Consider the following 72089-nt stretch of genomic DNA (forward strand, 5'->3'; position numbering starts at 1 on the left):
ATGGCTGCATGTCAGCATTGTCCAGGTGGGTTTCAAATGCCCACGCTCCATCCCTAGAAAGGCTGATTAATTGTTCTGGGGCAGGGGCAGAATTTTTTAAAAGGTGCCCCCATAATTCTAATGTGCAGCAACACTGCACATTACCAAGAGCCAAGGAGCCACCAGAAGCTGGGGGCGGGGCCTGGATCAGATCCTCCCCACATGCTTCCCAGGGAGCACCGCCCAGATGCCACCTTGATCTGGAACTTCTAGCCCCAGAACTATGACAGAACACATTTCTGTTGTTCAAGCCACTCAGTGTGAGGTCATTGTTTACACCACTGTAGCTAACTAATACAGTATTTGAAAATGAATTTAGCCCTAGTCTGGTCAACTCAGCTATTCTCATTCCTAGGGTGGTGAGTACGTTGCCCTATCCCACTTCCTGTGAGCCAGCAAAGGCAGGTAGACTGCTTGTGTGAGTGAGGAGGGTGCGAAGCATATGTGGCCTGGGCAGCTGGGGTGGCTCAAGCATCTCTGGGGCCATCTCCTGCCACAGTCCGACTCACCACAGCTGCAGGCAGGGACAGAAGAGAGCACTCCGATCCCTCAGGCTGTTTAGAAGTGCCGTGTACTAGCATTTGTAAGCATCTCTCAGAAGCGACCCACTTATTTGTAAAAGTGAAATGTGTGTGTGTAGCATTAATGTGTCCCTGTGCCAGTGCACATGTGTCTGTCTGTTGGCATGAGGACACCTGAGCGCACATCTCTTTCTGGTTTTGGCTCCGAGACAAATGCAGCACTGGCCAGGCCTGCAGGCTCTCCCCGACCTGGTGAGCTCTTCTCTCTCCATTTCCTGGCCATCTTGTTCCCTCCCTTCTCAATATTCCAACCTTCTACCTTCCTTCTTTTCATTTTCCCACTGCCCAAAATACTTCTAGAGCTTCTGGACGTGGGAGGAAGACACTTCCCAATCATTTTTCTCCTTGATCCCCTAGGTGGGCGGGATGTGTAGAGCAAAGGCTTTCTAGGCCTTCGTGAAGTGGCTCTGTTCTGTTCTGTTTTGTTTTTGCTGTCCCATTCTGTTTGCATGTTTGTACCATGACAGACTCATAACCACGGAGCTCTGATTTTGGAAAATGGAGATCATCCTGACGAAAGTCAGAGCTGGAAACTCAGGCCCTGGAAGAGGAAGAGAGTGTGGCTTTCTAACTACCACACCTGGACCGAGTGATATTGGTGACGGCAACCCGGTCTTCTGAGTCTCAGTCTGGTGTGCTGTCAGCCAGAGAAGCCCAGTCTTTGCATTTACTGGGCCATAGGAACTTGAACAAGTCTTTTAACAGTTTTGAGCCTAGTGTCCTCATTTGGAACACAGGGCCCCTGTCCCTTTAGTGACAGGATCGAGGATTGTCGGAAATACATGTAAAGCCCTCATTCTGTTTCTGGCACCCACAAAACACTAGGCAGGTAGTTGAGTTTCTTTAAAGGTGTTGTGAGGACAGATGAGAGTGCCAGTCTGGAAGGTGGAAAGTGAGGAGCAGATACAGAGTTTATACAACTTACCAGTAGAAACCATTTGTTTCTCATAATAGTCTCTGTTGAAGTGTGTGCTTATCAGCTTCTGAAATTATGAAGAGCCCTGGTTGTGTGAAGAGAAAAGGGAAGCAAAAGAATAACAAAGCAAAAAGTAACACGTCTCCAGCCAGCCAATCTATTCGGTCAGGGGGTTGGTTTCTCGCTTAGCATTTGTTTATCTCGTAAAGATGGGAGTGAGGATCTTTTATGTCCCTCCCGCAAATATTTCTGGAAGTAGGTTTAAGCAGGGAGGAGAGGAAAGGAAAAGAGAACAGGAGCAAGTGAACTTGGATGTCTTCCTCTGTTCTGGGAAAGAAAGGCGCCATGGCAGGACCATGCTGGGAGCATCTGGGATACAGCAGAAGCCAGGCTGGCAAAGGGGCCCTGAGCACAGGACGCAGTCCTGCCTGGAGTGAGGGAATATGGAGGAGGCATCTCAGTGTGCTCAGGAGCGACTGTGATAGAAAGCTGGATTTTGCAGGATCTGAGCAAAATCCTTGAGCAACTCCTTTTTTATACAGACGGGAATCACGCCAGAGTGGAAAACGAGGGACAGGGTGTTTATTACCCCACAAGCTCCGTGATAGGCTCTTATTATATGTTGTCTCATTTAGTTTTCTCAGCAAGGCTTCCTCATTCTTCAAAGCCTGAGATCACAGATGGGAAGTGTCTGACTTGCCTGGCGGCGCCGAGGGTCTTGATAGCACCTGCCTTTCTCAGCCCTGCCCAGATGTGCATGAAGCCTGGAGGGTTAATTTTTCTTTCTATGGGCTAATGGAATTAGAGTAACAATATCTGGTGATGGAATCAAAAGTAACAATATCTACCACTCCCCACCTAATGGAAGGGAGATTTATCATCTTAATAACAAAGACACTTGACACTGAATGTGGTAGACTGACTAATGCCCCTCCCCAAATAACCAAATCCTAATCCCTGTAATTATGAATGTTACTTTTACAGCAAAAGGAACTCCGTGGATGTGACTAAGTTAAAGATGTTGAGTCGGGGAGGTGGTCCTGGACTGTCTGGGTAGTCACTTGATGTTACCATTGTGTCCTCAAGGGGAGCCGAGAGAATTTGTCCACAGAAGCAAAAGGCAATGTGAGGACTGAAGCCAGGTGTCACAGTGCTGGCTTTGAAGAAGGAAGTAGGAGCTGCAGGTGACTCCAGAAGCTGGAAAAAGTAGAGACATACTTTCCCTGGGAATCTCCAGAGACAGCACAGCCCTGCAGACACTTTGATTTTGGCCTCAACACTTTGATTTTGGCCTCACAGGCCTGAACATCGGACTGTTTCGAACTGCCAAGTTGGTGGTCATCTGTTACAGCAACCAAGGAAATGAACGCATCAGAAGACCACTCTTAACAGCGGTGAAGATGGAGTCCTGGAATATGGTGGCCTTGCATGTCTGTGGTCTCATGGAGCATGCCTGTCTCCTGTCATAAGGAGGGTCATTAATGTTCAGTGTGTGGCACATGGACCAGTTACAGAGTATCTATAGAACAGCAAGCTGTCATTCAGGGCTCTCTGGCTGTGTGTTTCACCGGTTAGTTAATCTGAGCACGGGTGCCATTGCCTTCTGATTGCTAGAAGCAGCGACATCCTCTTTGTCTGGGTTTGGATGGCAGAGGGAGTTTAGGAGAACCTGCCATTTGCAGAGTTGGTTGACATCCCAAGCAGACATGAGAGGAGAGGGGTTTAAGATTAAAAGCATGACCCAATGATATAGGAGTCTAGGGGACAATTTCTCCCTGTTCCTTGATTTTCATGGTGGAAGATCCCATTGATCTCCTTGCCTGGTTACAAAGATGAGGCTAATAGGGCAAAGGGAAGGAGGGAGGTGGCACCCCGGGAATTCTGCACAGCCCTGTATGTGCATGAGTGTTCTGGGGGCTCGAAATATACCCTGCAGATCTGTGTGATAGCAGAGGTAGGATACGAACCCTGAGTTATCTTAATTACAATGTTTTTTGCCTCCTCTGTCATTCCACATGGCTTCGTACAGAAGGGGACGTGCACAGAGTTAGAGCTGGAGCACATGCCCCAGGTCTGACTCTAGGATTTTTTCCACTTGCCCATATGACTTTTTTTTTTTTTGTAACAAGAAACAATGTTACCATAATGACCTGCTAATCTGCATCTAATATATTATTTTTTTCAATCTAGCAGAGATGTCCCTTTATTGTTTCCATTAAGCAAAGAATTAAATGTATTAAGGGAGAAAAAAAATGGAAAGTGTGCACAGAGGATGTTGACTTTTTAAGAATCCGAGGGGGAAAATGATGGTACAATTCATGGAGTGCTCCTTTGTGCTCGATACTCAGCTTTTCATTAATCCTCACAAGGCTTTGAGGTTAGGTTTTATTATCTTCAGTTGGCCAGGGAGGAAAACTGAAGTTCAGAGGGATTAGATAATTGTCCAAAGCTGCCCAGTTAGGTTAGAGGTTCTTAGACTTGCATGTGCGTCTGAGTCCCCAAGTGGCTTGTTCAAACATAGATTGATGGCTCCCACGCACCCCCCCCCCCAACAGGAGGAATTTTTTGCAGGTCTGGGGTGGGGCCCAAGGATCTGCATTTCCTGCAAGATCCCTGTAATGCTGATGCTTCTCATCTGGGGACCACACCTCCTGAACTTCTAATCCTCAGTGATTTACAAAAGATATGGACCCAGAGCACTTGAATCCTAATCATGCTGTCTCAGGATTCCCTTGCAGGAACTGACTTCAGGCCTTCTGGTGAGCAGAGAACTGTGGGGCCTTGTCACTCCCTGTTGGGGTTGCACATAAGCGGCACTCTCTGCTGGCACCGCCCTGACTGCCCACCCATGCCCCAGCTCCGGCAGTGGCTAAGAGGACAGAATGTTGGTGGCTGTCCAAGAGCAGAGGTGCAGGGCTGACCGGGTTTCAGCTGAGACGTATAGCCACGGCAAGTGTTGGAGCTTCTCTTTCTACTCCTTTCCTTAACTCCTTTCTTATGTATTAGAAATAAAACAAGTTTTTCTTCATCTTGAAATCTGTAATTTTCTAAAAAAATTTTTTAATGTTCTTATTCATTTTTGAGAGACAGAACACTAGTGGGGTAAGGGCAGAGAGAGTGGAAGACAGAATGTGAAGCAGGCTCCAGGCTCTGAGCTGTCAGCACAGAGCCCCACGCTGGGCTCAAACCAACAAACTGTGAGATCATGACCAGAGCAGAAGGTGGATGCTTAACCGACTGAGCCACCCAGGCACCCGAAATCTGTATTTTTATACATCTGTGCTGTTATTATGCTCAGCATAATAATATTAAGTTACAAAATAACATGAAATCCTGGGGGATCGCATTATTTCTACCGATCATCAGTTCTAAATAGTTCAGAAGTTGTACTTTCTTGGAGATGAATTCCACATGTGGTTAATTTTAGCATATTCTGCAGGATCAGGCAAGATGTAGGGTTGTATCTGATTTCAGCTATTTCTCTTTAATTCACTCTAGTTTATTATCAACATGATGCTTGCTCATTGTCAAAAGTTGGGAAAAAGGCTGTGAATGAAAACATCACTCATAATTCCAACAACAGGGCAACTGCTACTGACATTTTATATGATTCCCTGTATGTATTTTCACTTGTGACTTTTTATTTAAAAATATATTTAACCAATGTCTCAAAAATATTAAAATTTCAACATGTAATTATGTAAAAATTATTATTCAGGTATCCTACATTCTTTTTTTATACCAAGTTTTAGAAATCTAGCATGAATTTACACCTAAAGCCCATGTTTCTTTAAGTTTATGTATTTATTTTGAGAGAGAGAGAGTGGGGGAGGCACAGAGAGAGAGAGAGAGAGGGAGAGAGAGATAATCTCAAGCAGGCTTCACACAATCAGCATGGAGCCCGATGTGGGATTCAAACCCACAACAGTGAAAAAATGACCTGAGTGAAAATCCAGAGTTGGGAGCTCAACTGACTGAGTCACACAGCCTTCCCCCCACCGCCCCCAACACACACTTACAGCCCATGTTCATTTGTACCAGCTGGATTTAAGGGCTCAGTAGTCACATGCGGCCAGGGGCTACTCTGTCAGCATGGCCTAGGGACTGATGACATAGGGGAGATGAAAGGAGGTGCAAGGTTGTTAGCAAGGCCGAGGGTTTGGGATCAGAGACGGACAGTTAAAAATCAGACGTGAAGCACCTGGCCACTGACAGGTGTGGATGTGGTTCTCTAAAGTGACCTGGAAGTGAAGGAAGATACTTAAATCTAAACAGGTCAAGGCAGGGAGGCCAAGCTGTTGGACAGTTCATCTGCTTGAATGAAGTTCCCTCAAAAGACAGCAGGGGCTGGGAAAGGGAGGAAGCTCGGTGCTTAGCACTTAGTGGCAACTCAGACTGATGCTCAGTGGGGAAACCCTGGTGATAAAGAGGCAGGTGTAGAAGCGAGTGGGTGGAGCCTACGTGGAAGAAGGATTAATGCCAGTCATCAGTAAACTGCATACAGCCCCCAGGCCAAATCCAGTCCACTTTTTGTTTTTATAAATAAAGTTTATTGGAACACAGCTGCTCCCATTTCTTGATGTATTTTCTTTCATAGCTTTTGCTACAATATGAGTTGAGCAGTTGGGACTGAGGCTGCATGTCTCATAAAGCTCTAAATATTTACAATCTGGCCCTTTACAGATGTTTGATTTATGCTTTGGTCTAAATGAGCTTCAGGGGAGGTGAGGTTTCTTTAAAGTAAAGTGGAAAGGAAATTCTACGAGAACGTGGAAACTGTGGCCTGGCCCTCGGGGTTTCGCCTGCAGTCTGTGACTCTGTTTTAGCTCTGTTTAACAGCTCAACAGAGGAGGCTGTCGAACTGTTAAAACTGCAATTCCTGAGAGATCTGAAGGCCAACGTTAACTTCCAAGATTGTGTCTTCTCCGCTGTGCATTCTCCAGCTCTCTGCAGCCTCTAGCACCTGCTGGGGCCACTAATGTGCTTTCTGAATAGAATCCTAAAACTGTTATTGTGTTTACAAATTGGCACAGTGACTCCCAAACCTGGGGCAGGTTGGATCTGTGTCTGTTTCCTGCGTCCATCTAGAAAGCAAGAAAAGCTCCACTCGCCTTCTCTTACTGATTTACCCACCATTAGAATCTTTCATGGAAAAAAAATTATTTTTCTCCCTGATAATGATACCTGATGAATTGTATGAAAGATCTCCTTTGTCAGCAGATACATAATCCTACTACTTCTCCTTAATGTAATTCTCCTCTGAGTAGGAAATGGGGCAGCATATTGGAAAGAGCAGTGGACTGGGAAACATTAGACCCAGGATTTATTTTTAGCTTTATTTCTATTTTGGTGTCTCTAGATTTCAGTCTTATCATCTATAATAATAATGGCAATAAAGTGCTGCTACTTAATAATAATAGCGCCTTTTCCTGAGAGACAGTAGAGTGTAGTGATGTGAGAATAGACTCTGGAGCCTGACTGCCTGGGTTTGAATCCTGGCACCCCATTCGCTAGCTTGTGACCTTGGGCAAGTCACTGAAATTCTCTGGGCCTTCGTTTACTTATTTAATAAAAGAGAATCCACTAATTTTTAATTGAGTTTATATTTATGATACATTTAGAATAGTGCATGGCACATAAAAATTTAAAAAATAAATAAAATGCAAGGTCCTTTATGTCTGCTATAATTACTAGAGTAGCAATTATACTATACTATGTAATTACTAAAGCTTAGTCATCTCTGTACACTGTCATTTAATGCTAATGTCAATGCTGCAAGGAAGTTATTACTATCCCAAATTTTGGACCTGAAGAAACAAGATTCAGAGGGCTTAACTAAGCTGTTCAACATCACCCAGCTAATAGAAATAAGGAGTCAGAATTATTCCAAGTCTTCTGACGTAAAGTCTTTGCCAGATATAAGGTCCTGGATTTGATCAGTTCTTACCCAATGCAAACGATCCAAGTTAGATGAAGAGTTAGCTTGTCAGATTTAATGTGGGCTCATCTCTTGGCTATGTCCCTGACTTGCATGGAACTTCGGACAAATGACCCAGCTTTTCCATTCTTTAGGCATCTCATAGAGGATAGTGATGACACTAACTTACCATGCAAGAGGTAGATGAACATCTGTTTGTTTTAGCCCGTGCTGTGTCTGTTTCCCCAGTTCTGGGAAGAGCAGTTTGATTTTGATTTTCCTTTGGGAACCGATCCCTCCCTGGCTCTCATTCCCATGTTTTGCATGCAGCTGACGCCACCGCCTGGCTCAGTTTTGGGGCATTTGACCTTCCCATGATTAATCAGAGTATGATATCCCTCCAGTCAGAGAGATCATTGCAGAATGAGAACATGCAAGTATTTTTTGCAAGACCCTTGTCTATATAAGCAATTTGATTAAAAGTATACTAAGCATGGGTTCATGTTAGACACTGTGATTTATTGATGAAGATTTAGAATGAGGAGTATAGAAAAGGTACTTACATATTTGTTATTATCCAACCAGGACATGTGAAGATTCTTCATAGTTTCCAGGCACCACCTAGTTCTGTTCTGGTCCAGAATCAACTCTTTATGTTCTTCCTTGTCTAGCACACCATTCTAGGCTAACTTTGTATCTTCTACTGATGAGAAAAAGATAGCAATGTACTTGCTATTCACAATGCCATTGCTCTTCAGAATCTGCTGGGATTGAAGCAACATAGAACTTCTTATCTTTGCAGTTCCCTAACACCATTCGTTTAAGTCTGGTTCCAACATTACTCATGACACTGCATCACCCATCCATTATGCTGTTCCCAAACACTGACTCTCAGAGACTCTTTCAAAGGTTGTTACCGTGCTTTGTTGATGATGACCATCAATGAAAGTCTTCCCCGGAGCATACAGAAAAATGTAATTGATAATCTGCGTTTTGGTCATGTGAAATGTGCTGTTTAGAATTTTGTAACATAAATGTTGGATGGCACATCTTCCAACCATGTCTTCTCTTGAATTCTTTAGTCCATAATCACTGCATTTCTTGAACGTGACCTCTTTCATTGTTAACCATACCTTTGCCCTCCACACATGGTAATCAGTAAAGATAGGTAGGGGACTGTGGGCAGAGCAAGAAGAGCAGTTCTGTTCACTCAAAGAATGACCTTCCTTCACCCTGCTGTACTAGGGAAACCAACCAGGACCAGTCTGGGAGAGCACGATGTTACCGCGTTGATCAGAGGCAAGAAAGGATATTGACTGAAGTACCAGTTGACATTGTAGACCAATAGTCTGGAAAGCCCTCAGAGGAAATGGGTACCTCCATTGCTTGGCACATGATGTGGAGCTTGTGGAAGGGGTCGTACTCCACTCAGTACCAGAGTTAGGGAATGTAGTGGTTGGAAAAGACGGTAAGAGTTTTTTTGCTACCACCCCACTTCTCTTGGGTGCTTTAGACTACAGAAAGTACCATAGTAGAAACACAGATCCACAAGAGGCAGTGCACAGGCTATACACTTGACTCAAGACAAGGGGTATAACATTGGTAGCCAGAGCCCTGAACTTATCCTCTGATGTGAATGAGAGTCACCCCAAATCACTGTGCCAGTACCATTCCGGCAGCAAATCGTCATAAAAGAAATATAGCATCAACCAGCAGAACAGTCTTCTTGTCGGGCTGCTCTCCCGGAACAAGGGCTGGAACATGGTATTCTTCTAGGACCCCACAGGCACGAGTCCTGGAGCTCCTGTGGACGTGTGGTTGACCTGATACCTGAAGCAGAGCAGAGATCATGAAACTTATACTATGAAGGGCCAAATATTAAATATTTAGGGCTTTCAGGGTCATACTTCTGTTGTGACTATTCAACTCTGTTGGAGCAGTTTGAGAGCAGCCATAGACAATAGAAAATGAAAGACTGAATCTGTGTTCCAATTAAATTTGATTTACAAAAACAGTCAATGGGCTGGACTTGGTTCTCAGCATGTAGTTTTCTGGCCCTTGAATACACGGCTGGAGAGTGCCTTGCAGGGAACGAATAGGGGCTGGGCTTTGCTAGGTGCTGATAGAAACAAAAGACAAAAGGAAAATGAAGAAGGGGGGGAAACAATTGTTTTTTGTTTTGGTTTTGCAAGATGGAGAATATGGAAAAATCATTCTAGATAAAATACCATAGCATATGCAAATGAGAAGATTAGAGAGCAGGGCAAACATGGCAAACGGCAAGCAGCTCAGTGCATTTGGAGCATGAGAACATCGTAGGCAGTTAGCACCGTAGGCTCTAGGGCTTGCTAAGTGTGATTTTCTTGGGAGGGTTAAATGAGCAAATAGATGTGAAGATATTTTTGCAAACTGTAAAAATGTCATCATGTTGCTTACTTATTTAAAGGCCCGATAGGCTATGTTAATGAATTTAGATGTTTTCCCCACTCTAGGTCTTGAAGGGCCACTTAAGGTATTTCTGGCCCACTGTTATATAGTGAGATTTGCATTTTAGAAAAGTCACCTGATGCCTTATGGAGGATGGCTCAGAGGGGTTGGACCGAGGCAGGAGCTGATAAAGGGGCTGTAATTTGGGTGAAAGATGGTATGATAGTTAATTTCATGTCAATTTGGCTGGACCATGTCATCCAGATATGTGTCCAAACTTTATTCTGGATGTTTCTGTGAGGGCATTTTTGGATGAGATTAACATTTAAATCGGTAGATTTTGACTAAGTAGATTGCCCTCCGTCGTGTGGGTGGCCCTCTTCCAATCAGGCCTAAATAACAGATGACTGTCCTCTCCTGAGCAAGAAGAAATTCTGCCAGCAGGTGGCCTTTGAACTTCAACCAGGACATTGCTGCCTCTCTGGTTCTTCAACTTGCTGGTCCACCTGCAGATATTGAACTTGACTGTATCCATGATAGCATGAGCCAATTCCTTAAAATAAATGTCTCTCTATATATGTACACATCTATGGGTTCTGTTTTTCTGGAGAGTTGTGACTCACACAGATACCAGAACCTGGGCCAGAACAGTGGTCATGGAGATGGAGAGAAGGGTAAGAATTGAAGAGCTAGTTAGGAAGTTGAATTGGCACTGTTTAGTGATATTTTGGGTGTGGGCAGAAAGACAGTGAAGAGAAGTTTCAATGGTGACTGAGTGTTTTATTAGGTGGATTCTGATGCCATGTGTCAAGAGAAGAAACCCAGCACTGTCAATTGTACCCGGGAGGGGGAGCGGCTGATCAGCAATTGGGCACATGCATGGAATGAAGGAAAGTGGGTAGGAGCCTAGGGTTGGATGGGCACATCCCTACTAAGGCTACACAAGCCCCTGAGGGTGGGTGGACAACAGGAAGTCTGTAAAAAGGGGCAGATCTTCTGATTTCCATTTCCTTGGCTCATTTGATGGCCAATCAGTGGAAAGCCCTGTGACCTGGACTGGCCAGGAGCATTAGTGCCTGTAGGTCAGGATTTCTGGTTCCACAAATGAAGCAAGGCCTGTTTAATTTCCATGGACATCCTAGGAAGGGTCTTTGTCTTGGTCAATAAAAGCTATTTAAAATATACAATTTTACCATCTGTTGTCTACTCATGGCACAGTTGTGATAGGATTAGAATCTGGTGGATGTTACTGACCAGCTTTCTCCCCTCCAGATGGATTTCTCTCCCTCACTTATAGCTCAGTGGTTGAGGGCCAGGCTCTGGAGTCTGTCAGCCTGGGTTCACCCTCACCTCTGCCAGGTATGAGCTCTGTGACATTGGGCAAATGGCTTCCATTTTCTGGCCTACAGTTCCTCAGTTGTACTATCATTATCCTCATAAGCATATGTGGCTTGTGACCCACTTGAAACAATGCCCAGCATGTAACAAGCACTGTGTAAATATTATGGCAGAGTACCGAATGCACCAGGAGAGATGATTTCCAACTTGTGGGCTTTCAGACTCTCCATGATTTACCTTCTTTTTCTCCTTTCTTCTCCTTTCCTGGGTAGTCACTGATGGACCAACATTTGATCATCAGAATACTGCCAAGAAAGGGGATTTTGGCCCTTTATATTGGTTATTTTAAGCAATTTCTCTTCATTTTCAAATATGGAAATGGTTTTTAGGAGAAAAAAAATACAATCCTGGTTTAGTGTTTTTCAGAGATTTTCCTTTGAGGTGAAAACCAGGTTCTAGTTACCAAGGCAGGGTGGATACGTTCTTAGACACTGAGAATAGCAGATGCCAAGTGATGTGTGTGACAGTGTGTGCGTGTGCACGCACTATAAGCATTTGAAACATACCCTGTGGGCTAAGCAACACATACAAGTGACATATCACTCATGATCCCAAAGTCTGATTTGGGTCCTACACAAAAAACAAAGGAGAAATATCTTTTGGAGGTTAGCTTGCCTCTGGCATGTGTGTGGAGGATGGTGGCAGGGGGTGGGGACTAATCTGTGCTGGTAGGGAACCGGGAATAAGCAATCAAACCAAAGAGTGGCCATCAAAGTCCCCCATGCATCCAGGACTGTGCTGAGAGGTGTGAGCATTTGTATTAAGAACAAGGCTGTGACACTTTGAGAATCCAGCAAGACAGGAAGACACAGATAAAACTCATGCAATATTTTGAGAAGAAAACATGAGGTAATAAATGAGTCTCAGGAAAAAAAAAGAGGCCCAAGAATTCAGGGAAAGGACAGAAGAAGAAGGAAGAGACAGCTTCTGGGGAGAAGTAGAGTAGAAGGTGAATCTTGGTCTATGCAATGTTTTGAGTATTTACTTATCAGCAAAATCAATTGAGTAGGAAAAAAAAGTGTTTGCCTTTTTTTAAATGGCTTTTTCCCTCCGCACAACTGCAGGCCACATAATGCCACCCATTGGTTGAAACTGGGATTGGAAACATTCTCCAAGTGGAGCTGAATGTAAAGGAGATTTAGACAGCAGTGGAAAATGTGAGGATCTATACCGCCTAAGCTAGAGTTTGCACCAATTCTCTATTAGTATTCACAGTTAGAATAAAGGAAAAAGTCTCTGCTTGCCAACATTGCATAAGCAGATTTAAAGCACCTAACATTTTACTGAACACAGATACAGATGTGTATAAAACAGCTGCAATGCACTTTTCTCTCCTGGATCAAGGATAGAATGCTAATTGTCAGCTAAGTTTCTGGAAAATATGGTCGTTTATTATCTTAGCAAATTTTCGGACTAAATTCATTTCCTTTCATCTCCTCTGTCTTCCAACAACAACCTGCCTTGCTTGTATTACAAGGGTTGAACTGCAAAGGCATTGATTGCAGATTGATTGGTTTTAGAATAAATCTTGCAAGATCTTAGGATTTTCTTTGGCTTTAGGTATTAGCACTTAGCCTACCTGAAAACCATAAAACATTCCAGGTCATGGTAGAAAATTCAAAATATGACATATTTAAGATGATTGTGTGTGTGTGTGTGTGTGTGTGTGTGTGTGTGTGTGTGTGTGTGTTAAGCACTGAGCTCAAAATTGTGGTCTCATTTTATCATTATTATTGTCAGAGGTTTTTAGATTCCAGGTGCAGATCTTAAATAATACCCCTGTAGCATATATAAACATATTGAAAATCTAGCTTTTAAAGGACATTTATAATTTCCATCCAAGGGTGCCTGGGTGGCTCAGTTGTTTAAGCCCCTGACTTTGGCTCAGGTTGTGACCTTGTGGTTCATGAGTTCAAGCCCCATGTCCAGCTCTGTGCTGACAGCTCAGAGCCTGGAGCCTGCTTCAGATTCTGTGTCTCCTCTCTCTCTGCCCCTCCCCTGCTTGTTCTCTCTTTCTCTCTCTCTCAAAAATAAATAAATATTTCAAAAAATTTTAAACAGAATAATTTCCATTCAACAAAAACTGAATCTCTCCTTGCCCAAATCCTTAATTTGCCCTTCCATCTTTCACCTCATCTATTCAACCAAATCAGGGGTTGGCAGCTACAGAGAAACTGAAGCATAGATTTTGAATGCTTGTGAGCACTTAAAATTTAGATTTTCAATCTCCTGATGAATAAAGTGATTGAAATTCGACCTTGTAATGGCAAATGGGCATAATACACACTTGAAATCTACACGTGAGTTAATCTCATAAATTATTTTATTTGAGAATAAGCTGAAAAATAAATATAGATGTATTCTGAACTCAAATATGATGCTGGTATTTAAGAAGAACAGATATACCAAAGAAGTAAAAAAAAATGCTAGAAGACATTGACCAAAGTTTGGAAAGGTTAATGGATATGTATCTAGACTCTCATCAGTATCTGTATTCTACTCTTCTCTTTCTTTCTATGGGCTGATTGCAAGTGTATCAATATTATGGATTTTATTTTTTCCTTATTTTGGCATTTTCTAGGAAAACAGACCTTAGAGTTTGTTTTTTTATTTTGTTTTACAGTTAAATATTAAACCTCAGTGCAAAGAAATCTTCTCTTCGTCATACCTGAATGGCTCCATCCTATGGCCTGGTATTTCTGTATTTTCCTATACTTAAATGTGTTTTAATTGTGTAAGTGTATTTTAGAAAAAAAAAATACCACTGTTTGACAGGTGGGGATGGATAGAGCTCTAGAGTCAGGAAGATGTGGGATCAGATCCCAAGTTTTCCATGGAGGGGATACCGAGACTATCAGGAGACTCTCTCTCTAGACATCGGTTTCAGGAATAATAAGAAAAATAATTCCCTCCTGGTGGAGTTTCTATGAGATTAAATATCATATTTGTAAAATGCTTGGCACAGAGAGAGAATGAGATCTTTAAAAATAAAACGTATAATCCATAGTTGAGAAAATATCAACTTAGTTCGTTTAAATTTATGGTCAGGGTGCCTGGGTGGCTCTGTCTGTTAAGCTTCCTCCGACTTTGGCTCAGGTCATGATCTTGTGGTTGTTGGGTTCGAGCCCTGTGAAGGGATCTGTGCTGACAGCTCAGAGCCTGGAGCCGGCTTCGGATTCTGTCTCTCTCTTTGCCCTTCCCCTGCTCATGCTCTGTCTGTCTGTCTCTCTCTCTCTCTCAAAAATAAATAAACATTAAGAAAATAAAAATAAATAAAAATAAATTTCTGTTCAATAAACATTGCTGAAAGCTCAGAAAGAACACGCACAGTTTCTGCTTCTCAGTGTGATTACTGGGTCTTTGTCTCAACCTCATTGCTGACCCTGAGCCTCAGACCAGGAAGCCTGTGACTTCACTGCCTTAGTATCCTTGACAGCCTGGCTTTCTGGTTTTCCAATGTGTCGTCTGCCAAACACTGGTCCCAAAATATGCTCCTCGGTGGAAAAATGTTCCATGACCTAATGAGTTCGGGAAACGTGGCCTATATACCATATCCCCCGCCAAGGGCTTTCCAGTCCCTATTAACTCATTGACTGTGCTGCAAAGCCTGGTAATAAAGACACCCTCACTTGCTTTAACACAGTGTTTCTCAAACTTATTAGTCCGTGGAGAATCACATTTGCTTTTTAACGACATCCATTGATATTTGGAGTTACTTCTCTTAAGATGGCTAGAGCAGTGTTTGAAGAACAGGTGGGCAGTAAATATACATAGCACTACATTTTATGTACTGATATTATGTTTCCCACCTTCCATTTTATATAAAATCTTCTTCCTAACAGCTATCTGATTCTGTCCATATTAGATACCTCTGATTTTTCTCATTAGTTCAGGAACCCCTAGGCTTCTGGAAAGAGAATTGAATTCCATATGCCAATTGTGCCAACTTAAATTAAAACTTTAATGAAAACAATAGCAATCATTGTAAAGACAATGTCCTTTCTGTTCTCTTAAAATGAATTGTGTTGGAGGAAGCTAACATTGAAAAGTGAATTCCACTTGGTGATACATAAGACTATTAAAGTTAAACAAAATATCCAACTCTCAGCTCATAAATGTTGGAGTTGCATTTGTTCTGATGACTCCTTCTCTTAGGGGAGCAATAAACAGATAAAGGTATGCTTGCAACGGAGTATTCCAAAAAGCTGACACTTAGCATGCTAAACACTAAAACCTTTTTTAATCTGAACTATGATAAAAATATTTTCTAATTTTTTTTAACATGTTCTCATTCTTCTTTTTTTTTAAGTTTATTTATTTATTTTTGACAGAAACAGCGGAGCAGGGGAGGGGCAGAGAGAGAGAGAGAGAGAGAGGTAGACAGAGAATCCCAAGCAGGTTCTGTGCTATCAGTACAGGGCCTGATATGGGGCTCGAATTCATGAACCTGTGAGATCATGACCTGAGCCCAAACCAGGAGTTGGATGCTTAACTGACTGAGCCACCCAGGTGCCCCTAATGTCTTCTCATTCTTATTATTAACTCATAGAGAATATGATTTGACCCATTCGTGACTCAATGCCATACCAGTATCCTCACTAAATACAAGTGTGTTTTGTTCACTTTCAGGAATACACAGTGAGATGGTTAGAACTTTCTCCTTCCTCCTCTAAATGGTCCTCCACTGCAGCTCTCTTATTTATTTATTATCAGCATTCTCCCTCTGCCAAGCTGAATTTCTCAGAAACTCTCCCAGCTGTACATTTTTTTCCCCATCAACTGGATCCTGTCCCCAGCAGATTTCTAATCTGAAATAATGGAGACATCAGATAAACAGTTAAGCCAGTAGATTTTCTGGGCAATCATTTGAAATGAATAAATTTTATGAAATCTGAAAAAAAAATGGCTTTATATCAGTTACTTGCAATTTTTGTTAACACAGAGAGTGGCACTAAAACATTATTTCCTGGTAAGATTGGGCTTCTATAAAAACTTTCATACCCTTGTGATGGCTATTTCCCCACTTGTAATTCATGCACCTTGATTCAGTCAATAAATGGTTAATTGGCATTAATTTCTGTCAGGCCTCGGGACAAATGCTCAGTGTTGGTAGTTTTTGAGGACTAATCGATAGCATCTCTTTCTTCTTCAGAAACTTCTCAACCAACTGAAATTACAAGTCAGGGCCCAAAATAATCAACTTTGTTGTCGTAGATCGGAAAGCAGAGTTTAGATCTGCAACTATATTCTGCCTCAGTGGAGGTGGAGAAAGGGGGTAGCAAGAAGCATTTACTTCCCAGGAGACAGATATCCTTGGTAATTATTAAGTTATTCCCTGAGTTCTCTGATTCGCTTGTGGACTTACCTCCGTCATGTCTGTAGATACCATCGCCACCTCTTGTTCTCTTTTTCTCTGGTTTTTCTCTGGTTTTTGAGCCCTAAGCCACCGGTCAGCGGGCTCCAGATGCCTCTTTACACCCAACTCTAGGTTAGTACTCCCTCTAGTGGCAGCTAAAAGAATCTCCTATTATTACCCTTGGTAATATTATTACCTCCTAGGATTACCCTGTGGCCAAATTATAGAAGAGTTTTCACTTAACATATTTTTGATATAGTCTTTATTTATATAACCTTAATGAGTATAAAATAGCTATAAAGTTGACCAGCTATAATTTATTTACCAGTTATTTCAATTATTTTTATAATTATTAAAAACAATTTTCCATTGGACATATTAGTGCACATATTTAAAACCATTCTCTTAGGTTAAATTCTCAGTAGTTGGAATTTTGAGGACAGAGTATCTCATCCATTAGGTGTCCTCCCACATTCATATGTTGAAGCTCTAACCCTCAGTACTTCAGAAGGTAACAGTATTTGGAGCCAGGCTCTTCAAAGAGGTAATTAAGTGTAAATGAGGCCATTAGGTTAGGTTCTAATCCAACATGAATGGTGTCCTTATGGGAAGAGGAAGGGATAACAGGGATGCACAGCACAGAGGGATGACCATGTGAAGAGACAGCAGGAGGGTGGCCATCTGTAAACCAAGAAGGGAGGTCTCAGCAGAAACCAAACCTGTCTACTAGACTTTGGTCTTCACCTTCCAACCTCTAACACTGTGAGAAAACCAATCTCTGTTGTTTAAGCCACAAAGTCTGTGGTATTTTGCTATGGCAGCTCTAGAAAACTAACATACTATCTCTGTAACTAGACTCAGCTCATGAATTCGCACCTGTCTCTTCTTATTAAGTCAAATTCTTTTTAAAGGGGTTCTTGGGGCGCCTGGGTGGCGCAGTCGGTTGAGCGTCCGACTTCAGCCAGGTCACGATCTCGCGGTCCGTGAGTTCGAGCCCCGCGTCGGGCTCTGGGCTGATGGCTCGGAGCCTGGAGCCTGTTTCCGATTCTGTGTCTTCCTCTCTCTCTGCCCCTCCCCCGTTCATGCTCTGTCTCTCTCTGTCCCAAAAATAAATTAAAAAAAAAAAAAACGTTGAAAAAAAAAATAAAGGGGTTCTTAAAGGATTGTAACACAGTTTCACGAACATTGGGTTTCCTATTTATGGTTTTTGGTGTCAATCTCACTTTAAATTCAAATTTTCTGGAAGTTGAACATTGCCTGTGTTTATGTACCATTTGTTCTTCCTCAGGGATGAATTCTATATTCACATATTTTTCTGGTTTGTCTATCAGGATCTACACATTTTGAGCTAGATGACCTAGATGAGTCAGTCTAGGCAGAGTGATTTATCTTCATAGAATTTAGTACTAACATTTCACTGGTCACACTTATCTGCTATTCATCTAGCAAGACCTTGATTAACCCTAGACCTGTCTGTCATTCATATATATCCTATTAATTTATCGCACTATATTCTACTGTATGCTGCATGTCTGACACTTGTACAGGGTTACTAATTTCTTGAGAAAAATAGGAAGTGAGTGGAGATACATAGTAGACACTCAAAAATATTGTGGGAAGAGAAAATTTCCTAAAGAAGATCTCTAACATGGGGCTAAGACCCTATAACGCCTTCAAGCAAAGGTTTTTCACTCAAAAATATTGTGAGAAAAGAAAATTTCCTAAAGAAGTGCTCCAAAATGGGATTAAAACCCCTAACACCTTCAAGCAAAGATTTTTCTCTGTCATAAGAAGCAGATGAGATTGCATGATACCTGCCCTACAGTGAGAGAAGAGACCTTTCAAGTTCTATAGATTTCTAGATAAGAGTGGGGAAATCTCTCTCCACCAATGTTTGAAACAGACTGTAATACTGTACATAGGTGAGTTGCATCACACAGTCTTTGTTTTGGTCTTGAGTGAAAAAATAAATGGGGTCAGAACTTTCACCTCCTGGGAGGGGGTGACCTTAGTTGTGCTGCAGGGTGTAGCTGAAGTCTATGGGCAATCCTTTCGCCATCTGACACCATTCCTGGGTGACCTGGTGTTACACAGTTCTGGGACCCCGAGACTATTTTGAGGGGTGCAGACAGCCACTTTTGGGCAGGGGGCTAAAGCACTGTATTTAATGCCTGGACTCCTCTGAAGTTAAAAAGCAACAAAGGTTGGGTCAGACCCTTTAACACATCTCACTCTCTGCATGTGTTAAGATTGGATGTTTTTTGTCTTTACCTGTTTAATAGCAGTATTAGATTTACAACAAAACTGAGAGAAAGGTATAGAGACTTCCTTATATCTCCTGCCCCCACACATGCATTAGCCTTTCCTGTTATCAACATCATTCACCAGAATGGTACATTCAGTTTCATTAATAGATACAGGCCTTTTCAGATAATCTAGTTCATGTGGGAATTTGGGCAGGTTCTGTTTTGTAAAGAATTGGTCCATTTCACCTAGGTTACAAAATTTGTGGGCAGAGTTGTTCAAAGATTAGGTTTTTATGGACATCAAAATAATCAAAGTATGTTCTTACCCAGGGAGGAAAAGAGAAGAGGAACCCAGTTTAGTTTGGCAAACTTGACTTGGTAAGCACTCAGTAAGCGTTAGGTAAATGAGTGGATTTAGAGAAGAAATCTCAGTGCAGATATATTCATAGTCAGCTGTTTGGAGTTTTGTTTGATTGTAACAAAGTTATACTTTCTTTAAACAAATTGACCAATATTTTTCTTTCTGTTTTCTTTATTGCTTCAAAATGTAGAAAACTGTCCATTTAAAGATCTGAGAGGGGCACCTGAGTGGCTCAGTCAATTAAGCATTGAACTTCAGCTCAGGTCATGATCTCAAGGTTCGTGGGTTTGAGCCCCACGTCAGGTTCTCTGCTGTCAACACAGGGCCTGCTTAGGATCCTCTGTCCTCTTCTCTCTCTCTGCCCCTCCCCCACTTGTTCTCTCTCTCTCTCTCTCTCTCTCTCTCTCTCTCTCTCTCTCTCTTTCAAAAACAAATAAATATTTAAAAAATTTAAAAAAAATAAAGATCTGACAAATATACAATTCTTGTCTGGTGGTTTTTCTACCATTATTTTGTATGTGATCATTTAATTCACCTGGAGTTAATCTTAGTGTGTGACAACAGCAATCACTTTTCTTGAGCAGGAAAAATATTCTCTCCTGTTATGCCATATATGTTGTGAAATAAGTCACAAATTTTATGTGATGTTAGCAAAGTTCTGTGTAGCACTATGTTTTCTTTTTCTTGCTGTTAAAACTTCAAGTTACTTCTGTAAGCTTTTTAATGTCCACCTGCTATGAACTGAATTGTGCTCTAACCAACCCCCTCCCAAATTCATATATTGAAGCCCTACCTGCCAATATGATGGTGTTTGAAGATGGTGCTTTTGGGAGGTAATTAGGATTAGGTAAGGTCATGAGAGTGGGGCCTTCTGATGGGATTAGTGCCCTTATAAAAGGAGACACTAGAGAGATTGCTGTCTCTCTGTCCATCATGAGAAGACACAGCAAGAAGGCAGTTGCAAGCCAGGAAGAAAAACCTTACCAGAACCTAACCCTGCTGGCACCTTGATCTTGGACTTCCAGCTTCCAGAACTATGAGAAAATAAACTTCTGTTGCTTAAGCTATCCAGTTTATGGCATTTTGTTATGGCAGACTGAACTAATACATCACGTGTTACTTGACTTTATCCAATGGCGATCTTCTCTTGTAATGAAAGCACCTCTGTTTCCCTTTGGACAACTCCCACCTCAGTTTATGTGGTTTGTGAGGAGCTGAATTCATCTTTGCCTCTAGGGATGGTTAAGAGCTCAGAACTGGCAAATGCCTTTGTGCTGCTGTGGCAAAAGATGCCCTTTTCCTTCTGGATTGCTAGACTAGTAGGAAGTAAGATTAGAATTGACCCTGGGAAATCTTTGTACAGCCCAAAATGTGGGATTCTGCCTGAGGTTGAAGCTACAATAGTGAAAGCTGAACTGAGGAAAGATTTGTGGGATATCATCTGAGCTAACCCAGACTCAGTAATGTGTGAGTCCTCTTTTGGACTTTTTCCATTTCAAGAGCCAATAGATTTTTCTATTGAACAGAATCAGTTGCCATTGGGTTTCTGACACCGAACCAAAAAAAAATCCTCATTAATACAATTCTGGCAGATTTTATAAACTGTAATTAATCCTAGCTAATTTGATTTCTATTTAGTTGATGCAGATCCCAGAGGTGAAGCACAAATGTTTTTGTTTGAGCAGTCACTCTTAATGATCAGCAGGGGTGTCACTGCTATGTAGCTTGGGCCAGTTGGATGTCTACTAGGCATTTCAGAATCAACATAGCCAAGGCAGGATTCTTGCTTTCCATCCCAAACCAATTCCTTCCTCTAGTATCCCCCCTTCTAAATAAGTGACGTTTGTATTCATCTAGCTGCTCAGGTACCACCTGACAGTCATTCTTTCTTTTTCCTTTATCCTCATGCCTCACATGTGATCTACTAGCCAATTCTTGTTGACTGACCTCCAAAGCATATTCCAAATCCTTCCTTTAAGTCGTCTTTATCTCTTGCTTGCACTCATGGAAAAGGCTTCCAAGTGGTCTTTCTGCTGCCACCATGTGTTCTTCACAGAACATTCCCAGTGGTCTCTTAACACATACACATCAGAGCAGAGGTTGCTCTCTCTACCCAGAACCCTCCAATGGCTTCCCATTGCTTTGAAGATGAAATCCAGACCTTTACCACATCTGCAATGCCTCACATAATGTGACACCTAATTATGTCTTCAAATCCATCTCATGCCACTTCCTCCCCTGTCCATTTATGCTCATCAGTGTGCTACCTGGTTCTTGAGGTAATTTAAGAGTTGTTGTGACACATCAAAACCAGACACATAGAAGAATGCATAACAGCTCACCATGGGCTATTTTCCACCTGATATCAACTCTGCTGGAGATTTGCAGAGAATAATGGTGATGATTTGTACAACATTTCATAGATCCCTTAGATCCTCTATTTTTTTCCATGACTACTTAACAATATCTATAGTTAGACATGAGCGTGTTACTTGTGTCATCGTTGACAGAAGCAAAAACTGCTGCTGCTGAAGCTGATGCAGGTTTTAGCTTCCCCAAGATGATAATGATTTGTAAACTACCAGTGCCAACACTGGAATGGAAGTCTCTTGTGTCTGGTTCATTGACTTTCCTCCCGCTACTTTCTGCCAGTAATTAGATTGTAGCCAGAATGACTCCATCTCTATAAACTTCTATCAGAATAAAAGATGTCAGAACATTAAATAAGGACCTTCTTGCAAGAGCTGCATGTACCAAGTGCGTGATGGCAGTGTTCCTAAATGTATAGACACTGCTGGGCCTGTGTAGGCCGAAAATGACCTGCTCTTTGCACGTGGGGACAAATGTCTAAGGAATTCTGTACCAATGAATACTTAGAAGATTTCAATAAAGGAATGTATAAAAATCAGAGAAATTCAACCATCTTTCTTATTATAAGGAAAAATGAATTTTGCAATAGGCTTCTTAGGAATGTATTTGCATGGGGACCAATGGGTGCAAACCAGCACTGTGCCCTCATACATTTCTACATGCTTGGAGACTTACTGCTTCAAGGTTCAGAGCTTACTGCAGAAGAGCAATAACAAAGGCAGGCAGGGCAGGGGAGGCCTCCCAGATGACCTTCACGTTCAGGTGCTTGTTGTCTTTCTTGCAACTGACCTGTGCCTGCATGCTCCTGAAGGAGATCGTGAGGCTACATTTCTGTTCATATATATATATATATATATATATATATATATATATATATATATGTCGTTAAGCATTCTACAAGTCACAGGACAGGCCCTTACAACAAAGACTCATTATATGACCCCAATATCAAGGTTTTCAGTCTTGAATCTTGTTAGGTTGAACCAAATAAAATTGATACTATTCACTGCTTTTTACTAAAAACCTGAATTTTATATACCTAATCCTCTATTAATGGGTAACAGGGAGCAATTTTAAGATTTAATTTGAGTAACAGTTTCCACAGGACAGACCCCAACAATAAAGAATTATCTTGAACAAATGTCCATAATGATACTGTGAGAAACCCTAGTCTGAATACATAAAAGTTGCTGGTCAAGCTAACATGCTTTAAAATAAAATTTGTTCTATCCCCCACCTTAAATATATTTTATATTATATATTTTTTTTATATATTTATATATAAATATATAATATATATAACATGTATATATAATATATATAATATATAAAACCCCACCAGACTAAGAGCACATTAGTGAGCAAAATGTCTGCTGGCTACTTAGAAAAAGTAAAAAGTAGCTGGCTACTTAGAAAAGCAAACTGTTTACTGTAGAGGTTGAAAAAAATGTTACCGTAAATTCTCAGTGTACAATTGTTTCTTTTTTCTTCATCATTAAAAACCCCAAAACAAATGAAAATACTTTGACATTGTGTATATCAACTTTATGGTGGCCACAAATTTTCCTCTCCTTATTGAGGGACATGGGGAAAAATGGGTTTGTAAAAAGTACATTGGCAGGCCGTTAACGCTAACTGGGCTTCCTGGGAGTTCTGGCATTAGAAGGAAGAAGGAACACTTCCACTCCCTCCTTGCTGCAGACGAAGGTGGAAAGGCAGAGGCAGGGCACCCCAGGGAGCTCACAGAGGCTCTCAGAATGGCAGCTACCTGTTTGCCTGTGGGGACAGAGGTGCAGAGGCTGGTGGTGCCCTTGGCAGGTCATGGTGGGAAAATGATGAGGGAAGCAGGCAAGAGGCTGCCATCGGATTATAAATCACTGGCCTCTAGGGACTCAAGAGTTACCCTTTCAGTACTTGCCTGTTCCACCTCTCTGGACCGGGCAGCGAGGCTGGACAGGAGGCTCTGGCAGATTTCCTACAAACTATCCAGGAGGCTCCTGTTAAGCTGGCACCAGGTAAAGGTAGTGAGGGCATCAGTGTCCTTTGACCTTATCTTTACTGATCTCTATTTGTCTTCCAGCCAGCTTTCAAAACATACCATTTTACTGTATTTTAAAGACCACATTGAACCGTGAAAAACACATGTTTTTGACTTAAATTCTGACTCCATCACTTATTAACTCTTTCCTAAGAGTTAATAAAGCATTCCACTTAAACTCGCTGGATCTCAGCTTCTACTCTTTAAAATTGTAGTTTCAGGGGCGCCTGGGTGGCTCAGTCAGTTAAGCGTCTGACTTCGGCTCAGGTCATGATCTCACAGCCTGTGGGTTCGAGCCCCGCGTCGGGCTTTGTGCTGACAGCTTGGAGCCTGGAGCCTGCTTCGGATTCTGTGTCTCCCTCTCTCTCTCTGTCCCTCCCCCGCTCGTGCTCCGTCTCTCTCTCACTCTCTCAAGAATAAATCAACATTTAAAAAAAATTAATTAAAAAAAATAAAATTGTAGTTTCAGAAGATTTGTTAAATATTCATTAATATTTGAGTGACTACTATGTGCCAGACACGGTCTCCTGCATACTGGGAACCACTATCCTCAGAGTTTACAGACTAGTGAGGGAGACAGACCCTAGTTGGATAATCATATTAATGAATAGATATTAAAGAGTGAGAGGGACCCACTCTTTTTTGCATCATTTAATTTATTCTGTTTTGTATTTTCAGGAGAAAGGCCCTTTAAATGTCCCTTTGAAGGCTGCGGTCGGTCTTTTACAACGTCAAATATCAGAAAAGTGCGTGTTAGGACACACATAGGAGAAAGACCTTACTACTGCACAGAAGCAGGATGCGGGAGGGCACTTGCCAGTGCAACTAATTATAAAAATCATGTGAGGATACACACAGGTAACAGTTCTGATTCCTTTGTCTTCTTTCTCCCATAAACCATTTCCTTTTTTTTGGGGGGGGAGGGGATTTATTTATTTATTTATTTATTTATTTATTTATTTTTATATTAAGTACAATTTATTGTCAAATTGGTTTCTGTACAACACCCAGTGCTCATCCCAACAGGTGCCTTCCTCAATGTCCATCACCCACTTTCCCCTCTTCCCCACCCCCCTCAACCCTCAGTTTGTTCTCAGTATTTAAGAGTCTCTTATGGTTTGCCTCCCTCCCTCTCTCTATTTTTTTTTTTCCCCTGTCCCCTCCCCCAGGGTCTTCTGTAAAGTTTCTCAGGATCCACATAAGAGTGAAAACACATGCTATCTGTCTTTCTCTGCCTGACTTATTTCACTCAGCATAATAGCCTCCGGTTCCATCCACGTTGCTGCAAATGGCCAGCTTTCATTCTTTCTCATTGCCAAGTAGTATTCCATTGTATATATAAACCACATCTTCTTTATCCACTCATCAGTTGATGGACATTTAGGCTCTTTCCATAATTTGGCTATTGTTGAAAGTGCTGCTATAAACATTGGGGCACAAGTGCCCCTATGCATCAGCACTCCTGTATCGAGAGGGACCCACTTCTATGGCTGTGCAGGATTGCACTGTACAACTCCAGGGCGAACCATTTATATCCTAGTCCGTATGCATGGTCTTCTGTGAAGCTGTGCCGTATATAGTCTCTATGACTGCACATAGCACTCAGTCTAAGAGCTTTGAGCAAGAGGAACCCTGCCCTATTATAGAGTATAAAAAGGATAATGAATTTTGGCTGGTGAGTTGGAAAACATTTCTTCAAGGAACTACTACTTAAGCTGAAAAATAATAGTTTTGAGCCTAAACCTGGACCAGACCTGTTATAAAATCTACAGTATTCTTTGATTTTATGTGCATTCTTTCTGCTGAAGGCATCTCTCCTGGGTCTTATTTGAGGTGTCGTTAGGTAGAGTCCCAAGCAAGACAATCTCCAGAGCTAGCAAGAGACTGGTCCAGAGGCAAGTTATCAGAGAGGGAACTCAAGCACAGAATAAATCCCACATTTTGATGTTAGGATTTTGAGCCATGATTGAGTTAGAGTTCAGACCTAGTGGCTCCAGCATGGAGTGGAGTCTACAGCAAAAAGATGGAACACAGCAAATTCTGGTGACATAATCACTATTACTAATGACGTTTCCAGGTCTGGGTCATTCCTGATGAAGCTCTCAACTCAGGCTGTGTGGGGAGCAGGTTTCTGAAATGGACACTAACCCTTCCAGCCCACCTGGTTCTCTTCACTGATTTCCAGTGCAGGCCTCAGAGTGTGAGAAGAGGCAGTGACAGGAGAGCATGACGGGATGGGGGTGTGAGGGGAGGGAGTGCCTCAGCGGTGGTGGGACTCACAGTGGGAACTGAGCAGCAATGACAAGGGTCTTAGAGCCTGGGGCTGCTGATGAAATATTGCCTTTTCAGGACTGGAGTAGAGAACTTTCATGCCTCAGGCGTGGAAGGGAGAGATGTCTCATCTCCCACTGACATCTCTGTGGGTTATAGGCTCAGCTTCTCATTCTTCCCCAGTAGACCTTCCCATTCCTAGTCACATCATTGCTCATACTGTGACTTCACTTTTGATCCTGGCAGACATCTTTTGTTGACCCCCTCCAGACCCACTCTCTACCTTCCTCCATTGAGCCTGGACTACATCAGTAGGTCCCATTGCCCTTTGGCTTCCAGATGCTTTTGGCCAAAGCCCACACCACCTGCAGGAGATTAAAAGGAGGAGAGTGAGGTCAGGCTATGCATTTCAGCTCCCATCCTACAAGGTTGCCACAGGCTGGCTGTGTTCCTCGACAAGTGGTCACTATTCTTCTCCAGATGTCCAACAATGATTACTGTCACTTTCTGAGGTTTGGTAATTATGCATTCTTTCCAGCTAAGGGTCGGTAATAGTGCAGCTTCCACCGGCTCTGGGTTACTGTGCTCTCACCTGGATTACTCTGGTTTCTCTTACCCATACTTTGGGAAATAGTCCCCACACAATAAAATCTCCTGAAGTTATTTCATTTTGAGAGTGCCATCTGCTTCCTGTTGGGAGTCTGACTGATACTTCTATTTCCTCTCATACTTCAACAACATATTTCAGGTTCGAACTCAAACACTACCTCTTTCCTTCCCCATCTCACCACCACACACAGAATTATTTGGCCAGCCCTCTGACATCCCACCATACCTAAGCTCTCCTCCATTGTGGTTCTTACTGGATTCTATGGGAGTTGTTTCTTGTATGTCTGGTTTATTCCTCCCTTTCCACACCAGACAGTGAGCTCTTCAAGGCAGGCATGCATTTTACTCACTTCTGGTCTCCAGTGTTTTGCTTTGCTCTTTTTTGTGAGCATGCTCAGGCCAGCCATGGGTTGCTGGCAAGGGTCACTCTAGTTTTATAGGATGCATCATCGTCTTCCTAGAATTGCTGCTTATGACATTTAATCCATACCGGGCACTGTGTGTTGATTTTTCTAACTCTGTTGAGAAACTTGGCATGATGATATCTACATAATCAGGGAACCAGAGGAGGTGATCTTGCTCAGTAGGACCTGAAGAAAAACTCTGTCCCAATTTGCATTATGATTAGTAAACCCAATCAAGTCACGTCCTATCAATCACTGTATATTAAGAATCTACAATGTGCCAAGAGCTGCATTCACCCTAGTAGAATGGCAGGACTTTCAGATAAGAGCTTTTGGACACCTTACAAAGAGACTTGGAGACAAAAAGTAAGCAGAGACAAAACACATTCTCCTTATTTTGAGCTCCCAGGTTGGGCAATAATGCCGGCTCAAGAAGTCACAGAATCTTCCCTCCTTCCCCCTTTACTTCTTTTTCTTATCCTTCCTGGCAGGAGAGGCCTGCAGCCTAAAATGCCAAAGTTTTGTAGTAAATAAAGGCTCTGCTCAGAATTTTCTCACTACGAGCAGAGACGTAGAAAGCCAAGTATGACACAGGCTAAGATTCTAAATGGCAATTTGACTTGGTTATCACCTAGAACCCAAGGCTTGTATGACTGTCCATAGCATCACAGGCATCAGGGTGGTGGGGACTGCTGTCCAAGGCCCCTTTTTGGTCACTATCTCCTTCTGTCTTCTGTCATCTATCCCTGAACTTCGTGGGTTCCAGCGGAGATGGATCAGTCTGCACAGCTGGAATCCTCCTGGTCACAGCACATGTCCCAAGGAAGCCTTATGCCACTCAGGTCATCATATCCATGGACTCAGATGAATCCAATGACAAGACTGGGAATTTCCAAGGCAGACATATGAGTCTCCTCTGATGCTTCACCTACACGGTAAATGTACTTCATTCCCCTTGTCTGGGTGCTTTTTGTAAATTCCACTCATCTTTCTTCTTTTGATTTCTTGGTTAAAAATGCTGTCAGCTGAGCAATTTGAGGTCCAAAGGAAGATTCTATTTGTGAGGCATTTTTCTTTTTTAAGGAGTTGGAATAGAAAATTCTTTTACGCTTGAAAACTTCTCTATTTTCTTTTCCCGTGAACTTAAAGTGAAAGCTGACAGAGGGTGTTAACTCTTCTGTTTCTATATCATTCCATCTGCATCGGTCACCGTGACCATATCCAGCTTCAGATTCCACAGGCCCAGGGGGGCGAGGAAGTTGCACAAAGAAGGACCAGCAGGAGCCCAGGTGAGGAATGCCTTGCCCTCCCTGCCCAAGTGTGACTGACTGCTCTGCGTACAGTGACTTTAGGGATTGAAAGGTGACAGGGCAGAAAGCGCTTTCAAGGAGGGCTGCAGGGGCGCTGGACAAACCAGTCTCCCAAATTCCTTTCGTTAGTACTTGTCTCCATAGCAGCCCCCTCCCAAGCTCATTTAAATATGTGAATATTATTAGTGAAATTGAAAATCACTTGGTATAAAGCTACTATGTGCCTGGCACCATGTTAAGCACTGTGGGTGGACTTCATAATCACTGTCCTCAGGAAGTTCAAGTCTAACTAGGAGACATGTACACACACCCAGCCAAGCACATGGTGCCAGGGGAGCAAAGACAAGGTGCCGGAGACAAGCTCCAGCAACCAGGGGTTCCCAAAGGAAGAACGGCGGCGTCGGTGAAAGTAAAACAAAACTAAAATAAAGAACTAAAAAATAAAAAACTACAATAAAAAACTAAAACTAAAATAAAAATGGGCACAGACAACAGCAGTGTGTTGAACTGGCCAATTTATTGCAGCAAACGTGGCATTATATTTGCTAGTGATTTCCTTGTAGCATACGTCATCTGTGTTTTTCTAACATTACCTAACTTCGAAAATGTTCCTATGTGTAATCAACCTTTAAGAAATAACATGGCGATTTCCCCCTAACTTTCCCGCATACCCTTTGATTATAGATTAATTTCTTACATTATTCCATTATGCATCTGCGTTTATCTATAATCTACAAAGCATTTGCCTTGCTGTTCTCGTGAAAGGCCCTCCATTTCTCAACACCTCAAGTGGAACAGTTACAGGGACATGACCTCCTAACCACATGAGGCCAGAAGAACAATGTGTTTGTCTCGGTCCAAGGTGCCAGAAAGGGGCCGAAAAAGCCTTAGAAACCCATGCCTCATACATTCTCAGAGAGACAATGCACCTAGGAACCAATGAACCGACTAGGTTCAGTCATCATCTGGAATGCCTCCGGGGGGCCAGGTGGGCCTAGGGGTTGAAGTCACCTGTGCCCAGAGATACACTCCTTAGTTGCCGGAGTGGGGCTTTCAAATCCATATGTCTCTCCTTACAGGCCCTCTTTGCTGGCAAAGGGATGAGGCTATCCTTCCTGTAAGTAGAGGAGTCTCCATGGGGGATGGCAAGGGCTAAACGTAAGGCCGCACAATTTCTAGCGGAACCTTATTTTTTTTTTTTCCTAATGGTTCTTTTCCCAGGGGGCCTGCCGAGGGCAATTCCCCAACAGACAATACCCCAGGTACTTTAACAAGGCCAAATTACCTAAAAGCAGGAGTACAAGAAGCTTCCCTGTCGGTGGGCTGCCCTGCAGTCACCAATCCGTCCACAGCCCGGGCCCTGCCACTCAGGCTGGGATAGCTCGGCTTCCAGCAGCAAGGGTCTCCCCATCTGAGTTTGGCAGATGCTCCATTGCAAATCCTCCCCACTGACTGCAGAGTCGCTAGGAGACAAAGTAGATGCTGGCGTTCAGGTGGATTATCTCATTCTCTTCCTCAGGGTCTCAACCCATTAGCTTGGTAAAAAGGCATTCCCCTTTGAGTCCAGTTAAATTGTCCTCAGAGGCTGACACAAATAAAAGCCTCCAGAAGCTTCTTATAAAGTATAGTCTGAGTGAAGACCATGTCTAAAATGGTGGCTATCTGTGCCTGAGCCACAGGGAGGTGCTGGGTATATGGGCTTCTGGAGTGCAGGGACTGTGTTTTTTATATTCACAGAACCCGGTGCTTGGCACAGCGTAGAAACTTTGTAACTTAATGAATTATGTAATCCCTTACTGAGTTAGGAGTTGAGTGGTCCCTGTCCTAGCTGAGTGGCTTTTGATCTATTACCTTTTCCTTATCTTGGTGTCCTCATCTGTGAAATGAGGGTTCTTGTTTAAAGAGATCCGAGAACTCCTCCTGCTTGGATATTTTCTCAGTCAATAAAATAACATAAAATCAGACAAAAACCCACCCTCTCAGAAAGGAAAGGGATCCAGGGTGACTGGCCATGTCCAAAAGGGGAAGAGGAACTCTCTGAAGGGTGTGTGCTCCCAGTTTATGTCCTAAACTGAAATCGAATAAGCTCCGAGGCCAATGCATTTCACAGTGGAGAGTTTCAGGTTGATTGCACAGTTCAGAGATTAAATATTCAAGGTTAAAGATACATTTCCATTAAGGTGATCTATATCCCTGTTACACTTAAGAGAACTTTTGTGTGTGTGTGTGCATTTTGTTTAGTATTTCTGGAGCACTAAACTCTAAGAATAAAAAGGGTACAAGTAGCTACTTCTTGGCAAGGGGTCAGAGACCCTGATATAATTTGTGAAATTAATTGCTACAGTTGATTGCAGGGGTCAAGGATGAAAAAGGTATGTTGCATTCCTATTCTACACAAGTACTGGACAGAGGGACTGTTTTATGGCAAAAGCGACTTACCTGGAAAAGGCAGGACCACACCCACTCATTTCCTAATCATGCCCCGTGTCAGGATGAAGGACCACCCTGTCCCAATGGAGAGTCTAGATTACATTCCAGTGAACACCCTTTAAATATCTCACCAAAAATTCAGCCCAGAATTTTCATTTGAATCTTTGCTGACATTTGAGGAACTCTGGAAGAGAAGAGCCATTTCTCAGAGGTTATTTTCATTTTTGTAGATTCAGGCATGTAGGGACATGTATTTGAAGTTTTGTTGAAAATTAGGTGATGAGCGTAGTAAGAAAAAGATAGGCAGAATGCTGAACAAAGTAAAAAAAAAAAAAAAAAAACCCACTAATTAGGAATTTTGTAGAAGTTGTCCTGGATGGTAACTGATACAGGAGATGTAGTCATAAAAATGTATTGTTCAGGGACAGAAAACATTATGCCTGGAGAGAAAGAACTGGTAGAAAAGGCAATGAAGGGCTTTGGAAAGAACTGGAATTCAGGATAGGATGTTAATCCTGGAGGCACAGGAAGGTCAAGCCATGTATTGATTTGGAGAAGAATGAAGAACTTGGCCTAAAAAGCTGGGCAAATGAGCTGCTTCCATTGAGCTCCCTAGCAAACACCACTGCATTGTATGCTACCCACCCCTCCCTGCTTGCCTCCAGCATCGATCCCAGAATCCAGGTCAGGCTGAAGTGAAAGCTGACTAGTTTCAACTTCCAAGGGTCCAGGGTCAAGGATCTTGACAGGCCATCGCAATACCAGTGTACTCAGGAAAGTTCTATTTCTAAACATTCCTTGTTTTCACGGTTTTCAGAAATACGAACATTTTGAAAGTCTTTAGAAAAGGATGAAGGAAGTCGGTGGTACATGGGAATCTGGTAAGAGTGCCATGTCTGAAGGAGTCTGCTTCTTAGTGTTAATGACATTAATGGGCACGTCATCTGTCAGGTACACCAATATGAAACTGTCACCCGTGCAAGACTCACCCTTCCTCCCAAATGACCTTAAGATAGCTGCAGCTTGCAGGCTGTGATCCCTTCTATGCTGGAAGACTGGGGAAGTGTGGGATCTCTAGCCTAGTTCTGAGGGTCTGTAATAGTTAAATCCACTTCCATTTCAAGTGGAATAATTCCTCAGGATGAGAGGAAGGTTTTCATTCTCAGATCAGGTGGTCATTAGCTAAGCTGTTGTCCATCTGCTACCTTCAAACTTATTGACATTTTTTGGGAGATGAAAATAAAATGCAGAATTTTAAAAAAGAGACCAGAATGAATTTCATGTCCTGCCAACCATAAAAGATGCCATTTGAACTTATGAATAATAAATAGAAGGGTTTTCACTTGGACTCAATTTTCTTGGCTGCTACCAAACTTCCATACAAAACAAATAGCTGCTGACTTATATGCCCGTGACCCCTCAGGACACACTGAAAAATGCAACAGGAACTCTAGATGATGTCAGGAATCATTTTTGGTGTGAAATGAGTCTTATAATTCATTACTTGTTGAGTTTTTTACCCTTGTAAAAATCTCCAAGTGTAGAGAAATGCTAGAAACCTTCCCATAGGAAAGCATGTACTGATTCGATTGAGCAAAATGAACACATAGGAGAGAGTCTTCTTACCTGCGTTGTTACACAGGGCTATGAGGGGGGGGGGGATGAACTAGGAAGGCACTCAGGACTGTTTCTCTGATGCTTTTTAATAGCTGTGAGGTCTTATCAAGTCTTCTCTCCTCATCGGCCATATTACAAAACCCACGTATAGAATTGTTTTGAAAATTAAATAAATGGATATAAAGGTACAGTGTTAAGCTATCAAATATGACTATTCTTAAGTTTGAATCCAACTCTTACATATTAGATTGCCTACACTAAAATTTGAAGGTACAAATGTGTTTTCTGGAATTAAGGAGAGTCTGGGGTTATTAGGATACTGCTTTGGGGCAACAGTTATCAGGGAAGAGAACACATTTCCTAGGGCAATATAGGCTTCTTCATCTTATTTTATCTTATTTTTGTTTCTTTGTTTCTTTGTTTGAATACTGCACCAAACAAATGAGACAAGAGCCATTATTTTTCCCTTTTCTTCGAATGTAAGGGAAAGTAGGATGGTGTGAACTGTGAGCTGAAGAACCCTGGCTGGGGCCAAGGGCAGTGACCATCCTTAAATAGCACCTAACAGGAGTAAGGAGACAGGTCCTCACAGTAAGACACAGTAAGACACGTCTAGGGTCAGATCTCTATGATTGTCAGAATTCAGAGAGCAAGACAAGTGCTGGCATTGACCAAATTTGTCCATCAGTTTCCAGCCTCTAAGCTCAGATCCATAAACATGTGTCTTTATATTTGGAATTTGGAGCAACATTTAAAAACATGGTTTAAACTCAGTCATGTGAAATTGTGTTCCTTTTATTTGGGAGAGGGACCATTCTGAAGACAAGAAGACTGTTGATCTTGTGGTTTTTTTCCCCCCTCTGGTGTTATTCTTCCTGAGAGCACAACCCACTTTACTGACAATGTCTCATTATTCCTCACAAAAAAATGGTGTCTCCTGTAATTGCCTTTCTCCCAAATGTTCCTAGAAGTAATGAGATTAGAGCCATTTGTGAGGAATTGAAGAATTCAAAGAACTTCCTAGATCAGAATGAAAAGAATTTCGGTCTTTCAGTTGTTAGAAAAAAAAAAAAAATCACCGCCTGTCTCTTGAGGAACAGAATCCATTGTTCTCACCTTCCTCCAAGACACGGCATTCGCTGAATCAAGATGTGTCATGGCTGCATTTCAAGGGCTGTCTTGAAACTGAGCCCAGGCGCATTTCAAAAGGAAACTAAGTTTGTTAGGTTCTGGCTTATGCATATGATTAGTCAGAGAATAAAGGGGAAGGAAGGTTCTTATTTGCTAAATGAAATGTTGTTAAGTCCATGTAGTAAAAGATGTCAAATAAATTTATATGGGAGACGGAAGAGAAAATGGGAATTGTGCTCATTTAAGCATGAGCAATATTTTATGTTTATTATCCCCATCCTGCTCAAAGGATTTTAAGGAAATTATGTAATCTTCAAGATTGAAGGCAAGAATTATCGAATCATATTTGGGAATGACTTGTAACCCTAAAAGACTGCTCCTGAAAGGAGGTCATTCCACTCGATCGTGAGCAGATATGATGACTGGATATCTACCTCGTTGCCTGGCAGCTTCTGGGTTAGAAACTTCACATTGAGACAAGATATGTCTCAGTACAACTGCTATCCATTGGTCCTAAGTTCCACCTCACCAATATACATTTTTTACAGTCTCTCAAGAATTTGAAGCTAGCTCTTTTATCCTTCCTTGGCAAGTCTTCTTTGGAGGAATCTGAAAGGAAATTATATGTTGTTTCCTCTAATGCCTTCCGGCATCTTTGACACATGTTTGTGGAAGTCTCCAAGTCTGTTTCATTCTGTGGATAACACCTTATGGTCTGTCCTGGTGAGAGTAGGCTATTGGAACTAGACAAATGATGCTTTCTCAGTCAACACAGATAGTGAGATGTCTCAGCCATGGATGTAAAAAAAAAAAAAAAAATTGTTCCTTTCTCCTTTTCTCTTCACTTTCTTATGGCAATATATATACTATTAGTTCCTTGGTATCTCCCTAGTGCCTATTATTGGAATGACCATGAAGGTTGCAACCCCAGAAGCCAACTCTAGATTTTCTCTGATACCTGAAGTTCAGTCAACATTGAGCTCTACCTTCCTTTCTTAGTGGATAGCAACTGAAATGCCATCAGAGCAGCCAACGATGCCATTGATCAACTTGGACTGATCAATACACAAATACTCAGGTCATGGTTTTCCTGTTAGCCTTCTAGTTTCTGAGGAAAAAAAAAAAATGTTCTTAATGAATACACTGGTTGGAGTAGCTGGGATCAGAAATGTAAGGTTGGTGGGTCATTCAACAGCAGACCCCCAGCTTCAGAGTTCCCCTCACCTCACCTTTTTGACATCGATGTGTGCCCTGTGACAATTTTGCAGAGACTCTAATGGTTTACCCATTGTGCCACTTTGTTTGACGTGCACAGCATTCTTCTTACAATATTTCTGGTAGGATAAATCTCTTCCTATTTAAATGATAAATGGCTGGAATAATTTTTTAACATTCAGATATTTTTATAAAAATAGAAGTTAACCTGTGATCTGGAAGGGGCAGTAAAGTCAAATTCTAAATTCAGAACATAATTCCTTAACATTGAAGCAGAAGATAGGAAAGGAAGCCAGTGCTATAAAAAAAATCTACTTTATTAAGTTGTAAATTACAGCTGATCTTTGAACAATGCACACAGTCAAAAATCCAACATATAAGTTTTGGCTCTCCCCAAAACTTAACTACTACTAGCTTGCTATTGATAGGAAGCCTTCCTGATAAAATAAACAATTGATTAACACATGTTATAGATGTTATATACTGTATTCTCACAATAAAGTTAGAGAAAAGAAGCTAGAGAAAAGAAGAAAATGTTATTAAGGAAATCACAAGGAAGAGAAAAAATATTTACGGTACTGTGCTGTATTTATAAAAAAAATCTGTGTGTAAGTGGACACACTGTTCAAATCTGTGTTGTTCAAGGGTCAACTGTATATCTCAATGTATACAATGCACCCATTTTATGTGTACATTCCTATGAGTTTTGAGGAATGCAGAGACCCATGTAACTACTGCCCCAATGAAGAAATAGAACATTTCTATCATGTTAGAAAGTTCTAGACAATTTTGATGCCCCCCAAAACCTGACTTAAGGCAAACACCAATTGGCATTCTGCCAATTTTATATTAGGTTTGTCTTATTAGAGTTTTATATAAATGGAATAACAAAGTATACACTTTTTTATGTCTGCTTGCTTTCACTCAGCATGTTTTTGAGAGTCCATGCTGTTGCATGTAGAGAGACATTGGTTATTCTTTTTATTGCTGAGTATTACTCCATTGTATGGATGTCCAGTCTTTTCTTCATCCATCATCTTTTGATGGACATTTACATAAAAGGCCTTGAGTAGATATAGGTTTTCATCTGTTTTGGGTAAACACCTGGGGATGGCCTTACTGGGTGTCAGATAAATGTTATGTTTAAATTTATTAGAAACTGTCAAATTGTTTTCCAATGTGGTTGTTGCATTTTACAGTACCACCAGCAGTATATAAAAGTTCTGATTTCTCCACATCTTTACTAATACTGGTATAGTTAGTCTTCTTAATGTCAGCATTCAAATGGGGTGTTGAGGCATTTCATTGTAGTTTATATTCCTTTGATGACTAATGTTAATCATATTTTTGGTACATATTCATCTGCATACCTTTTGTGAAGTATCAATGCAAATATTTTGTCTATTTTGTCATTTGGGTGTTTGTCTTAAAATTAAGTCATAATTGCTTTTATAAATTTTGAACATAAGTTCAAAATTTATAGATGTTGTTGTAGATGTTGTTATAGATGTGATTATATGAATGAGTTTTAAATGTGTGATAGGGGGGCGCCTGGGTGGCTCAGTTGGTTAAGCGTCTGACTTCAGCTGAGGTCATGATCTCACAGTTTGTGGGTTTGAGCCCTGCATCGGGTTCTGTGCTGACAGCTTGGAGCCTGGAGCCTGCTTTGGATTCTGTATCTCCTCCTCTCTCTGTGCCTACCCTGCTCATGCTGTCTCTGTCTCTCAATAATAAATAAACATAAATAAATACATACATACATACATACATACATAAATAAATAAATGTGTGCCAGGACTATATGTACGCATAGATAGATAGTTTTCAACCAGTTAATGGACTACCTTTCCATTTTTAAAAAGAAATCTTTTGAAGAACAGATATTTTAAATTTGCTTTTTATATTTTATCTAAGATCTCTTTGCCTACCTCAAAGTAACAAATATTATCATATAAATATAAATATGCATGTTTAATTTCTAACAGTCCCCCCAAAGTAATATTGTATCACTTCACTCAAAATGTAGGAACTTTTATTTATTTATTTATTTATTTATTTATTTATTTATTTAGAGAGACAGAGCATGAGCAGGGGAGGGGCAGAGAGAGAGGGAGACACAGAAGCTGAAGCAGGCTCTGTGCTGACAGCTCAGAGCCTGACACAGGGCTCTAACCCATGAACCGTGAGATCATGACCTGAGCCGAAGTTGGACGCTCAACCTACTGAGCCAGCCAGGTGGCCCTAAACGTAAGAACTTTAAAATGTCATGCATTCAGGGGCGCCTGGGTGGCGCAGTCGGTTGAGCGTCCGACTTCAGCCAGGTCACGATCTCGCGGTCTGTGAGTTCGAGCCCCGCGTCAGGCTCTGGGCTGATGGCTCAGAGCCTGGAGCCTGTTTCCGATTCTGTGTCTCCCTCTCTCTCTCTACCCCTCCCCCGTTCATGCTCTGTCTCTCTCTGTCCCGAAAATAAATAAATGTTGAAAAAAAAAATTAAAAAAAAAATAAATAAAATGTCATGCATTCATTTTTTTCTCTCCCATCCCTTGTGCTTTTCATTTTCATGCATTTTACTTCTACATTTGTTAGAAATTTCATAATGAATTTTTATTATTTTAAAATTAATTATCTCTTATGAAATTAAAAATTTTCATTTATATTTACATACATATTTACCATTTCTGGCACTTTTAATTCCTTTTAACAGACCCATTCTATAAGGTATCATTTTCTCTCTAATTGAAGTTTCTGTTAATATTTTTTTGGAGTGCAGATTTCCTGGAGACAAATTATCTCACTTTTGGTTTGTGTGAAAGTCTTTATTTTGCCTGCATTTTTGAATGGCATTTTCACCCTGAATAGACTCCTAATTCTTCTACTAAGGTGTGACCCCTGAGGTCTCTTCTGAATGCCCAGGTGGTCTTCTGGGGACTGTCCTCTCTGGCTGTTTGAAGAGTCACTGTCTTCTCACTTTGTATATCCTTTGGAAATTGTTTACCTTATGGCTCCCCAGTCACACTTTCCTTGGCTGTGTGCAGCCCGGTCTTATGTAAGCACAGCTCAGTGTTCAGCAAAGACTCAAGGACACTGCATGCATACTTCTGGAGTTTTTTTCCATAGCACACTAGTCTCTAGAACTTTTTCTTGCTTTTTCCAGCTGTCTCATCTTCCCTGGACTCTAATGTAATCTCTGTCTCAATTTAGAAAGATCTTGTTCAGCTTTGAGTCTCCTCTTTCCTCTCTGCATTATGGTCCAAAATATGCTTCTGGACAGAACTTTGGGGTGATTGTAGGATTTCTCTTGCTATTTTCACTTCATGGCCCATAGACTGATCTGCATTCAAAATTATATTATGGCTCTGTTAGGCTTTGAAATGAAATCCCTGCCATATACAATTAGAAAAATGGACAAAATCTATAAAACAATTGTTTATAGATACCGGAAAACGGGAAGCAGAGGACTGTGTTCTCAGAGAGAAGAGAAACGATACTCTTGCTGATATGATGTGGGCTGGGAGTGGATTGTCAAAAAACAATTCTTGAGATGTTTTCAATGCAGAAAAGGTAGTCTTATTAAAGCACGGGGATGGGACCTGTGGGCAGAAAGAGCTGCACTGAGGTTGTGAGGAGTGACTGATTATATACTTTTAACTTGGGAGGGGGTTAGAGAGTGTGTAAGTCTCTAAGGAATTTGGAAGCAAGGTTTTTAGGACCTTGAGGGGTTAGCTGTTGTTAGGGTAATGCCACTTTTTATTATCTAGTAAACCCTTAGTCATGAGACTCTTTAGATGTATATCACTGGGCTATATGTTTAGAGGATTGCTAACATGTATCTTCCCGGGGGGGGGGGGGATGGGGGGCAGGTAGAGATAAAGGAATTTTCAAAGGGATTTTCTTATGTTAAAGAAGACTTACAGGATCCTGGACACGGGGCTAATGTCAAGCTAAGGCTGCCTTTAGTCTCTAGCAAAGTAGTAACATTGAGGCAGCCAAGTTCCTGGAGGAAGGTCACTCTGCCTGTTTCACGTACTTGTCAATGGGCTGCAAAAATTTAATTTTTTCTACCTTTCTTTTGCTTTTGTTCTCCACACCATGGGCACTACCCCATATTTTCCCAGAACTCTTTCTATCGTATAATTTCTTTGTGTATGTTCATCAAACCTTGTAAGGGGTGGGAAAAACAAGGTTTCTTCCTTTGACTAACTACTCTTCTCAGATACTTATATGCTCATTTGTCTTTCGGTCAATATTTTATATCGGACATTTTCATTTGAAATTCAAGTTTTGAAACCTGAAGATTGAAAAGCCATAGCCGATTTCAAGTACAGTGTGGAATAAGTAGAGTTGGGGCAAGTCATTGATGTAAGAACGAAGGATTCTCTGGGCTAGTTATTGGATCTCATATACTTCTCAGGGTGCCTTTTGTGAATTCATCTGTTCTTTTTCTTCTGTCTTTGAATCTGTCATAACATGTAAGTCAGCACTGTTATCATTTTCAATCCTGAAGGACAGCAGTCTAAAAAATATTACTCCACTGAAAGTCTGAAATGAAATAATTGCTCATTGAAAAGTTAACAAGTAAATACCGTTTTCTGAGGGTGTCACTTCCTTGCTTGTCCTGGGCTCCTGGCATTTAGTTTTTCTTGACTCTCCATGCCAGGTAAACCTTAGGATAGGAAGGACATACATCATGAACTTCTGAAGAAGTAAAGAAAATTAGGTCTCTGTGAAAATGCTAGAACTCCTCGGTCACTGGATTTTCTCCACCATAGGTTTAGGAAGGGGTCTTGATCTGATGTGACCATCTGAGTTTTTTCACTTCCCTTTGTTGCTATGGTTAGCAACATTAAGAAACCCAACAATTCTCAACTCTATGGATTTCTGGAGATTGTCTTAACCCAAAGGAAAAAAGTACACCTGGGATGGGTAACTAGATAGCAAGGCAGTAGATAGCAAGACCCACAGTCTTGGTAACTTAATAACTCAACGTTTCCCTAAATATGCAAGGCTATTTCCAATCCCTATGTATAGGCCTATCTTTCCTCCAACCCAAACATTCACACAGTGTTTTCTCTTCCTGGAATGTCCTCCCCTACTCTCTCCAGGAGGACAACTTTTTTTTCATATTTATTTATTTATTTTGAGAGGGAGAAAGAGAGAGAGAAAGAGAGAGAGAGGAAGAGAGAGAGAGAGAGTGCAAGTGGGGGAGGGGAAGAGAGAAAGGGAGAGAGAGAATTCCAAGCAGGCCCTATGCTGTCAGAGCAGAGTCTGACACAAGGCTAGATCTCACAGTGATATCATGACCTGAGCCGAAATCAAGAGCCGGAAGCTTAATCAACTGAGCCACCCAGGCGCCCCTCCATGCAGACAAATTTAGACACTATTTAAATTTCAATTCGGGGCACCTGGGTGGCTCAGTCAGTTAAGGGACCCTCTTTGGCTCAGGTCATGATCTCATAGCTCACGAGTTCAACCCCCGCGTGGAACTCTGTGTGGACAGCTGGGAGCCTGGAGCCTGCTTCATTCAGATTCCGTGTCTCCCTCTCTTTCTGTTCCTCCCCCACTTGCACTCTGTCTTTCTCTCAAAAATAAATAAAGGTTCGGGGCGCCTGGGTGGCTCAGTCGGTTGAGTGTCCGACTTCGCTCAGGTCACGATCTCACGGTCCGTGAGTTCGAGCCCCGCGTCGGGCTCTGGGCTGATGGCTCAGAGCCTGGAGCCTGCTTCAGATTCTGTGTCTCCCTCTCTCTCTGGCCCTCCCCCCATTCATGCTCTGTCTCTCTCTGTCTCAAAAATAAATAAATGTTAAAAAAAAAATTTTTTTTTAAATAAATAAATAAATAAAGGTTAAAAAAAAATTAAATCTCAATTCAAATGCTCCTATATGAAATTTTATCTTCCTTTATCAAACAAATGTATTTGCCACTTTTCCTATGCTTCCTATATATTCAGTACAAAAGTTAATCTTATCGTATGTGGTTATTTATTTTCATGCTGATCTCCACACCAGACTGATTTCCTTGAGTCCAGGGTCATGGGACATGTATCTCTTTAATCCTGAGGGCCTGTCAAAATTCAGCTTCTAATGCTCAGGCATCCTCGGAGTCTTTCTAGACACGTAGGGTGTTATGCCCAGAATTCGTGATCCCCAAAGCCCACTAGGGAGCCGAGTCTGATGCAAAAGCAAAAGAGCCTTTATTCAAGCTAGCTCAAGCTCAGTCCCCTACCTGCACCGACGCAGTGGTGAGATACCGGGGAGAGAGGGCTGAGTTTCAAAAGGACAAAGGTTTTATTGGGGTCTAGGGGCAGTTGGTGAGGTAATGGCTGTGGCCTCAGCCGATTGGCTGGGGAAGGGTGGGAGTCCTGTTAGGCAGGTGAGCGGGAGGTTACTCAAGGGGAGCAGGCGTGGTCAAGGTGAAGGACGCAGAACAAGATGGAGTGGGCCGGCGTAGGCCCTCCCTTTCAGGGTTGTTCTTAAAAGTGCATGTTGTTTCCTTCCATTCTTTTGCCACCTGTGGGCCTGAAATGGTTACCAGGATGTTCTTCTCCCAGCTCAGGGTATTTTGGACAGCAGAGCTGCTCCTCTGATCTGCATTAAGAAGAAAGAGTAATTAGTCACAAATTACTTTGTGTTTGCATTAGATGACTAATTTACATCTGAAATATAATCAGTTGAGTTACTGAGACGAAATGCACAGCATTTATTCATGCCATCACAATAAGTCTTCCCAAGTTACAGAAATCACTGAGGATGTGATACTTTGTGCATTTTAGATTTTCTTTGTTTTGCAGAATCTTCAATGTTGGAGGAAGTCATGGAGAGGACGTGACCACAGTTTGACCCCCACAAGCCAGGCGGGCAATCAGAGGCTCCTCACCCCGCCCCCGTCCTTGGACTCAATCACCTTCACACAGTGGGGGCCCCGCTTTCAAGGTAGAGGCCTTGAGGGGGCTAACTGTTGTTGAGGCCTTTGGGAGGTTTACACGGCTTGACCCAGTTAAGGCTTCTAAGTAAACGTTTAAGATTCTGGTGTGTGAAGAGCCTGGGTCGTTCAGTCAGTTAAGCGGCTGACTCTTGAGTTCAGCTCAGGTCATGATCTCATGGTTTGTGAGATCTAGACCCACTCAGAGCTCTGTGCTGACAGGGCGGAGCCTGCTTGGGATTCTCTCTCTCCCTTTCTCTCTGCCCTCTCTCTGTGCACACACGTGCTCCCCCCCCCAAATAAATAAGCTTAAAAACAAAGATTCTGATGTGCAGTGAAGAAACCATTTTATTTTGTGGGGTCCAAGACAAGCTTCAGATGTAAATTCCCTTGTTTATTAAGGTGGCCACCTACTAATTTGGAATGGTCTGCCTTTTTCTTAGGTTTCTTCTTGCCCTTGAGGGGCCAGTTTGGGATTTCACCCTGGAGGCTCCAAAGGGTGGAACCTACATTAAAATAACATTGACAGCCTTCCATCCCTGCATTCATACCGACTCTTACACTGAAAATGGCCCCTTCAGGTTATATTGTCAATTCTCAAGCTGCTTTGTTGCAGACAATGAATGTGACACCTGTAACACAAAGAATGTTAGTGCAAGGTCTCTGCCCTTTAGAAGTCACGTGGTTACTGTGAGGTGGTGAAATACCACATAATAGCTTATAAAAGACACTCACACATGCACATACATACCAACACACATAGATACACAGTGGGAGCTCAGATGAGAGGGAGATACATTCTGTCCACATTTGATGTCTACTGACCTTGCCCCCTTCTTCTCATCCTGTAAGAATCCTGTGAGGCAGCTACATCTCTTAGTTTCATGTTCAGTAGTGAATGACAGTTATCCCCAAATTAGAGGCTTAAGCTGGATATGTATTTATTTCTTTTCTAAGTAAAAAAGTCAGGAGGTAGGTGATCCAAGGCTGGTGTAGTGATTCTGCAATCACAGAGGGGGTTGGATCCTTTCGGCTTTCCTCCATGGAATCTCTAGAATGCGACCCTCATCAGCAAGGTTCCAGATGAATGAGCTTGGAGGAGGGAGTGGGCATCCTCCCTTTCAGGAGCCTTGTGGAAGTCTCATGTAGTTTTATGCTGTTAGGAAATCTGCAGTCTGCACCAAAGGAGGTATGTCACTGGACCTTGCAGGTGACGAGCCGAAGGCTCAGGGAATAATGTGCAGGTGCCTGGAGTTAGAAAGCATGGCTTCTTGGTCTGTTCAGTTATTTACTAGAGATGAGACTTGGAGCAAATTGCTCACTTCTGTGCATGCTAATCTTTCCACTGAAAAGAATTGGCATGAGAGATACTGTGGAGAGATATGGGAGAGATTCTCCTGTATGAGAGACACTTTGTAATGGATGAATGGCAGAGCTCAAGAGAAAACAGTGGCAAACTCTGAAGTTCCATGCTAATGAGTTCCTGTGGGACCTGAAATTGTGCTTCTGTGATCACCCTCAGAAAAGTCGAACACTGAAACATAAGGTGGTGCTTAATGTTTTCGAAAGCCAGCAGAGAGGAGATTGTGAAAGACTTAGAGCTGTCCAGCTACTTCCTTTAACAAAGGTGCAGATTTGGGGGCACCCGCCTGGCTCAGTCGCTGGAGCATGTGACTCTTGATCTTGGGGTTGTGAGTTCGAGCCCCACGTTGGTGTAGAGGTTACTTAAAAACTAACTCTTTAAAGAAACAAAAAACAAATGTGTGGATTTGTTGCCCCCTTTCACTTTCAAGCTCCTGTATGTTGTTCTTCTGGGAAGATCGAAGCATGCAGGTTTCTGAGGATGCTCCTTAGAGCAAGAAAGCCAAATCCAGCTTCCTTCTAGTTTGAGTTCAGCATCAGCCAGAGTGAGGTAACTCTCGAATGCCGGGACCAGACAGCTCCCAAGGAGCAGCGAGTCTTGCTAAGCTGGCTACCTGGTGGGAGCAACACTGGAGCCAGGGACATCGGGATGCTGAGCAGCAGTGGTCCCATCCTGTGCCCCAACTTCAGAACGGTGAGTTTTGATTAGAGCTCTTGCTGGGGAATAAGGACTTTACAGGACGTAGCTAGCTATTTGGGGGCATAATTTCCTTTAATAGGGCATAACCATTTCTCCTTGATTTATGAGTTGTTTCTTCAAAGTTATTTCCTATTTTTTTTCATGCTGATTTAATTACTATCTTTTCTGGTAAAGTAGGTTCAAAGTAGAGTAAGTTCCAATAATGTCTTTCTGTCAGGGAGACATTGAGGTAGACAAAGAAATAAGAAATGGTCCCTAAGAGGATGGGGTGTGCTCAGTTCGGGCTGTGGTGCTTACCAGTTCTGGGTTCTTGAATAAATTATTCAGAATTTCTGAGCTTTGGTTTCCTCATCTGTAAAATGGGGCTAACACTATGTGCCTCTGTATGCTGTCGTGAGAGCACAGAGCCTGGCGCACGGAAGCCGTTCATCATTCGGTAAGAGACACCTGGTATTACTCAGTCCGTGACAAGACGGGATGAAGACGCCCAGGGCTCCTCACTGAAGTGTAATGAATGCTCTTTCTACCTCCTGACCCCTCGCTGTGGCCATAGTCAAAATACAAGCTGCACTCACCCCTCTCTTTGTCAGGCTAGGAGGTGGAGAGAGAAACAGAAGCCTCCATAGATCGTGCATGGGGAGATAGTACAGAAAAACAACAAAGGACCTAAGAGGTTTATTTCCCCCTCAATCTACAGATGAAGAAACGGAGACCCAGAGAGGAGAGGAACTTTCCGGAAATCAACAGCTTTGCTTTTATCTTAGTGATTTCTTTTTTATTTAAAAAAAAATTTTTTTTAACATTTATTCATTTTTGAGAGACAGAGCATGAGCAGGGCAGGGGCAGAGAGAGAGAGGGAGACACAGAATCTGAGGCAGGCTCCAGGCTCTGAGCTATCAGCACAGAGCCCGACATGGGGCTCAAACCCACTAAGTGTGAGATAATGACCTGAGCCAAAGTCAGATGCTCAACCGACTGAACCACTCAGGCACCCCAATGATTTTTTTTTAAACCTTTCGGGATTGCAGCAAAGTCCCAGTATTTATGGATTTTTCTGTTCCGCCTTGTCTGGTCTCATATGCAAAGGGCAACATTTGGCACAGAAGGAAAGTAAAACCCAATTATGGCTGTCTGCAGTAGCTGGCACAGTTAGAATTTTAATATACACTTAATAGTGGTTTTATGACTCGCCATTTATAGCAGGCTGGCTTCTCCTGCATGTCACTAATGAAATGCACTCCTCTGCTTCATCATGCATAGAATGGGTCAATGAATACTGGAGTATTCTGAAGGGGAAAAACCACGGTTCACATGCTTTGTATGAAATGTCGTTGGTCTTATTTGTACTGCTACCTTGATTCTGCAAATTCTCAGCTTTGCGGCCAGAATTATTCTTTGAAATATCATTTTTGCCCACCAGTAGGAAAACTAGTTTTTGATGGGGAGGAAGAGGGTGGAAGTCTGATCTTGCATGAGGAGAGGTTCTGCTGGAAGGAGTCTGGTAATACAGTCCTGGATAGAACCTTAAAGATCTCTAGCATACCTCCCTGAATTTTTAGAAAAGGAAAATAAGGCCTAGAGATAGTACAGAAAAGAAGTAAGTTGCTCAAAGTCCTATAACCGGATGGTGGCAGAACAGGAACCAAGAGCCTTGATTTGGAAGACAATATACAGAGCTTACATATAATTTGTCTTCCTTCTTTAGAATCCTTGGGAACAAGAACAGAGTTCAGGCAACATGGTCACCTAACAATTTCAATTCAGAGGAGTAAGTCCACAAACAAACAAAAATAAATAAAAGAAAGCAAGGTAAAGCAAATAAACCAAAAAACACAAATTCTCCCTGGTGAATATTTTCCAAGCAGAACATAAGCTAGATTGTCAGCTCCTTGAAAGCAGCCATTTTTACCTTTATAACATTGAGCTGAGGATTTAGAACATAATGCGAGTGATTGATTAACTGAAAAGGTTCTGAGATGAGATAAGTCATTTCATTTCTCAGGTAATAGTTATCTCTTTGGTTCCCTGGGGTAAGCCCAGAGAGAGAGGGCACTGGGAGCCTGCTTATCTTTATCAGGGCTCTGGGTCATGGGGTTGCAGTTGGTGATCAGTTTCTGCCCTTCCTTGTTAAGGGGTCAAGTCTTCATACATGCACCTCATTTCACTGAAGTGTAATTCCTTTAACGGGTAGAACTGGCTTTGCTGGGACTTCGCTGTGTTTTATGTGTTGGGCATTTCTCACCTCTGAGCCGATTGCCTGGCCGGTGATTCAGTCAATGGTAAAAGGTTCTGGGTCACTGATAGGGCCCGATATACCAGCATGGTCACTTGGGAGCCCAGACAAAGGATCCCATCTCTCCAGAGATTCTGTGGTTTGCTGAAAATGCATGGGAAGAGGCCACTTCCATGAAAAGACTTCAAGGGATGCCTTGACCCGGGAAGAAAGATTTTTGGTGGTGATAGTGCAGAGTTGATCTCTATTGTGGGACTCTCCCCTTGTACCTCAGAGGTATGGGCTTGATCCTGTCTGTACCCCCCTCAGTTGGTGCAAAATCAGAAGGCATTCTGTTCCACAGACAGCCCCTGCCAAAGAAGCATGATCACTGTGTTGTTTGTGTTCATCAGCCAGACTGGTTTAATAATAATTTAGCAGAAATAATATTAATAAGAACAACACCATACACAATAATAAAAAGAAATATTAATTAAATGACTAATTTTCAGATAGTTCATAAGCCTTGTCTTATCTTAACTTCACTCAACCTTTGGAGGGAGGTATCATTCAACCCATTTCATGGGTGTGGACATTGAAACTCAGAATAGTAGACCAAGTTGTTCAGGGTCTCTTAAGCTAAATAAGTTACTAAGGAGAAATTTCTGTACTTGAAACAATTCTCTGACCCTAAAGTCAGTGTTCTTTCTATAGCATTGCATATTTGCATTTACGTGCAGTTTACAAACCAGATTCACTTCCACTAGCTCATTTGACTTTGAAACAACCCTATGACCTAGTTTTTATTTGGATCCTTATTTCACATATGAAACTGCCCAAATTTATATTTCTAGGAAGTGGCAGAACTGGGATTTAAATCCAGGTCTCTCTGCCATCAGAGAAAAAAAAAAGATGGATTTTGGAGTAGCTTGATATTATAATGACCTGGGATTCTGGGAATACCTGCATCATGTGTGGATCACAGCCACTCTCCACGTGGGTTTCTGAGGAAGAAATACTCAACGGGAGTTAGAAAAACAAACATGAAGAGTACCTTAGCTGAGATTTGGCACAAAAACCCGATGCAGAGAATTCTGATAAAACTATCTGAACTATGTGGAACACTCTTGTTAAAATACTCAGGACTCAGCCTACAGCAGACTAGGAAACCAGTGACTGTGTTTCATTGCTGTGCTCAACATGTATCATGGGTTTTGCCCTAATGGGATCCTTAGAATGAAAGGACCACCAAAGGGAATCAAAGAACTACAACTGACTCTGACTTTTAATGCACACTCACTTGCAATTGTTAGCCTAGCTTCCAGCAGGTGGGAAAAGAAGCAGAGGAAGAAGGTAGGGAAACAAATTTTCTTTCCCTTCATTCTTATTGGTCTTTGTTGTTTTTTTTTTTTTTTTTTTTTTTTCAACGTTTATTTATTTTTGGGACAGAGAGAGACAGAGCATGAACGGGCGAGGGGCAGAGAGAGAGGGAGACACAGAATCGGAAACAGGCTCCAGGCTCTGAGCCATCAGCCCAGAGCCCGACGCGGGGCTCGAACTCACGGACTGCGAGATCGTGACCTGGCTGAAGTCGGACGCTTACCCGACTGCGCCACCCAGGCGCCCCATCTTATTGGTCTTTGAAGTGCAAACTGCCATATTGCTTCTTCCTACTTCAAATGCCCAGAACTGTTGGATCTCGACCCTGGCCTGCCTTTCCTTTCCCAATTCACCTTCTTCCTGGTTTGTCAGATTACCAGGATTCCTCATTTTTCTCCTTTCCATCTGTTGGATTTTTGGCAAATCTTTCAGAACACCAGAATCTCAGGGTTTTTTTTCTCCCCACGTTTGGCTGTTGATCCTTTTGTTTCTTTGAGGGCCACAGTTCTCTATTGTTAATAAGTGTCACAAAAGATCCATGCATCCATCCAATCGTTTAGTCCTAAAGTAAAAATGTAACACCGAGTACCTTCTAGGTGTCTAATTTTGCTAGTATACGTGCGACATAATATATTGGTGGAATTGACTAAAGAATATTTACTGGGGGAAATAGCTGGGTATGGAATCAATCAATATCAGGATCAATAATGAAGCAGTCATGGGGAGTATTATATAAATTATGTAAGTGACCACAAACTTCAATTCAGACCAGATTCTGGCTTCAGCCATATATCCATGTTGATCCTACATGCAAATGAAATTATTGGTGGTCAGGTTCTGTTGTAATTCAGCTGTGCTAACTAGACATTTGTAAGATGAATATTTAAACAGGACATTAAGCAGGCACTTGATGTTCAGCAAGCGTTTATGAGAAAGCAGATGAATTCTGGCATGGGAGCTAAGCTTTCTGAATTTTCAGCTTGGACTTGCAAACACTGTGAGCCTGGGATAATTCCCCCCTTCGGGGGCTCAGCTTTTCCATAGAAAGATGAGAGGAAGGCAGCTGTTAAATGGTATAGATCCAGAATTTTGTGATATGAGGTTTACTGGAGGCACAACAGATTGCCTAAAAAGCCCTTGTCTTCCTTATCTCTGAAAGTTCAACTTCAGCTCCCAAAAGCTTTAGCTTAAATAGCCTCTCCTCTGTGGAGCCTGTCCTGATTGCCCTAATAAAGTAACTCCTGTCTTGCAACCCCCAGTCCATTTCAATGGGTGCAGTTCATGTAACTTAACATTTCGCACTTCATATTATTACCATTATTTGTGGTCATATCTTCCTCTTTCTTTTTTTACTTAAAAAAATTTTTTTAAGTTTATTTTGAGAGAGAAAGCACAGGGGAGGGGCAGAAAGAGAGAGAGAGAGACAGAATCCCAACCAGGCACTGGGTGTCAGTGGGGAGTCTGTCACAGGGCTTCAACTCACTGACCATGAGATCATGACCTGAACTGAAATCAAGACTCCAGCGCTTAACCGACTGAGCCACCCAGGTACCCCATATCCCACTTTTCTGTTAAACTTGTTGAAATCTTTAACCACCAGGTCAACATTTAATTCATTTCTGTATCTCTCATAGTTTTTAGTGCAGTGCCTGGCATACAATGGAGAGGTATTGTTTGTTGTGTGGTGATTAAATAAACCAGTGACTGTCAGATTGATTGAATAAATGAATGAATTACACATAAATGAAATCGATGAATGAATGTGTGTGGAGAGGGGAATGGACTGATTGATACAGTGTCTGCAAACCTAATATTCTTCAGTATAATGGCTGTTGGTCTGTATGAGGCATTGTGCTAAACCCCCTATACACATGATCTCACTAAACCTCACAGTAATACTTAGGGTAGGTATTATCATTTTCATTTTAAATATTTTTAATTTTTTTAATGTTTATTTTCTTTTATTTTTGAAAGAGAGAGAGAGAGCATAAGCAGAGGGGCAGAGAGAGAGGGAGACAGAATCTGAAGCCGGCTCCAGGCTCTGAGCTCTCAGTGCAGAGCTCGATGCGAGGATTGAACCCATGAACCGTGAGATCATGACCTGAGCTGAAGTCGGATGCTTAACTGACTGAGCCACCCTGGGGCCCCTGTCATTCTCCTTTTAAAGATGAAGAAGTTGGGTAGCCTGGGTGGCTCAATCAGTTGAGCGTCCGACTTTGGCTCAGGTCATGATCTCAGGGTTCATCGGTTTGAGCCCTGTGTCGGGCTCTGAGCTGACAGCTCAGAGCCTGGAGCCTGCTTCCGATTCTGTGTCTCCCTCTCTCTCTGCCCCTTCCCTGCTGTGCTGTCTCTCTCTGTCTCTCAAAAATAAATAAATGTAAAAAAAAAAAGATGAAGAAGCTGAAATTTAGAAAACAACTAAGGGGGCGCCTGAGTGGCGCAGTCGGTTAAGCGTCCGACTTCAGCCAGGTCACGATCTCGCGGTCCGTGAGTTCGAGCCCCGCGTCGGGCTCTGGGCTGATGGCTCAGAGCCTGGAGCCTGTTTCCGATTCTGTGTCTCCCTCTCTCTCTGCCCCTCCCCCGTTCATGCTCTGTCTCTCTCTGTCCCAAAAATAAATAAACGTTGAAAAAAAAAATTTTAGAAAACAACTAAGGAAGGAATTTACCCAAAGATTGGGAACCCAAGTGTGTCTGACCACAGAGACCATGACTGCAGCCACTGGACTATATGCTCGCCATCTTTGCGGGATGAGTGAGAGAGCAAGGAACAGTATTTACAAGGATGTAGTTATACATGAACTATGGGTGGTCAGAGGGCTGGATCAGGTCTCCAGTAATTGTCAGTTGTGTCTCCTTTCCTTTTGGAATTCACAAAACACGGCAATTAATGGCTATTCCTTCTCACATTAGACCACAGAAGAATTTTAGGCTCATTGGCCAACAACCCACTATACTGGCTCAGTGTCAACCTCGGTGTTCATTTTGTTTGCATTTTAGACTGAACATTCCATGCAATTACATATAGTCTCACCACCATTATATTTAGAAGTTCCAGAATTACCCTCTGTTTTAGTGAGATTGGCCTAAAAGATCCACTTTGGTGAGACTGACATCAACTGAACTTGAAAACATTTCCCTTGCAGTCCCTGGATTGTGAGACTATGAAATGTTCTTGATGGTGAAGTTTGTTTTGGATGCCGAGTATTAATGTGACATGAATTCAGGACTTACAATAATTAGACAATAATATCAATGACTCACCATTGGCCTCAATCATATTTTATAGTTAGGTACAAGAGGCATTACTTGTACAAATAATTTCTTTTTATTTAAATTAAAAAATTGACTTCATTTTTTTAACTTTTAAAAAAATTTTTAAAAATGTTTATTTATTTTTGAGTGAGGGAGAGACAGCGTGTAAGTGGAGGGAGGCAGAAAGAGAGAGACACAGAATACGAAGCAGTCTCCAAGCTCTGAGCTGTCAGCACAGAGCATGTTGTGGAGATTGAACCCATGAACCCTGGAATCATGACCTGAGCCTAAGTCAGACACTTAACCAACTGAAACATCAAGGCACCCCTCGACTTCATTTTTTAGAGTAGTTTTAGGTTCATAGCAAAATTGAGCAGGAAGTACAAACTGTTCCCACATATCCCCTGCTCCCACAAATGTATTGTCTTTCCCATTATTAACATTCACCCCAGAGTGGCAAATGTGTTACAATTGTGAACCTGGCTAGACACATCATTACCACCCAAAGTTCATACTTTACAATAAGCTTCACTCTTGGTGTTACACATTCATTCCATGGATTTTGACGAGAGTATAATATGTCTTCAGTGTTATAGCATCATACAAAATAGTTTCACAGGTCCAAAACTCTTCTGTGCTCTGTTTATTCATCCCTCCCTCCCCCAACCCCTGGAAACCACTGATCTTTTTACTGTCTTCATAGTTTTGCCTTTTCCAAAATGTCCTATAGTGGGAATCATACAGTATACAGTCTTTTCAGATTGCCTTCTTTCATTTAGTAATATGCATTTAAGATTCTTCCATATCTTTAATGGCTTGGTGGCTCTTTATTTTATTTTTGGGGGAGGTGGCTGAATAATATTCCATTGTTGAGATGCACTAAAGTTTATTTCTCTCCCCTCCCATACTAAAGGATATCTTGGTTACTTCCAAATTTTAGCAGTTATCAATAAAGCTGCTAATAAATATCTGTGTGCAGGTATTTGTGTAGACACGTGTTTAATTCATTTGGATAAATAACAGAGTGCAATTACTGGATCTCAAGGTAAGGATATGTTTAGTCTTGTAGGTGTGGATTTGCAATCTAGGGAGCTTCTCAGGTGAAATCTGAAACAAGCCCTTGTAGGTAGAGGGCAAGGAGAGACAGAAGAAAGAAGTGGCCGCTCCAGACTGATAAATGGCAGATCTAATAAGCAAGGGATCGTGCATGTGATGCTTGTCTTTGGTGGCTATAAGATGAGTAGATCTCTATACCTACCCACCAGAATCTTTTTTTTTTTTTTAATTTAAATTCAAGTTAGTTAACATATAGTGTAGTATTGTTTTCAGGAATAGAATTTATTGATTCATCACTTAAATATAACACCCAGTGTTCATCCCAACAAGTGCCCTCCTTAATGCCCATTATCCATTTAACCCATCCCCCCACCCACCTCCCCTCCAGCAACCCTCAGTTTGCTCTCTGCATTTTTGAGTTTCTTATGGTTTGTCTCCCTTTCTGCCAGAATCTTAAAAGTTTATATAGAGGCCTTAACAGGGTTCAGTCACTTATACCATCCAGAACCTCTCAACAGCACATTGCTTTCTCAAGGCCGTGTCCTTAAAAATGGCAGAACATACATTCTAAGGACAAGGGAGGGGCTGAGGAGCCTACAGTTGTCTGGGTCCAGCTCATCTGTCAACCATTGGTCATGTCTTATTTATAATTTCCTCCAAATTAAAAAAACTGCCAAACTGGTTTTCAAAGTGGCTGTACTGTTTTGCATTTTCACCAGCAATGAACTAGAGTTCTTGCTGCTTTGCATTCTTGCCAGCAATTGGTGTGTGTCAGTATTTTGAATTTTGGCCATTCTAAAATGTCTGTAATAGTATCTCATCATTTTAATTTTCACTTCCCTGATGACATATGATTCAGAGCATCTTTTCATATACTTGTCATTTGTATATCTTTGATGAGGTGTCTGTTTAGGTCTTCTGCCCATTTTTAAATTGGGATTTTAATTTTCTGTTGTTGAGTTTTAAGAATTCTTTGCATACTTTGGATAATATACACAGATATCCAATGTATATTTTGGATATTTTATCAGATAGGTCTTTTATAGCTGTTTTCTCTCAGTCTGCAGCTTGTCTTCTTATTCTCTTGATAGTGTCTTTTGCAGAGCAGCAGTTGTTTAGTTTAATGAAGTCCAGCTTTATCAATTATTTCTTTCATGGATCATGCCTTTGGTATTTTAACTAAAAAGTCTCTGCCAAATCCAAGGACATCTAGATGTTCTCTTATGTATCCTTCTAGGAATTTTATAGCTCTATGTTTTACATTTAGGTCTATGATCCATTTTGAGTTAATTTTTGTGGAGGGTGTAAGGTCTGTGCCTGGATTAATTTTTTTGTATGTGGATTTCCCATTGTTCCACTATCATTTGTTGATGAGGCTATCTTTGCTCTACTGCATTGCCTTTTCTCTTTCATCAAAGATTAGTTGATTATATTTATGTGGATCTATTTTTGAGCTCTATTTTGTTCACTGATAAACTTGTCTATTTTTTTCATCATTACCACACTTTTTTTTATTATTCTTGCTTTATAGTAAGTCAGGTAGTATCAGTCCTTTAACTTTGCTCAAGTTAGGAAGAACTTATATCTTGATGATAGTAAATTTTCCTATCCATGAACATGGAATATCTGTTTAGCTTTTCTTTCATTTCTTTCGACAGGGTTTCATAGCTTTCCTCATATAGATCTTGTACACGTTTTGTTAGGTTTATACTTAAATAATTAATTTTGGAAGGGTGCTAAAGTATGTGGTATTGCATTTTTAATTTAAAATTCGAATTGTTCATTGCTGATATATAGAAAAAGGAATTGACATTTGTATGTAACCTACTATATTGCAACCTTGCTATAATCACTTATTAGCTATAGGACTTTTTATTTTGATTCTTTGGGATTTTCTACATAGACCTTGATGTCATCTGAAATCAATGAGTCTTATGTCTCCCTTCCCTTGCTGTATACCATTTATTTCCTTTTCAACAATGTTGAATAGGAATGGTGAGAAGAAAAATTCTTCATATGTTCCTGATCTTAACAAGAAAACTTGTGGTTTCTCACTGTTAAGTATGATGTTAGCTATAGACTTTTTTTTTTTTTTTGTAGATGTTCATTGTCAAGTTGAGGAAGTTCTTATCTCTCCCTAGTTTGTTGAACATTTTTGTCATGAATGAGTGTTGGATTTTGTCAAGTGCCTTTTCTGTATCTATTGATATGATCATGAGATTTTTATTCTTTAACCTGTTTATGTTATTGATTATATTAATTGATTTTCAATTGTCAAACCACTTTTCCATACCTGGGATAAATCCTATTTGGTTTTGGTGTATAATTCTTTTTGTATTTTGTTGGATTTAATTTTCCAATATTTTTTTGAGGAATTTGCATCTCAACATTTACTTATATTGCCTCAATTATCCAGTAATTCAAATTAAGTCAAAACATAGTCTATTGTTGAATCCAATCAAAAGATCACAAAAATATTTCTATAGAGAGAATATAGGGTGATGGAAAAGAGAATTTGTATTTATTGATTGTCCCTATAATTATATTGCTTAATTTAATTGTCATAAGTAGTGTGGAAATAAGTGTTACTATTTCCATTCTTCAGATGAGAAAATAATTTTCTCATTTAATCCTCAATGCCTTTTATCTGTATACAGCATAAACTGTGGAAAGTAATGAAACTCAGTTCCATTACCCATCCAGTAAGTAGCAGAGTCAAGATTTGAACTCATATCTGCATGATTACAAAATCCATGTTCTTTCTACTATGGCATATGGAGGGCAGTAACCTTAAACTGATCACTTCCATTATCCTTATGAGTAATTCTGAAGTGGCAGGAAGTCATCAGAATTTACAATTTATCAAAGAAGAGAGGCAAGGCTCTGTCTGTGCTTAGTTAGTCCTCCTCAGGGTTTCAAGTCATCTGGATAGTTTCAGAGCTTCCTGGAGGGAGGATGCATAAAAACAATGTCTTCAACCCCAGGTGATTCACCATCTAGGTGCAAGAATTTATATTTCCACAGTCACTGATCCAGAGGTCCAGTCATAAATACAGTCTTTCATGTGGACTCAAAGATACATTTATTCTTCCAACTGGACTCTGGAGGGGCTGTTTTAGTGTTTCAAGGATGAACCATGGATACCCAACTAGTCTTCAGCACGTGTCTGTAGGTGGTCAAAGTCCCTTCATAAGGCTGATTATCTGCCTCTCGTCTCTTTTTTTTAAGCTATAAATAGATACTAACCATAAATGCTGACCATATACAAATAGATACTGTAAACCCCACAGTGGGGCCATGATGTCCAGCCAAATGCTTGGCTTTTCTCTTTCCCTGGCTTGGGTCTCATTTGATCCCCTTGGCTGCTACTCAGAGCCCTGTTGTATATGGATAAATTCCCCACAATAATGGGCAACAACAATCCAACTCTGGAATATCTGCCAAGTCTAGATTTCCTTCTACTATTTCCAGCCTACCTGAGCTAAGGAAGAATGGAGATTGTGACCATCTCTCTTCTCACAATCCCACTGCACCAAACCTATGTTAGAACATTATAAATGTCTATTCAGGATGTACTGCGACATCCAGTTCTTTAATATTACCTCTCCTGTTCAGAACAGCAAAGGACTGGGGCGCCTGGGTGGCTCAGTTGGTTGAGCATCTGACTTCAGTTCAGGTCAAGATCTCACAGTTCGTGAGTTAGAGCCCCGCATCGGGCTCTGTGCTGTCAGGTCAGAGCCTGGAGCTTGCTTCCGATTCTGTGCCTCCTTCTCTCTCTGCCCCTCCCCTGCTCTGTTGGGCTCTATCTCTCTCTCCAAAATAAATAAACATTAAAAAATTAGAAAAAAAAAAAAAAAGAGTACAGCAAAGGACCAGTCGTGGCCAACCTGACCAAGATGTTAATACTATGACAATTTTTCTATTAATACCTTCCAACATGGCTATCTCAGGCTTGGGAAGGCTGAGATTTCTGATAAGCTCAGATATGCTGTATTTAAATGATTGCATAAGCAGATTTGATTTGTGATGACTTCTTCACTAATCTTATAATGTAGCTAGACCACTACAAGCTCAAGAGCACTTTGACACCACTTCCAGGTTAGTCCAGCTTATCCTAAGACTAGACAGTCCTTTGCTGTGCATAATGCATGCAACTCTACAAACATGCCTCAGATATATTTGGTTTTTTAATCCAATTGGATTCCACTGGGACATGCTTTCATACTTACACTTCTATGACTCATGGTCATAATGATAAGCCTTGTATAATCCTGAAGCTTAAAGGGCTTCAGCACCCTGGCCTGGGGAAGTCATCAGGTTTAGTGGAAACAGAGTTGGTCTTAGCACCTGGAACTCTATCTTGAAGTCACGTGGTAGCAAATCACCTCTCTCCACATTCTCTTTGGAAAACTGATGAACACATAACCTATTGAATTACAGCTAATTTTAGTTCCAAAGCCATTAGGAAATAAGATCCAGGGGAGAATTTTAAGTAATTTCATTTCAGCTGATTAAGATGTTTAGATACAAGCATCACATTTAATGTTTGGAAACATTGTCAAAGTCAAAAGCACAGTAAGCATACTGTGTCCTATGAGCTAACAAATCCATGGTGGTATCTATTTAAAATCTTGATAACTCAGTAAAAAATTCCTTGAAAGCTTTGCTAATTCCTTAGTCATAAAGGAAAGGTCTAGAGTCCTGGGGCACTTGTGGGATGGATTGCCATCCATCAAAGATAAGTTTGCTTATGGCTGTTTTTACAGTTTGCTCTGTACTTAGACCTAGTCTTGATTCTAAGCCTGTTCTCGTCCCCATTTGAATTCAGTTTTATTCAATGATTTATACTTCCTACATTTTAAGAATGATATAGCCATGTGCATGGAGTTCATTATCAGCCTATCCCATGTATCAGACCATAAAGAAGCCCTCAAGAAAAGATCTTAAGTCCACTATACAAAAATAATATCATATCCAGAGTTACATAATCAGGCATTTTAAAAATTACCACTAGTTACCCTTTAATTACCAGCCCTACACAAAGAAGACCAGATCAATATTGCTATCCTTGGGGTGCTTACAGTCCTCTGTGAGATACACAATGAAGACAGAGAATGTTTCTTAAGTTCTTCCGACGTGCTGGACGTTTAGTTTCATTTAATCCTGATGATTGTCCTAAGAATAGACATAATGATTACCCTTGTTTTAAAGATGAGAAAATTGTAAATTTTTTTTTTTTTTAATTTTTTTTTTTTTTCAACGTTTATTTATTTTTGGGACAGAGAGAGACAGAGCATGAACGGGGGAGGGGCAGAGAGAGAGGGAGACACAGAATCGGAAACAGGCTCCAGGCTCTGAGCCATCAGCCCAGAGCCTGACGCGGGGCTCGAACTCACGGACCGCGAGATCGTGACCTGGCTGAAGTCGGACGCCCAACCGACTGCGCCACCCAGGCGCCCCGAGAAAATTGTAAATTTAAAAGCATTACATGCTTTCCCAAGATAATATATCTAGGATGTTTTGGAATTGGGATTTGAAACAAGTTACTGTGACCATAGGGCTCTGGCATATACCCACCATCTGACCGTCCTGTATGGAAAGACAATGTGTAATTTTCACATGAAAGAGGATTGTCCAATATTCTTTGGGATCACAAAGGGTAACTTATCTGCCTTTGACCAGAAAGCTAGCAGAGCTGGTGGGAAAGACTTCACTTGCTTGTCAATTAGATCAAAGCCCTGTTCCAGGAGTGCTTGTCATGAGGAGGAGGAGGCAAAGAGGAGTGCCCAGACACAGAGCCATGCTGGGTGGCATTGGGAATCAAGGGGAGGTTATGTTCAGTGCCCCAGTATGCCCTTCCTAAAATAAGCCTTTCTTACTTGGGTCACTGTCCCACCTGCCTGCCTTGAGATGGTGTTCCTGTCACTACAATGTAGTATTATGGGCAGGAGATTTGTTGCTAGAAAGATACAAGTTCAAATCTCTGCACTGTAATTTGCCAGTTTTATTATCATGAACATATTGCCCCAAATCTCTAAATTTTAATTTTATTGTATGTAAAATGGTGAAAATATTTACTTCACAAGCATATTATGAGAATAAAGGACTGAAGGGAGAAATGGAGGAGATATGACCTGACAAGCGTGGTGGCTGCGAGGTCACATGTGCTCAGTCAGTGGCAGGTGCCCCCTTTTAAATTCTGCTCTCAGGGAAAGTATTCACATGACTCATTTGTACTTTCATTCAATCACATTCCAAACTCGATTTTCTTTCTCAAAAGAGTAGCTAACCACCACGTGTGACCTTTCACTGGCTTCTTCCCTTTAAGGGATTTCAAATGGCAGAGATTTTACTAAGCGTGTCTTGGGGGGAACATTTTGGTGTGCAAAATTCAACTCCAGACAGGTGATTTTTCTATTTGTTATTCAAAGCAATCTGTGAGATAGTCCTAAGCACAATGGGAAAAGGGGTGGGACAGCTGAGTCCCAAGACGTATCTTGAAGGAAGCAAAACCCAACAGCGCCGCCAAAACCTCCGAGCTGTAATGAAAACGTGAGGGTCTATGGTTATCTCAGACTCTACCGTGAAGTTTCCATCTCCCTGGAAAGTGATTCAGGGCTCAGTGCTGCTCTGCAAACATGCACAGAAGCCATGGTATTTCCAAATAGCCTCCTTCCCATCAGCAAGAGAACAGTGTTGGCTGGAATCAGGAAGTGCAATTAGAGAGTCAGTAGCAGGGGTCCCATCCCGTAGGTTACTCATCATAATGCCATTCGCTGATTATTGCCAGGCAGTACGGAAAACATTTTGATAATCATTTCGGTTATTTGATACATTTTAGAATTCAATTCTTCCTCTTTGCCCAAAGACCCACATCAATATCCAAAGATCATCAGATATAATCCACCCCACTAACATCTTTCTGTTCAATTTACTTTTTCAAATTTCACCATCTCCTCCACTGTCTCTTCCTGCTCATATTCCACCTTCTTTCTCCGTACTTTTGTTTTTTGTTTTTGTTTTTGTTTTGTTTTGTTTTGTTTTGTTTTGTTTGAGAAAGAAAGCATCAGTGTGGCTAACAGTCTTTTTTTCCCTCTGTTCAGACTTCAGATCTTTGATGGGACTAAATAAGCTGAGTTTAAATCATGAAATTGCACACTGACTTAGTTTTCTAAGGTGCTAAAAAAGTTCCTTTTCCTTAAAAATATTGTGTTTCTTCAATCTTTTATTCCAATGATACTCACTACGCACCATACAGGGTGTTGCCCCAGGAGGCCGATGTGTGTATCGTGCGTTACCTGTCCTGAAAGAGCTTATAGCCATGAAGGAAGTGACAGATGTGACTACAACTATTAATAAAGCAGAACAGAAAAAAGGGATGCAGAAAATTCAAAACAGAATTAGTCATTTTTGCTGGACAAGGTACTGTTTGAGCTAGACTTTGAATAGTTACTGAAAGAAATGATATCAGCGCTTTGTAGTCAAGATACACAGGAGGGATGGGTAATTAGAAATTACCCTTCCTGGAACATACTTAAAGATCATAAAAGCCATTTATGAAAAGCCCACAGCTAACATCATCCTCAACGGGGAAAAACTGAGAGCTTTTTCCCTGAGATCAGGAACACGACAGGGATGCCCACTCTCACCGCTGTTGTTTAACATAGTGCTGGAAGTTCTAGCATCAGCAACCAGACAACAAAAGGAAATCAAAGGCGTCAAAATTGGCAAAGATGAAGTCAAGCTTTCGCTCTTTGCAGATGACATGATATTATACATGGAAAATCCGATAGACTCCACCAAAAGTCTGCTAGAACTGATACATGAATTCAGCAAAGTTGCAGGATACAAAATCAATGTACAGAAATCAGTTGCATTCTTATACACTAACAATGAAGCAACAGAAAGACAAGTAAAGAAACTGATCCCATTCACAATTGCACCAAGAAGCATAAAATACCTAGGAATAAATCTAACCAAAGATGTAAAGGATCTGTATGCTGAAAACTATAGAAAGCTTATGAAGGTAATTGAAGAAGATTTAAAGAAATGGAAAGACATTCCCTGCTCATGGATTGGAAGAATAAATATTATCAAAATGTCAATACTACCCAAAGCTATCTACACATTCAATGCAATCCCAATCAAAATTGCACCAGCATTCTTCTCGAAACTAGAACAAGCAATCCTAAAATTCATATGGAACCACAAAAGGCCCCGAATAGCCAAAGTAATTTTGAAGAAGAAGACCAAAGCAGGAGGCATCACAATCCCAGACTTTAGCCTCTACTACAAAGCTGTAATCATCAAGACAGCATGGTATTGGCACAAAAACAGACACATAGACCAATGGAATAGAATAGAAACCCCAGAACTAGACCCACAAACGTATGGCCAACTCATCTTTGAAAAAGCAGGAAAGAACATCCAATGGAAAAAAGACAGTCTCTTTAACAAATGGTGCTGGGAGAACTGGACAGCAACATGCAGAAGGTTGAAACTAGACCACTTTCTCACACCATTCACAAAAATAAACTCAAAATGGATAAAGGACCTGAATGTGAGACAGGAAACCATCCAAACCTTAGAGGAGAAAGCAGGAAAAGACCTCTCTGACCTCAGCCGTAGCAATCTCTTACTCGACACATCCCCAAAGGCAAGGGAATTAAAAGCAAAAGTGAATTACTGGGACCTTATGAAGATAAAAAGCTTCTGCACAGCAAAGGAAACAACCAACAAAACTAAAAGGCAACCAACGGAATGGGAAAAGATATTTGCAAATGACATATCGGACAAAGGGCTAGTATCCAAAATCTATAAAGAGCTCACCAAACTCCACACCCGAAAAGCAAATAACCCAGTGAAGAAATGGGCAGAAAACATGAATAGACACTTCTCTAAAGAAGACATCCGGATGGCCAACAGGCACATGAAAAGATGTTCAGCGTCGCTCCTTATCAGGGAAATACAAATCAAAACCACACTCAGGTATCACCTCACGCCAGTCAGAGTGGCCAAAATGAACAAATCAGGAGACTATAGATGCTGGAGAGGATGTGGAGAAACGGGAACCCTCTTGCACTGTTGGTGGGAATGCAAATTGGTGCAGCCGCTCTGGAAAGCAGTGTGGAGGTTCCTCAGAAAATTAAAAATAGACCTACCCTATGACCCAGCAATAGCACTGCTAGGAATTTATCCAAGGGACACAGGAGTACTGATGCATAGGGGCCCTTGTACCCCAATGTTCATAGCAGCACTCTCAACAATAGCCAAATTATGGAAAGAGCCTAAATGTCCATCAACTGATGAATGGATAAAGAAATTGTGGTTTATATACACAATGGAGTACTACGTGGCAATGAGAAAAAATGAAATATGGCCTTTTGTAGCAACGTGGATGGAACTGGAGAGTGTGATGCTAAGTGAAATAAGCCATACAGAGAAAGACAGATACCATATGGTTTCACTCTTATGTGGATCCTGAGAAACTTAAGAGAAACCCATGGGGGAGGGGAACAAAAAAAAAAAAAAAAAGAGGTTAGAGTGGGAGAGAGCCAAAGCATAAGAGACTGTTGAGAACTGAGAACAAACTAAGGGTTGATGGGGGGTGGGAGGGAGGAGAGGGTGGGTGATGGGTACCGAGGAGGGCACCTTTTGGGATGAGCACTGGGTGTTGTATGGAAACCAATTTGACAATAAATTTCATATATAAATAAAAAAAATAAAATAAAATAAAAAAAAAATAAAATAAAATATAAAAAAAAAAAAAAAAAAAAAAAAGAAATTACCCTTCCTGTCCAAGTTCAAGTGTTCAACTTGTCTTGAGCCCCAGATGCATAAAGGGAAATGGTGGAAAATAAGGATGGAAGAGGGAGATTTGTGCCCATAGATTCAAAGTATTGGGGGAACAAAAGGATGAGTGTCAGGGATCCTCCTCACCCCCCAGGAGTCTATTCTCCAAACCAATCTTTCTTTTGGGTACCCCTTTCCATGTGATCTGTTGAGGGATAGCTCCATGGGGCTGTGGCAACCATATAGGATTGTTCAGTGTCAAAAGATAGAGGGGGAAATGCCCAGAAGGAGAAATAGCAGAAGGCACGATGTAGGGTAAGAGCCAGAATGATGCCATATCTTACTCTCCTACTCCCATGTGGTCTCCTTTGCACCTCCATTTTTGCAAATTTCACCAAGGCTGCTAAAGCAGGGCCTATTTTGTGATAGACAAAATCTGTGATTAGGAAGAGGTGATCTTAGGACTTTTTCTGCAAAAAAAGCACAAGGTCAATTTGATTGTCAGAACATGAACTTCCAATTAAAAATCTGAAATCAAAGATACTGGAAACATTTTATGTGTTTTGAATGGTGTTTTGCATTCAAGGTCGAGCAACACGTCTCCCAGTTAAAAACTTTTTATCGACAGGCTGATGTTCATATTGATTAAATACATAAAACATCAAAGCCAAAATTTATGGGTAAAACTGCGTGCATTCTAGCAAAAGCACAATTTTCATAAATAAAGGTGAATTGGGGTATTTTTTTCATTTAAAGAATAATATGTGCATTGCTCATGTGCATGTGTAGTAAATACAGGGAATCCAAGAAACTCGATTTGAGTTATTTAATACTATTAATAAAGAACAGGTTTGAGAAATAGGTTAATAGTAAACACATGTACAAAAGAGAATAACTGGTGTCAATTGATATCTATGAATCCTCTGTTCTAAAAGACTGTCAGAAAAGTGTTGCTTTTATTAGTTAGGAAAGCAGTAGTTACATGACTCAGTCTTGTATAGGAAGTGAGATTTTTTTCAGACATCGGTAATAGAGAAAAATGCTGGAGTATCACATAACTTTTTAAAAAGAAGAATCTAATAAACTATTTACTAACAGAAATAAATGTTTTCTTGATACTGAGAAGAAAATCAGTATTATATATTCAGCCAATGTTCATATGACGTAGAAGCAGACTCTCTCTTCTTAAACGAAATACTTTATCAAAGCCAACTAAAAATTTAACCTAAAAAAGTAGATTTTGATTTAAGTTTGGATATCGGTAGGAAAGATTTTCACTTGTGTGGTAACACTAAGAAAAATCATGATAAAATACTAATTATATTTGTCTATGAGAAAATTCATGAGTGGTGAACAGAAGGAAGCCTAAGTGAATTGACTTGTAAAGAGAGAGGTCTTTCTAGATGAGTTGTGAGCTGTGGTGGTTTTCTGGGGAGTGCTTGGAGGCCATGGTTAGACAGGCTGAGGAGAGAGGCTGCCAGATTTGCTGGTAGAAAAGAGGCCAACTGGATTGTTGGTGATGGTTAAGACAAGAAAGATAGATTGAGGCCTGGAGTACCCCAAATACAGTGTTTTGTGTGCCCTGAAGTTTTCCCTGTTCCCTTCTAAGTTTTAGCCAGGGCAGTGAAGATGAGGCTGAGTAGCAGGAAGAATCTGTGGAGTCTTGCCTATTCTTATAGGGTATGGGAACTGAGGACCCACAGCTTAGGTAGTCTGCAGCCCACTTCCTTTTGGCTCAAATGATCTTATTAAATCTGAAATCCAATTCTAGACTATATCAGTTAACTCAGGCAACTATAACAAATACCATAGACAGGGGGCTTAAACAACAGAAATTTATTTTTTCACATTTATGGAGACTGAGAAGTTCAAGAGCAACAGGTCAGCAGGGAGATGTCTAGTGAGGATTCTCTCCTTGGGTTGCAGATGGCTGCCTTTTTCACTGTGTGCTCACATGGAATTTTCTCGGTGCATTTGTGGGCCATTGGGGCAAAGTGAACTCTCTGGTGTCTCTTCTCATAAGGGCTCTAATCCTATCTGACTAGGACCCCACTCTTAGGACCTCATTTAATCTTAATTTCCTCCTTATAGGCTCTATGTCCAAATACATTCCCACTGGGTGTTAGGGCTTTCACATTGGAATTTGAGGGGAGACAAGTTGCACCAGGGGATCCAGAAGCTTTTCATCAAACCAAAGAGGGTCTTTCTTGACCTTTAACATCTAATGGAATTTGCCTTGCTGGATGTCGGACTTGGTTGGGACCCATCACCCTTTTCTTCTTTATTATTTCTCCCTTTTAAAAGGGGGGGGTGTGTCTATTCTATGTTTGTCCTACCATTGTATTCTGGAAGTATCTTGAGAAGTACTTTGTCTGGTTTCATGGAATCACAGCTAGAGCTGAATTTTGCCTCAAGCTGAATCATAACTCAAGGCTCACCTACATCTGATTTAAATATTAGATAAAACTTTGGACTTTAGATTTAATGCTAGGATGAGTTAAGACTTTTGGGGCTGCTGAGATTGAATGAATGTGTTTTGCATGTGGTAAGAACATGAATTTGGGGGAGTGTTGGGGTGGAGTGCTGTGGATTGCACTGTATACCCCCAAATTCATATATGGAAGCTCTAAGTCCCAGTGTGACTATATTCAGAGATAGAACTGTAAGGAGGTACTTAAGGTTAAATGAGGTCGTAAGAGTGGGTCCTGAGCAGATAGAATTAGTATTCTTTTTTTTTTTTAATTTTTTTTTAACGTTTATTTATTTTTGAGACAGGGAGAGACAGAGCATGAACAGGGGAGGGTCAGAGAGAGGGAGACACAGAATCTGAAACAGGCTCCAGGCTCTGAGCTGTCAGCACAGAGCCCGACGCGGGGCTCAAACTCACGGACCGCGAGATCATGACCTGAGCCGAAGTTGGCCGCTTAACCGACTGAGCCACCCAGGCGCCCCTAGAATTAGTATTCTTACAGGAAGAGACACCTCAGAGCTCTCTCTCTTTCTTGCTGTCTTGCCTCCTTCCACCATACCAACAATGTATATACACCGAGGATAGGCTGTGAGAGTATACAGCCAGAAGACAGCCTCCTGCAATCCCAGGGGAAACCCTCTCTAGACATCTCCCTGCTGGCACATTGTTCTTGAACTTTCCACCATCCAGAACTGTGAGAAAATAAATTTCTCTTCTTTAAGCCACCCAGTCTGTGGTATTTTGTTGTAGCAGCCGGAGCAGACTAATACAAAAATCGAAATGACTTTTGGTGAACTATAAGTTACCACCCTATGAACTTAGCTGCAAAAATAGAAAAGACCTATATTCTCTTGGAGAAGACAAAGCAAATCAATGAAAACCTCCCAAACTTAATATTCTTCTAATTCCACTGGTTTTTAATAGTGTGTGCTATAAAATAAAATATGAGGTGTAAAAAGAAACAAAATCTGTGACCTGCAATTAAGAAACAACACACAGACACGCAAAGAGAAGCCCTTGGATGACCCACATGCTGTCACTTGCAAACAAAGACTTTATAACAGTTATTATAAATATGTTCAAAGTTTTACAGGGACACAAGAAAATGATGGTAGATAGAAAATGCAAACTATCAAAAAGAAGCTGATGGAAATTATAGACCTGAAAAATATCTGAAATAAAAGAAAAATGTTTTGGGAAAGTTTAAGAACACAATGAACAGTGTAGTAAAAAACCCACCAGATTAATAGAAATATCTAAAATCGGAGCCTAGCAAGAAAACAGGATGAAAAACATTTCAACTGTGCCCTGGGGGACAATATCAGGGGGTCTAATGTATGTGTAATTGGAGTCCTGGAAGGAGAGGAGAAAGAGAATGGGGGGGGGGGTAGTGTGGAATACTTGAAGAAATTATGGCCTAACATCTCCCCAATATAATGAAAAATATCAACCCACATAGTGGAGATTTCAGCACACTCCAAGCAGGATAAATACAAAGTAAACTACAAATAGGCACCTTTTATTCAAATTGCTGATAACCACAGGCAAATCTTCCAGGCAGCTGGAGAGAAAAAAGATACTCTTTTTTTTTTTTTTAAGATACCTTATATATTGAAGAGCAACAAGAAGAATAATGGGTGTTTTCTCATCAGAAACATGTAAGTCAGAAGACAACAAAATGACACCTTCAGAGTGCTCAGGGACCAAAACACTCAGCCACCCTGTAATTCTGTACCCAGCTAAAAGTCCTTTAAAAAATGGAAATAAGATAAAGGCATTTTCAGATAAACATAGGAGAATTTGTCAGTAGAAGAATTGCACTACAAGAAATAAAGTTGGTTAGGCTGAAGAGAAATGACACCAACTGGCTCGGACAACCCCAGAAATAGTAAGCATGTAAGTAAATATAGATGAATATTTTCTTCAGCTTATTTGAAAGATAATTGACTACGGAAGGCAAAACCGGTATTTTATTGAAAGAGTTATAATATACATTAGTGTTAAAATAAAATAAAATAAAGTATATAACATCAGTAACTCTAAAGAAGACAAAGGGTAAATGGAATTATTCTGTTGTAATTAAAAAAAAGATTTTTAATGTTTATTTTTGAGAGAGACAGAGACAGAATGCAAGTGGGTTGGGGCAGAGAGAGAGGGAGACACAGAATCCAAAGCAGGCTCCAGGCTCTGAGCTGTCAGCACAGAGCCCCACGCGGGGCTCAAACTCACGAGCTGTGATATCACAACCTGAGCCGAAGTTGGACGTTCAACCGACTGAGCCACCCAGGTGCCCCTCTGTTGTAAGTTTTTTATGTTATATACGAAATAAGGTAATATTAATTCTGAGATTTAAATTTTTCCTAACGTTGCAACTAAGACTGGGGCTGAGAAACCAAGGCTTGACCTTTACACTGATAACAGTATATTTCTCCATGAGACCCAGACAAAGGGTATTTTAAAGGGCAGCTGAAGTTAGAGCCACAGCTTTGGGGTCAGACAGCTCTGGGTTTGATACCTGATTTCCCTCTTTTTCTAACTAGTGTGAATCTTCTTTGGTTATTACACCTCTCTGAGCTTGTACCTTTATCTATAAAATGGGTATAAATGTGCCTAGCTCGTTGTTTCTGAGGATACCCCCAACTGAAAACAAATAGTATTAAAGTCGTCACTCCAAATGGTAACTGTTAGAAGCAGGATTCTGTCCTTTGCCAGGTCCTATAATGAAGTATGTGTTCATACTTTCCTGCTGAAAAGAGAATTTTCTGGATCCACATATGGAGATTAGATTAAAAATTTATTTTAATGTTTATTCATTTTTGAGAGAGAGAGAGAGAGAGAGAGCAGGGAAGGGGCAGAGAGAGAGGGAGACACAGAATCTAAGGAGGCTCCAAGCTCTGAACTGGCAGCACAGAACCCAATGCGGGGCTTGAACTCACAAACCACAAGATCATGACCTTAGCGGAAGTCAGACGCTTAACCAACTGAGTCACCCAGGCACTCCCAGACTAGATTTATAGCCTTAGGCAAAGCATACTTCACCAGTCCTCAGCTTTTCATAAAACCTGGGGAAGGGAACTCCTACGGTGTTTGAAGCCCTCTGAACTTAAATTGTTGCTGGACTGATGGAAACGGCATGTATCTGATGGCCTCATTATGGGGGTCCGATCCTTGAACAAGTATGACAATCGGCATTAGGCTTCGCCATGTGACTTAACCTGGAAAAAAATGGCTCTTTATCGCCTGTGAAAACTGGGTATGGAAATGAGTATCTGTGCTACATTTCTGCAATAGGTATCTTCAAAACCTGAGCTGCAGTGATGTGGATAAATAATTTAGTGGTGTAATAAATTTTTTCATATCAAAGAATCAGAAGTGGTTTTACAAGGGTATTTCAATGTGGTCTATCTATGGCAAAGTGCCGAGGAAATAATGTGTTGTACCAGTGGGTGGAAACAGCGAATCTCCATTCTCTTTGCTATACCTTTCAGAGGAAAGAAAGTCCTGGATTAAGCATAAACAAGTGAATCAGATAATGCTTTCCTCAGGAAATTGCTTTTCATTTTTCACTTTAAGTAAAACTAATTTTTAGCCAATCGAGAATTTTTTCAGGTGGGAAGATTGTATTTATGATATACGGTAATAGCTCATTTCTATGTTGCTTACAGCGTGATTAAAAACACTTAAAATATAATTATGTTTTGGTCGTATAGGTGGAAATATTTTGTGTGTTGATCTGTGAGTAATTTCCTTTTCGGTGTCATTTTGTTGAATTAGAGGAGTCCCTAATTCCTCCCCCCGCCCAAGCCAGACTTATTAAAAATAATTACTGAGTATCTAATGTATGCCAAAGGCTGGATACAGGAATGGATGAGACCTTGTCCCTTTTCTGAAGGAGGTTACTAGGAAGGGCAAGAAGCCCAGTGAACAACCAAAGCTGGAAGAGGCTAAACTTGGAGAAGATAGAAAGTCAGAGCTTCCCAGAGTGCTTAAAGAGCAACTAAGACCAAGGCAAGGGAACAGTATTTCAAGAAGGAATGGCAGAGGTAAAAAGAGGAATATCAGACTTTAATAAGTGTAGGGAATAAATGGTCATAATTCCATTTAAAATTATGGGGGGGGGGCACCTGGGTGGCTCAGTTGGTTGGGCATCCGATGTTGGCTCAGGTCATGATCTTGCCTTGCAGTTCATGAGTTCAAGCCCTGCATTGGCCTCTGTGCTGACAGCTCAGAGCCGGGAGCCTGCTTCAATTTTGTGTCTCCCTTGCTCTCTGCCCCTCCCCTGCTCACACTTTGTCTCTCTCTCCCTCTCTAAGAAATAAATAAACATATAAAATAAAATAAAATAAAATAAAATAAAATAAAATAAAATAAAATAATGGGGAGATAGATCTCAAAGACAGCTTAACAATGGACAGCCCTAAATGACAAGCTTACATTTATTATTATTATTATTATTATTATTATTATTATTATTTTATCTTCTGTGAAAGAAGGAACCAGCAGCAACATGGCATGATCAGATTAGTGTTTTGGGAAGGGTCTTACAGCACCACGACAGACTTCAGGGAGGTTTTTTTAGGGGTTTAAATAAGATTTTAAAACTACAAAGCACTGTATAGATATTTTTGAAAATATTGTCATCAATGTTTTAGGTGGTGGAAGAGACCAGAGATGGGCAGCTTCTCTGATTCCTCTCCCTGGCAGAGGCTGGGATTTACTAACAGACTCCACAGAACTGAAGTGGGGACCACACAGGACCTGTTATGCAGAGTGCGGATCATGGTGGTAGCGGAAGATGATCAGGTTACACCCAAGGTAGTCCTGAGTTGACTTTGTATAACATACCGTAGAAGAATGGTTAGGACAAGAGGCACTCTAGGAGTAAAACAGGAGTTGACACTTAGGACCAACACATATCAGTGAGTAAGTCACAGAGATTAGTGCAAGAAATAGCATCCAACAAAGTCCACCAGCAGGATGCTATTATTATTTATTTATTATATATTTATGCCCTTATGCATTTTGTGAGCACTTCTTTAAATGGACTAGGTCCAAATAGGCAGGCCAGGTGAGAAATGATGAAGGCATGAGCCACCAGAAGCATGGAGGTCAGAGAAGAGAGAAAAAATTCCAGAGAGCTGATTAGATGATTCCTTAGTTTTTAGAAAAAAATAAAAAATAAAATCATTTGCCCCTAATTAAAGACGCTTCCTCTCCCTGCCCCCAGTTTGGGTCCAGTCTTTCCTCACCTATTTTAATTTGTGACCCTTTCTTTTAAATGACCTAAGTAACTATTCTCCAGCCTTGATGTTCTTATTTCCTCATTGAGACCACATCGACCTATCTTTTAGGACACTGGTCAGATTTAAGTCTTCCAAAGCTTCCATGATTTTTCAGCACATAAGCTGGAAATAAATGATTTTTCCTCACGGAATTGCTATCAAACTCTTGGGGTCTTTTTTGAGGTGCAGTTTCCTTCCTTGTAATATATCTGTTTGTGCATGATTATTTTCCCTACCAGACTCTAAGCCTCTTGAAGACAGGTATCATGTCCAACTTTTCTCGCATTATTAAATTCTATTTTCCACCTCATAGGAGCTTAACAGATATTTGTTGAGTGCATATAAGAAGGACCATCTTGGTAATAATATGTATGACCATGAATAACTTTAAGATTGGAGATTGGGCAAGTGCCTAAAAGGACCATCTGTGTTTGGATTAATTGAAAGTTGTATTGTCCAGTATGGTACGATTAGCCATATATTGTTATTTAATTCTGAATTGAGATTAAATAAAATTTTAAAAAATCTGTTCCTCATTCTCACTAGCACATTTGAAGCCCTCAGTAGCTACATGTGCCAAGTGGCTAATATATGGGCATTTCCAGCTTATGGAAAGTCCTACTGGATAGTATTAGTCTAGTCCATGGTAACTCCAAGTTTCCAAGTGTTAGTTTTTGAGCTCATAGTTCTTGTTTTCATCTGTCTCAATCCCCAGACTTGTCTTTTCTGACCAGTCCTGCCTGGGATCCTGGTAGTTCATTTATTGTTCTGTTCAGATATTCTCAGCTGGCACTCTTAGATAAGAAAAGTCTCCCACTGGTTGTGTGGATCTATTGATTTTATCAAGCTAGTTAGTTTATTTATTCCTTGTTTTTAAGCAGCTTTATTGAGGTATAAGTTAGATGCCATAAAATTCATCCCCTTTGTAGAATTCAATGATTCTTAGTAAATGTGCAGAGTTGTCCATTCTGCATCATAATCTAATTTTAAACATTTGCATCACCCTAGAAGGACCCACCATGCTCCTTTGTATTCACTCCCCATTCATACCCCAGTCTCAAACAACCTATAATTATTTTCTGTTCCTGTAGATGTCTTTTTTGGGCATTTCATATAAATGGTATTGTGCAATATGTAGCCTTCTGTGTCTGGCTTCTTTAGGTTAGCATAAAGGCTTTCAGATTTCATCTATGCTTGTAGCATATATTAATACTTCATTCTTTTTTATTGCCAAATAATATTTTATTATATGGATATACCACATCTTGTTTATTCACTCACCTGTTGATAGACATTTGAGTTGTTTTTACTCTTTGGCCATTATGAATAATGCTACAGTGACGATTTGAATACCATGTCTTTGTGTGGACACATGTTTTTAATTCTCGGGCACATAGCTAAGTGTGGTCATGTGGTCAATCTATGATTAGCATCTTAAGAAACAGATAAACTTTTCCAACGTGGCTGTGCCATTTTACATTTCCATCAGTAATATATGGTCTTCTAATTTCTCCACATTCTCCTACATCCCTTCTACTTGTTAGTATTTGACTCTTTTATCATCGTCTGGTAAAATGGCATCTTATGGTTTAAAAAATTTTTTTAATGTTTATTTTTGAGAGAGAGAGAGACAGAGACAGAGCACAAGTTGGGGAGGGGTAGAGAGAAGGGAGACACAGAATCAGAAGCAGGCTCCAGGCTCTGAGCTGTCAGCACAGAGCCTGATGCGGGGCTCTAACACACAAACCAGGAGATCATGACCTGAACCGAAGTCGGACACTCAACAGACTGAGCCACCCAGGCACCCCTGGCATCTCATGGTTTTAATTTGCATTTAACTCATAACTGATGATGTTGAGAATCTTATTGTGCTTGTTGGCCATTTGTAAGTATTCTTTGATAAAATGTCTATTCAAATATTTTGCCTATTTTATTTTATTTTTTATTAAAAAATTTTTTTTAAATATTTATTTTGAGATAGAAAGAGAGAGAGAGAATAATTGGGGGAGGGAAGAAGAGAGAGAGAGAGAAAGAGAGAGAATCTCAAGAAGGCTCTTCACTGAGCTCAATGTGGGGCTCAAACTCAGGAACCATGGGTTCATGACCTGAGCCAAAATCCAGAGTTGGACACTTAACTGACTGAGCCACCCAGGCACCCTTGCCTATTTTAAACATAGGCCTTCTTCTTACTAGTAAATTGTGAGAATTCTTTATATATTCTGGTTACAAGGCTCTTATGAATTACACCATTTGTGAATATTTTCTCCCAGCCTGTGGTTTGCATTTTCATTTTCTTGATGGTTGAGTTTAAAAAGCTTTTAATTTTTATGTAATCCAACTTATGACAAATTTATTTTTCCCCTTGGGATAGAAAATTATGTGGGAAGAACATCAAAATATAAAAACTAACCTATTTCCCCATTTAATTGCATTTCACTTATTCAAATTAAATGGTTTGATAAAAGTGAAATGTAATGGCTTTGTTGGGAATATTAATTTCATTAATATTTAGGAAACAACTTTGGGTATTTGTTCTTTAAAACGAGCCTCCCTCTCAACAATATATAGACATGTATGTATCCTGTCAGTAACCTCCAGTTAAGTTTTTTCTCTGCACCTGATCACCTTATTTATATGTCTCACAAGGTGGGCGGTAAGACCACATGTCCTCAAATTTACTTTTTTTTGTAGTTCCTCTATGTTCTGTACAGGAAAGAATAATGTTGTACTTTTTTTTTGTTTCTATTGAAAATGCTTCATGTATTTTGCATTAATTACAAAGGGCTTTTAATTTCTCTGTGGGTTATATGAGCAATTATACCAACATTGCCTCAGGCTGCAGTGAGTGAAATTCTTTTACCTTAGAAGACCACTTTGGGTAAAAATTAACACATCATTGGGGCTCCTGGATGGCTCAGTTGGTTGAGTGTCCCAGTTCCTGGGTTTGAGCCCTGCATCGGGCTCTGTGCTGTTGGTGCGGAGCCTGCTTGGGATTCTCATTGGTTCTAATCTCTCTGACCCTCCCCAGC

The 72089-nt window shown here is 41.0% G+C and overlaps 2 long non-coding RNA genes across 2 annotated transcripts; one reads left to right on the forward strand and one right to left on the reverse strand.

The window, feature by feature from the left end:
* Positions 1-2908: 2908 nt before the first annotated feature.
* On the reverse strand, positions 2909-16736 carry LOC147582263 (uncharacterized). Its single transcript, XR_015248901.1, has 3 exons — positions 16644-16736; positions 8017-9283; positions 2909-2996 (listed from the first exon to the last, which is right to left on the reverse strand). It is a non-coding gene; the product is annotated as an uncharacterized LOC147582263 (long non-coding RNA).
* A 7588-nt stretch (positions 16737-24324) lies between these two features.
* On the forward strand, positions 24325-45343 carry LOC147582264 (uncharacterized). The gene is made up of 4 exons (XR_015248902.1): positions 24325-24395; positions 27700-27868; positions 28159-28222; positions 41424-45343. It is a non-coding gene; the product is annotated as an uncharacterized LOC147582264 (long non-coding RNA).
* The last annotated feature ends 26746 nt before the right edge of the window (positions 45344-72089 follow it).

The sequence above is a fragment of the Puma concolor genome, chromosome A3, assembly GCF_028749965.1.
Source record: "Puma concolor isolate L17-30 chromosome A3, mPumCon1.1.hap2, whole genome shotgun sequence".
Taxonomy (NCBI): domain Eukaryota; kingdom Metazoa; phylum Chordata; class Mammalia; order Carnivora; family Felidae; genus Puma; species Puma concolor.